Raw genomic sequence first — 72,089 nt, forward strand, 5'->3', positions numbered from 1 at the left:
GAACAGGAAGCATAGAAACGGCGCACATAGAACAGATCTACCGCTTCTTAGACTTGCTTTCAATGACAGATCTGTAAATCATATTTCTATGTGCATTTGGCTGCGTCGCCCAACAAGTTACAGCTTTAAACAAACTACTGTCATGCCATTTCACCCCCAAAAAATCGATGTACACATATAAAATAGATGATTTCCTTCAAGTAGATAGTTTTATTCTAGTTCTTCAGGCCGAGTAACGTTAATAAAGTTACTTTGTAGAAATTACTTTACCTCTTCAAGCTACTTCCTGAGATTTGATTGATGGAACAATCCAGCCAATGGCTGAAACAATAGCGGCTGTGGTTTTGGCTGATCAAAAGGTCCTGCCATCAAAGCTGCTCAAACCAGTTTTTTTACTTGCAAATCTCTTTCTACAAATTTACAATACTTTCTACAAGCTTACGAATCCAACGTGACAATAGTGACAGATTTTTGAGCATGCACAGATAAAAAAATCTCCAAGTGTATTTTATATTCACAGCAGAATATTAATTGTCGTAAATGGAGTTGTAATAATTCTGTAAAAAAATGATGCTTGCAAATCTTATTGAATGTATTCAAATGTCAAGTTACAAGTTTGTGACTGTTGTAAAAAATTTCACACGTCATGATACAAGCTTGCATAATTAAGTAACACATTTGTAAATCATACTTGCAACCACAAATCTCAATGTGCGACCACGGAAGAGTTTTGTCATCATTATCATACCATACAAACTGGTTGAATCAATGATGTTTCCACGTCATTTCAATAAAAAAATTAAAAATCTATGTTGAATCAATGGAAAAACTGATTGGATTTGCGAAAAGTCCTCAACTTCAAGGAATTTTGTTGATTTTCTGTGTTTCAGCTAACTTTTAAACTAAATCCAATGGCATGGTTGAATTTGTTCTTGATTTGACTTTGAATTCATGTTAGTTGACAACTCTGAATTCATGATAGTTGCCAAAACTAGATACTGAACTTGCGTAAGCATGGCATCAATCAATGCTCACAGAAATATGATACAATAATATACTAACGACAATACAATGTCCAACTGCACCGTATCATAAAAACTGATAAATACAGCTGCAGGATTTACACTGCTATTTTTAGAATCAACAAGATATATTTCAAGAACAGGAATCTCACACAAGCCTATTTTTAATTCAGAAATACTCCTATATCCCTCAGGACTTGACACTGTGACCTGCAGGCTACTGGAGCAGAGTCTTATCAAGTACAAAGGACATGGTGCAAACAACTACAGCTGCTCAGTGGTCATCCATTGAAACTCATTGTACCTTGTAGATAGGGCACAAAGACAAGGGTGATGAAACAAAAGAGGTTGTCTTGGTCATACCAATAGTTTGAAAGGCAATTAATACAGTACAATACAATCATTTTCTTTGTGTCAGCAGCATAATAATTTTCATGATCATGTTTGTGGTACTGATACTACTAGACTTAACCTGTGACACACACACATCCAGCCTCTTCTGTGGCCTTTTAAGGACAGGTAAAATGAGTGATGTTGGTAGCCTACTAAATGGATGTCTGAATGTCAGATCTAGCCTACAGTTCAAGCTGTGTTCTCTAAAAAAGGCAGCTGCTGACCATGCACATGCCTCCACATGCTTGTCATAACAGACCAACATTTATAGGGGCACCATTCAAAATAGTTTACCAGCAATAATGTTTTAATGTGTTACTCTGTAGTTATGAACATATACTTTGACATGAGTGATCCAAAAAATGCATAACTGACAGGCCTACTATGGAATTTACTTTTTTGGTAACATTTTGCATGAATTAAGCTACATAGTCTACATAGTTTATCTTTATAAAACAGTTATAACACAATTTGAAATTGCGAAATTGTTATATTGGTTCATGCCAAATAGTGACCTTATGACTGCACTGCTATTGATTATACCTATTATTGTTATTATTAATATTACTTGCTAGTAAGCCTATATACAGAATTATGTGAAGTGTTAAACATCCCCCTGAAAGAACCATGCATATATTAGGCATATTATATAGTAGCCTCGTCCAAATAACAAATTGTAAGTTCAATTATATATTTTTTTGTGGCACTTTTCCTTGTTGTCTTTAAATAGCAGCATATATGCGGTAAGGACCTCTCATCATGTACCTTTTTACCGTATGACCTTGTGCGTGTCGAACTCAAGCTGCATGTGTCAGTCAGCTGTTTATGGCAAGTGCGAGTGGGTATCACGAACGGAAGCGCATAGTTGAGCAGTTTTGTCACCGTCCGCGCAATAAATCTGCTCTGACTGACTAGCCATTAGGCAGGCATTCTGCGATGTCACCTTATCTATGTGGAGAGTGCAAATGATTGAAGGTGTCTAGCGGTTTAGGAATTACATTTTTACAAGCCAGCAATGGTGACATCAGCGCATACCACGGACGCATGCCAGGCGTGACCACTGATGAGACACCTTGGCTGGGGCTGCGCGAGATGGTAAAGGGTGAATAGCGGGAAACATGACCTCATTTCTGTTTTTTTGAGTTCCCAATCCCAAACTCGTAGGCTATATAAGAGATGATGGATCTCATCCTCACTCAGAACAGAATTGACACTGGCCACTTCGGGAGTTGAGACACTGGAATACTTTTTATCACACAGACAGACTAGACATGGGACTGCACAGCGTTGAAGAACTGGTAGGTTGTTTTTTGCATGTGTGATCGGGATTCACTCTGCCTAATCCATTATTTCCTCTGGGTTTGGGCATTCTAGATGTTGTTGCTGACAATATTAGTCTCTGATAGATAGACAGGGCCGGCTCCTGTCTGGCTCTCAATTTACTGTTGAGAGTTAGAATAGTAGAATATATAAGGTGCAAGTTCGAAATTTGGTTCTGCATCAGCAATTTTTATCTTGTTATGCCAGTCACTGCCAGTCACTCAATTAGCAATGTCAGCTAACAATTTTTAGATTGGTAAATTAGTCTAGGCAGCTATCTAAACTTGTAGTAATCATGGCTGAATAGCAATCGGGCATGCAGGGCACATGCCTAGAGGCCCTGTCCTCCAGGGGGCCCCCATACATTTTTTAAGTCATTCTCACTATGATATTATTAAAATGGTATAAATCATGGCAAAATGTGTAGAATTGCAAGAAATTAGCTGCAAAATGTCCCCAAAAATTATATATCTTTCCCATGGCAAAATTAGTAGAATCACATGATATTTCTTATAAAATTGCTGTGTAGAACTGCAGAGCACTAGCTTTACAACTGCAACATTTTCTCTACACCCCATGGCGAAATATGTAGAATTGCAGAAAATTTACTTTAACTGGCACCGGCGTTCCGCTAGCGGAACTCCTCCCACATTCCACTGAAAAGGCAGAGCGCGAAATTCAAAAGATATTTTTTAGAAATATTTAACTTTCACACATTAACAAGTCCAATACAGCAAATGAAAGATACACATCTTGTGAATCCAGTCAACATGTCCGATTTTTAAAATGTTTTACAGCGAAAACACCACATATATTTATGTTAGCTCACCACCAAATACAAAAAAGGACAGACATTTTTCACAGCACAGGTAGCATGCACAAAGCCAACCTAACTAACCAAGAACCAACCAAACTAACCAAGAAACAACTTAATCAGATGACAGTCTTATAACATGTTATACAATAAATCTATGTTTTGTTCGAAAAATGTGCATATTTGAGGTATAAATCAGTTTTACATTGCAGCTACCATCACAGCTACCGTCAGAAATAGAACCGAAGCAGCCAGAGTAATTACAGACACCAACGTCAAATACCTAAATACTCATCATAAAACATTTCTGAAAAATCGATGGTGTACAGCAAATTAAAGACAAACATCTTGTGAATCCAGCCAATATTTCCGATTTGTTAAGTGTTTTACAGCGAAAACACAATATAGCATTATATTAGCTTACTACAATAGCCTACCACACTACCGCATTCATTCATCAAGGCACGTTAGCGATAGCAATAGGCACGTTAGCGATAGGGAATAAACCAGCAAAAGATATTAATTTTCACTAACCTTCATAAACCTTCATCAGATGACAGTCCTATAACATCAGGTTATACATACACTTATGTTTTGTTCGAAAATGTGCATATTTAGAGCTGAAATAAGTGGTTATACATTGTGCTAACGTAGCATCTTTTTCCCACAACGTTCGGATATTTTTCTGACACTCACATATTCTGACCAAATAACTATTCATAAACATAACTAAAAAATACATGTTGTATAGGAAATGATAGATACACTAGTTCTTAATGCAATCGCCGTGTTAGAATTCTAAAAATAACTTCATTACGATATGCAGTTTACGTTATGGCGAGAGCGTGCCCAAAACCTGGCCGCAAACTACTAGTACAACATGTTCGACAGATATATGAAATAACATCATAAAATGGGTCCTACTTTTGATGATCTTTCATCAGAATGTTGTACAAGGGGTCCTTTGTCGGGAACAATCGTTGTTTGGTTTTAGAATGTCCTCTTCTCCAGTCAATTAGCACGGAAAGCTAGCAAAGTGGCGCGAAGCTCTCCTTCCTGAACAAAGGCACACAACGGAACACGCCTAACGTCCCGAATACATTTCAATAATCTAATAAAACTATATTGAAAAAACATACTTTACGATGATATTGTCACATGTATCAAATAAAATCAAAGCCGGAGATATTAGTCGTCCATAACGACAGCTTTACAGAAGGCAAAACCAGGTCCCTTCACGCGCTCTCCAGAAAACAGGAAACTGGTGACACGTCATGCCGAGAGCTTTTATTCGACCCCAGATCAAGTTATACACTCCATTTCTTCTCTCACTGCCTGTCGACATCTAGTGGAAGACGTATGAAGTGCATGTATACTGATATATATGAAGCCCATTTATAGGCAGGCCCTAGAACAGAGCATCGATTTCAGATTTTCCACTTCCTGTCAGGAAGTTTGCTGCAAAATGAGTTCTGTTTTACTCACAGATATAATTCAAACGGTTTTAGAAACTAGAGAGTGTTTTCTATCCAATAGTAATAATAACATGCATATTGTACGAGCAAGAATTGAGTACGAGGCCGTTTAAATTGGGCACGATTTTCCCCCAAAGTGAAAACAGCGCCCTCTGTCCTCAACAGGTTAAAACAAAAAAATCTCTCTGCTGTCAAGAGGGGAGCCACTAAAATATTTTGCCCGCAAGGTGGGGGGGGGGGGGGGGGGCAACCAAATCTCGCTTAGGGCCCCCAAAAGGCTAGAGCCGGCCCTGTAGGAGATCTTTCCTTTTGGTAATCTCCACTTTTTAATCTTTCCACACATTTTAGACTTGATTTTCCCTCACGAAAAATGTATCAATCCCCTACAAAAAATGTCCATTAATTATAATCCACATAATAATTCACATTTCCTGTTGCTGCAGGATAATTTTTCTGCTGTAGCAAATGTGCTCAAATTAAGATCCTACATCTATCTGTACATACAATTAACAAAACATGATGGTTTTCATTTGGTCCAAAATAATCCAGCAGTTGGTTGCCTGCCCAGTCATCTAATAGGGTTGGCTTTGATCAGTCTGTAAATGAGTTGGACATTAGACAACACACATTTCTCTATTAGCACCCCAATACTTCCTTCTTTGGTCCTTTATTAGGACAGAAGCATCTCACAGAGGGAAGGCTTTGTTTTGAATGGCTACCTGTCCTCCATTCTGTTTTTTCCTTTCTTGGAATAGAAAGTACTGCTTAGGTGGATGGCCATCTCATCTCCAATCTGTTTTCTCTCCCAGGTCACTGGTAAAAGGTGTGAGGGAAAGGAGGCAGGCCAGCACCTATCGGGGGCGTGTTCAGAGAGTGTGTACGAGGCAGCCATCAACCAGGAGAAACAGGATGGCCGGAGGTCACACAAAGACCTCATCCCAGAGGAGAATGAGAACAGCACTCATGAGGAGATCACAGTTGTCAATCTCAATGTGAGTTTTTAGCTCCTCATATGCTTAGTACTCAATTAGAAACACTGAACATTCTACTTGCCTTCCAAAATGTGGCCCAACATTCTGTACCGTATTCCTTTTCAGACCGACAAATCAGGCCGGCTGAAACTAGAGACCGTGGATGACCTTTTCAACATCCTGAAACTGAGGAAGAGGAGGAGGGAGAGGAAGGTGCAGAACAGGAAAGAACCTGAGCCAGAGATCATTGTACGTCCCGCCACTATTCACTCTACACAATCTTTCTCTCCTTCTTTCTTTAAAATTCCTCACCATAATCAAGAAGAGGGAATTCAATGTAGAAAGGCCAACAACGGATTAAAACAAGTCAAACGGCACTAAGCTAATGCAACATGTCTCTTTTCGTTGTCACACAGCCCGACACAGTCGATGAAGACACGTTCCTGAAAGCAGCTATGGAAAATAAACTGCCTGTGATTGAGAAGTACCTGTCAGATGGAGGTGACCCCAACGTCGGTGATCATGTGAGTACCGCATCATGTCTCTCTTATGATGACACATGGACAGCCATCTAAGTCAGTCTTTTGACATGCCAGAAGCTACATTGATTGAGATACAACATCTTGAGTTACAGACAGCCAAGGGCCATTATAGCACTAGTCTCACAATGCAACAGGACAAGTAACAGGAAGCCAAACGAATCTCACTTAACTCTGTCTGCCCTCCCTCTCTTACAGTTCCTAAGGACAGCACTACACAAAGCCTCATCCAAGGGCCATGTGGAGATTGTGAAGAGACTGCTGGAGGCTGGGGCTTCCATTGAGAAGAAAGACAGAGTAAGTTCTCTCTCTCTTTCTCTTAGTCACAAACTCAGATACTCACGCAGTCATGCAAGCATGCACGCACTATCACTCACTCACTCACTCAATCACTCAATCACTCAATCACTCATCAGAGCTCTAATTACATACAGTACATGGGAAATGGTTCAGAATGGCTGGGAACTGTCATCATCCTAACACTGTTTGTTTTGCCCACTCCCTCCAGTTGGATGCCACTTCAGTACACTGGGCCTGCAGGGGAGGCAGCCTGACTACTCTGGAGCTGCTTCTCAATGAAGGAGGGAAGTTCAACTCCAGAGACAAGGTACAACACTGAGACAGAGAGCCCTTAAACCCAATTTGTGATGCCCAACATCAAAAACATATAGGGTTTTACTTAGGGATATATACAGAACAGAGCCATATATAGAGCATATTAAACGGTATATGGATAGTTGAGCAGCCTGTGTTTGTGGTCTGACCCCCCCCCCCCCCTCTCTGTTTTCTCTCAGCTGCGCAGCACTCCTCTCCATGTGGCAGTGAGGACGGGACACAATGAATGTGCTGAGCACCTCATCCACTGTGGAGCAGACGTCAACGCTAAAGACAGAGTAAGACATACAAACCCTAATATGACAAATGAAAGCATGGAGCAAATCACAGAGAGGCTTCGCAAACCCACCAATTGTACTCCCGCTATCATCCAGAAGGTGAGATCAGTACAGGTGCATCAAAGCTGGGACCGAGAGACTGAAAAACAGCTTCTATCTCAAGGCCATCAGACTGTTAAATAGCCATCACTAGCCGGCTACCACTCGGCTACTCAACCCTGCACCTTAGAGGCTGCTGCCCTATGTACATAGACATGGAATCACGAGCCACTTTAATAATGTTTACATACCGCTTTACTCATGTATATACTGTATTCTATTCTACTGTATTTTAGTCAATGCCACTCCGACATTGCTCTTCCTAATATTTACATTACCGATCAAAAGTTTGGGGTCACTTAGAAATATCCTTGTTTTTGAAAGAAAAGCAATTTTTTGTCCATTAAAATAACATAAAATTGATCAGAAATACAGTGTAGACATTGTTAATGTTGGAAATGACTATTGTAGCTGGAAACAGCTGATTTTTAATGGAATATCTACATAGGCGCAGAGGCCCATTATCAGCAACCATCACTCCTGTGTTCAAATGGCACGTTGTGTTAGCTAATCGCCAGCAGCATACCACCCTGCATACCACTGCTGGCTTGCTTCTGAAGCTAAGCAGGGTTGGTCCTGGTCAGTCCCTGGATGGGAGACCAGGTGCTGCTGGAAGTGGTGTTGGAGGGCCAGTAGGAGGCACTCTTTCCTCTGGTCTAAACAAAGATCCCAATGCCCCAGGGCAGTGATTGGGGACACTGCTCTGTGTAGGGTGCCGTCTTTCGGATGGGACGTTAAACGGGTGTCCTGACTCTCTGAGGTCATTAAAGATCCCATGGCACTTATCGTAAGAGTAGGGGTGTTAACCCCGGTGTCCTGGCTAAATTCCCAATCTGGCCCTCAACCATCACGGTCACCTAATAATCCCCAGTTTACAATTGGCTCATTCATCCCCTTTGTCTCCTCTCCCCTGTAACTATTCCCCAGGTCGTTGCTGCAAATGAGAACGTGTTCTCAGTCAACTTACCTGGTAAAATAACGGTAAAATAAAAAAATAAAATAAATAAAAAAAATAATCCAAGTTTATCATTTTAAAAGGCTAATTGATCATTAGAAAACCCTTTTGCAATTATGTTAGCACAGCTGAAAACTGTTGTCCTGATTAAAGAAGCAATAAAACTGGCCTTCTTTAGACTAGTTGAGTATCTGGAGCATCAGCATTTGTGCGTTCGATTACAGGCTCAAAATGTCCAGAAACAAATACATTTCTTCTGAAACTCGTCAGTCTATTCTTGTTCTGAGAAATTAAGGCTATTCCATGCGAGAAAATTGCCAAGAAACTAAAGATCTCGTACAATGCTGTGTACTACTCCCTTCACAGAACAGCACAAACTGGGTCTAACCAGAATAGAAAGAGGAGTGGGAGGCCCCGGGGCACAACTGAGCAAGAGGACAAGTACATTAGAGTGTCTAGTTAGAGAAACAGACGCCTCACAAGTCCTCAACTGGCAGCTTCATTAAATAGTACCCACAAAACACCAGTCTCAACGTCAACAGTAAAGAGGCGACTCCGGGATGCTGGCCTTCTAGGCAGAGTTCCTCTGTCCAGTGTCTGTGTTCTTTTGCCCATCTTAATCTTTTCTTTTTATTGGCCAGTCTGAGATATGGCTTTTTCTTTGCAACTCTGCCTAGAAGGCCAGCATCCTGGAGTCGCCTCTTCACTGTTGACGGTGAGACTGTTGTTTTGCGGGTACCATTTAATGAGGCTGCTAAATATGTGTATGTGACCAATACATTTTGATTTGATTTGATTTGCACTATTGTATAGTATGGTTGTGTATTGCGTTGTTAATAGCTACTTTGTTTATGACCAGGATGGAGACACACCCATGCACGATGCTGTGAGGATAAACCGATTCAAAATGATCAGGCTGCTGCTGATGTATGGAGCCAGTCTTAAAACTAAGAACAGTGTAAGTACTCCATAATCATCCAACATGTCTGTCCTCATACAATTTTGGCCCATCTTTTCACATTTATTCAGTATATTCCAGTGACGTCGGTATGATTGTTACTGGCTATTGTGTGAGCATAGCGCCATTTACAGTCCATTTGAATATTGATGTTTGATACAGTAAGGTGATCTATTTTACAAATGCTTAGTTAATTTGAATGTTTGTGTTTTTTCCCCTTGCAGGAAGGCAAGTCCCCTAGTGAGAATCTTCTGGCATGGCAGAGTGGTGCTAAAAACCTCCTGTGTAACATCAACAATGACAAACCTGTTAAATAGAACAATGACTTCTCAAGGTCTTGGGGAGATCTATGGCTATTGAAATCCATCCATTTATTCAGATTGTCATTGATAACTGATACTGATAGAATTGTTGAATGACGATATTGCTGGCCAATGTTAGGGCTGTAGCTTCCATGCATTTTGATGTTGTGTTGAAGTTGGCTATTGAGATTCTGGGGAGATTTATGTGATTGTTGGTTTTTATTATATATATTTTTTTCACCTTTATTTAACCAGGTAGGGCAGTTGAGAACAAGTTCTCATTTACAACTGCGACCTGGCGAAGATAAAGCAAAGCAAAAACAACAACACAGAGTTACACATAAACAAACGTACAGTCAATAACACGATAGAAAAATCTATGTACAGTGTGTGCAAATGTAGAAGAGTGGGGAGGTAAGGCAATAAATAGGCTATAGAGGCAAAATAATTACAATTTAGCATTAACACTGGAGTGATGATGATGTGCAAGTAGAGATACTGGGGTGCCAAAGAGCAAGAGGATAAGTAACAATATGGGGATGAGGTAGTTGGGTGTGCTATTTACAGATTTACAGATTGACTGTGTACAGGTACAGTGATCAATAAGCTGCTCTGACAGCTGATGCTTAAAGTTAAAGAGGGAGATATAAGACTCCAGCTTCAGGGATTTTTGCAATTCGTTCCAGTCATTGGCAGCAGAGAACTGGAAGGAAAGGCGGCCAAAGGAAGTGTTGGCTTTGGGGATGACCAGTGAAATATACCTGCTGGAGCGCATGCTACGGGTGGGTGTTGCTATGGTGACCAGTGAGCTTAGATAAGGCGGGGCTTTACCTAGCATAGACTTATAGATGATCTGGAGCCAGTGGGTTTGGCGACGAATATGTAGTGAGGGCCAGCCAACGAGAGCATACAGGTCGCAGTGGTGGGCAGTATATGGGGCTTTGGTGACAAAACGGATGGTACTGTGATAGACTACATCCCGTTTGCTGAGTAGAGTGTTGGAGGCTATTTTGTAAATGACATCGCCGAAGTCAAGGATCGGTAGGATAGTCAGTTTTACGAGGGTATGTTTGGCAGCATGAGTGAAGGAGGCTTTGTTGCGAAATAGGAAGCTGATTCTAGATTTAATTTTGGATTGTAGATGCTTAATGTGAGTCTGGAAGGAGAGTTTACAGTCTTACCAGACACCTAGGTATTTGTAATTGTCCACATATTCTAAGTCAGAACTGTCCAGAGTAGTGATGCTAGTCAGGCGGGAGGCTGCTTGCAGCAATCGGTTGAAGACCATGCACTTAGTTTTACTTGCATTTAAAAGCAGTTGGAGGCCTCGGAAGGAGTGTTGTATGGCATTGAAGCTCGTTTGGAGGTTTGTTAGCACAGTGTCCAGAGAAGGGCCAGATGTATACAGAATTGTGTCGTCTGCGTAGAGGTGGATCAGAGAATCACCAGCAGCAAGAGCAAGACAAATGCAATGGCATGATACTGTGGGATTTTACAAGGTGATATGTTACTGGAAAACTTACAGTACAACTGTATGCTCAAAAGAGTTTTAACAAAAAATGTGTTTTAACCAAAACTAGTTTCTGGTTACATTCACCTGTTTCAGTCTAAACACACAGACAGAAGTGATAGTAGTGAGCTGGAATGGAAAGTTGTTGTTGGTTTAGAGAATGTTTTAAATAGGAAATCATTTGAGTGATATTTATTTTTATTTTTTAGAAGAGACTAGAATTCAAAGCGTCAAGAGACCTCACTGAGTTTTGTATTTATTGTAAAGTTAATCTGTATATTATGCTTGTTATTTATTGTTTGTTTAAGTCAATAAACCAATCTGATATTTTCAAATACTTATTTTGTGATCCATTGTAAATGTTTTTGTTATTTGAGTCTCTGTAAACAAACAGTGTAGCCTATAGCGTCAAAATATTATGGGTGGTCCTTGCATTCATAATTTCTCTGAATTTAAGATTGGACCAGTTTACCTTGGCTTTCTCCAGCCCCATCCCTCAGCTTTATAGCAAATCAAGTGAAGGGGCTGCTGTTTGGCTGACCAATTCAGGATTGTGGTTTTAAAAACAGACAAAGGAAGATCTGTGTTGAAGCAGAGATCATAATAAATCATAGAGATGTGGGCATATGGATAATATCCAAGGCAGAGTACAAGAGGAACCAGGAGATGAGAAAGTTTGCAGATGACCCCGAGCCACACATCAAACAGCAAACCCAATTGGTAAAATAACTTCCTGTACAAATGACCCTTAGATAAGAGCTGCTTTACCCTCTACAGTGTCTAAAGAAGCCCCTCTGTGTGTAACCCTGGTGGAAACCCTGTAGGCCCAGCTCAGTGAGAAGGAACAGGACCTACTGAAATGGAAGAAGGAGCGAGATACCCTGGTGGAAACCCTGACGGCCCAGCTCAGTACCTCCTTTTCAAAGGATAAAGCTAAGAACATGAACAATTTCATAGTTAAGGACACTATAACAATATGGAAGAAAATGAAACTTACTCTACAAGAACCAATATCACTCCCTTAAAACACAACCTTGTGGAATAATCCTTGGATAGCTTTTCAGAATTCACTGATAAACTGGTCCACATGGAAAACTAAAGGCATAAGAAACCGTAAATGACTTGGTAACATGAAATGCATTTGTTTCCATGAGAGAATTCAAAAGTAATTTTGGACTCACCAAAGTAGATAGTTTCAAATATATGCAATTTTAAAGGTACATATCACAAAATTTCGATTAGAAATCTGTTGGACATCAGAGCAACCTTGAGGGCATCTTATTTGAGTCAGATAAGGATGTTCATATGATAGGGAAGATATACAAAACCTTGCAGAGAGCCTATCCAACTGACATTCTCCTAGAAAAAAATATAAACTATTGGAACTTAGACTTAAAAATAACTCATGTTGGCACAAGATGGAGGGAAAGTTGGAGCATAACTAACGAAATTACAGTTAACGAAAATGTACACTTAATCCAGTATAAACTACTGTATATAATGAATTATACAAGAGACAAAATACAGCACAATGGCAGTCATGTCTGAAGTGTAAAACTAATAATGATTCAATAATCCATGCTTTCTGGGAACGCTATAGAGTCCGGAAATTGTGGGTGGAGCTAGAAAGTTAGCTGTCAGAAGACTTAATATGTAAATGTAAGTTTAGCTGGAGGTCCAGATACCCAAACTCCTCTCCAGCAACCAAGACAAGGATAAACAGATTAGTCTCTGCGGCAATACCACCTCTCAACCAGCAGAGGTCAGTGCAAGCACAGAGACATGATGGATTGTTTGCTTGGGACTGTCAGAAACTATTTTCATTTGGGATTATACAATTAGCACTATTAAATAGTCAATCTGCGATTAAATATATATATATATACTTTAAAATTAATTATATACACCCATTGATTCTTGAAGAACATAACTTATAAGTGCCTCAGGAGTTTAGCTCAACGGCTGTACTACTCCACCAAAAGCCAACATAAAAACGTGTTTTACTAATTTGTTTGTAAACAATGTTATTGTAAACAAACACCGTATATCCTTAGAATGTGGTGAAAATTATAATTTTGATATCATAGACGGTCCGTCAATTCTTTGTTTCTGCTACAATATTGCACGAGACAGATATACAGCATTTCAAGATAAGAACAATATGTTCTGTGTCCTGTTTATTCCCGTTAGTGTGCACTTAGAAATGTAGCGAGAACTGAAGGTCAGAGTGACCTTGGAAGATAATCAAACGGAAATGAAATTGCTTGGGTGGAATTTAGAAATGCTACGATTTTTATCTGCTGTTTTTTTTATTAGACCCACCACACCCCAACCCTTCCCTTGCCTGAAGCCTGATTATAATAGTTGCTGGCTCTTACAGAGTCTGATTTAGATGCTAATGATGATGTGGTGTCCCAAATGCCACTCTATTCCCTATATAATGCACAGTGTTGGGGAAGCTATGATGAAAATATAGTGTACCAAGCTATACAATTATTTCACACTGGAAGCAGTTGACCTACACTAAAGCTAGCCTTAAGATAAATATTGTTTGTTTAACTAAAGTTACTATGAATAAGTAGTTCACTACATCAAAATGGCCTCGTGAAAAATGACATGTAATACAAAGTTGAGACACCTGACAGCAAGAACACATCACTCTGTAGTAAAATGTTAACAGTGCAGTGAGATCTGTGTGACAGCCATAACGTGAGTGTGGTCTTAAAGGAAAACATAGTCCCAAAATGTTTTGCTTGTCAGAACTCAACTTTTCAAGATACTGTATGAACTTTCAAAATACAGAAATTGTCCCCATATGATGCATTTTTCATCATATGGGGACGATTTCTGTATTTTGAAAGTTACATACAGTATATGGAAAACTTGAGTTCTGACAAGAAAAACATTTAGGGACTATGTCAACAAAGGACTAATGAAACAAATACAAAAATAACATTTTTGGGTGGAGTTTTCCTTTAATAGCCCAGTGGTCAGAGAGAGAGAACAACAGGGGGTTGTTTTTTGTGAAACATGTTGTTTTTTTTGTAAAACATGTAGGCCTAGTGGGTCGTTCTAGATAGAAGTTAGCTACACCGATACATGCCAAAAAAACTACTGAAAACACTATAAGATTTTAATTTCGTTTAACTACCACCAAGCTGCTGCACAACGTAGTTCAATTACTAGTTGAATTACAAGTAGTGGAACTACTCCCCAACACTGATGAGGAGTAGTCCACTATGTGCCAAAAGTAGTGCACTATGCAGGGAGTAGGGTGCCATTTGAGACGCAACCTTGCTGCTGGCATGGACATGAAGACTGGCTGGTACTCGATGTATAGGACAAAAACAGGGTAAAAAAAACATGCATTTTCCTGTGTGCTATGTCCAGTTGTTGTCGTACCCCAACAACCACATTGAAAATAAGTATTTTTACACTTCATGTGTCATACTCAGTGTTCCTTGTACTTTTAGATACTGTTTTTAAACAGTACAAATTGTTTAACCCAAAATAAAATCAATCAATCATCAACTCATTTAAATGTTCTGGGCCCATATTCACAAAGGCAGCGTTTATACAGGCAGCCCAATTATGATATTTCTTTCACTATTGGTCTTTTGACCAATTAGATCAGCTCTGACAATGATCTGGTGTGAAAAGATCTAATGTGATTGGTCAAAAGACCAATTAGTGGAAAAACTATCAGAATTGGGCTGCCTGTGTAAATGCAGCCAAAGCGTTGCAGTGTGCGGATCTAGGATCCGTTTTGCCTTGGATCACAAGCAATACGATTACATGGACAGGGGGGGCTGATCCAAGATCTGCACTCCTACTCTGAGATGCTTGTTAATATATGGCCCCTGATAAGGACATTGGGACCCAAATTAAGGTGCTTCCTGAAACTGTATTTTATCTGGCGTCTGTTCCAAGGCAAAGTTGTAAGTACAAAACATACTTTAAGGTTCCTGGAATGTTACAATATAAATTGAAGTTAATCTCTCCTGACTGAGGAATGGGAAATGTAGTGTCCATCCACACTCTTACAAAAAAAATTGTTCTATATGGAACCCAATAAAAAGCATGAGCTGGCGCACACCCAGAGAAAACTATTTAGTGTAGGGGTGCTGACTACAGGCGAATAAACTGTAAGCTCTAAAATAAATAGAGTCACACACTCTATTTAGTTCATTCAGAAAATATTCAGACCCCTTGACTTTTTCCACATTTTGTTAGGTTATAGCCTTATTCTAAAATCTATTAAATTGTCCCCCCCCCTCATCAATCTATACACAATACCCCATAATGACAAAGCAAAAACAGGTTTTTAGAAATGTTTGCACATCATTTTTTTAAAATCACATTTACATAACTATTCAGACCCTTTACTGAGTACTTTGTTGAAGCATCTTTGGAAGCGATTACAGCCTCGATTCTTCTTGGGTATGATGCTACAAGCTTGGCACACCTGTATTTGGGGAGTTTCTCCCATTCTTCTCTGCAGATCCTCTCACACTCTGTCAGCTCGGATGGGGAGCGTCGCCACCCAGCTATTTCACGGTTTCTCCAGAGATGCTCAATCAAGGACATTCAGAGACTTGTCCCGAAGCCACTCCTGCGTTGTCTTGGCTGTGTGCTTAAGGTCATTGTCCTGTTGGAAGGTGAACCTTCACCCCAGTCTGAAGTCCTGAGCGCTATGGAGCAGGTTTTCATCAAGGATCTCTCTGTACTTTGCTCCGTTCATCTTTCGCTCGATCCTGACTAGTCTCCCAGTCCCTGACGCTGAAAAACATCCCCACAGCATGATGTTGCCACCCTCGTACTTCACCGTAGGGATGGTGCCAGGTTTCCTCCAGACGTGCCGCTTGGCATTCAGGCCAAATAGTTCAATCTTGGTTTCATCAGACCAGAGAATCTTGTTTCTCATGGTCTGAGAGTCTTTAGGTGCCTTTTGGCGAACTCCAAGCAGGCTGTCATGTTTTTTTTACTGAGAAGTGGCTTCCGTCTGGCCACTCTACCATAAAGGCCGGATTAGTGGAGTGCTGCAGAGATGGTTGTCCTTCTAGAAGGTTCTACCATCTCCACAGAGGAACTCTGGTGCTGTCAGAGTGACCATTGGGTCATTGGTCGCCTCCACAAACAAGGCCCTTCTCCCCCGATTGCTCAGCTTGGCTGGGCGGCCAGCTCTAGGAAGAGTCTTGTGGGTTCCAAAAGTCTTCCATTTAAGAATGATGGTCACTGTGTTCTTGGGGACCTTCAATGCTGCAGACATTTTTTGGTACCCTTCCTCAGATCTGTGCCTCGACACAATCCTGTCTAAGAGCTCTACAGACAATTCCTTTCGACCTCATTGCTTGGTTTTTGCTCTGACATGCACTGTCAACTGTGGGACCTAATATGGACAGGTGTGTGTCTTTCCAAATCATGTCCAATCAATTACATTTACCACAGGTGCAGGCCAATCAAGTTGTAGAAACATCTCTATGATGATCAACGGAAACAGGATGCACCTGACCTCAATTTCGAGTCTCATAGCAAAGGGTCTGAATATTTATGTAAATAAGGTATTTCTGATTTTGATTTTTAATCCATTTATGGGGTATTGTGTGTAGATTGATGAGGAAACATTTTATTTAATCCACTTTAGAATAAAGCTGTAATGTAACAAAATGTGGGAAATGGGAAGGGGTCTGAATACTTTCCGAATGCACTGTACACTCCCAGTAATTTATTGGGTAAAACACCAACGCTTTGGCATCACTGTGCCTTCTTCAGGGTAATGTCATGAATGCTTGAGCCAGGTAATGTAGACAAAAAATGCAATTAGTGCAACCAATGACAATACATGGAACCCAAATAGATTTGATCCTGTGATACAGGCCACATGGCAAAGGGAGGGGTGGGGTGGGTGGAACTTAAAAGAACTGCAATAAAAACTATGACATTTCCAAAATTCCACTCCATTTCATTCCCCATTTGATCCTCTTTCAAGGTCCCTTTGGCCTTCTGTTCTGCCAAATGCAAACTGGCACATAGGCTAGAAGATATTGTTCTTATCTTGAATTAGGCCTATCTCTTGTCTCTTGTGCAATAATGCAAAACAAGCTGTTGGAAACCATTCTATTATGGTGCATTTCCACTAGGCTTAGACAGGGCTTGAACTAATGGCTTGGGACCTCCATAATAAAACATTCAGAAATGTGATATTTTATGAGAGTTAATATGTTGATATTTAATACGTTTATATTTTATTGAAGTTATACTGTATCTTGCCTCAGAATAGATACATCATCAAGTAATTATGTCATGTTTGAGAGGTAGACTATGGGTAGATACTGTAGGTTAATGCCAGAAAGGACCATGACATTCCCGGGCCCTTGCAATCGCTATAATACTGACAGTTCACACGTGACGCGGAGAGATTAAGGGGTAGGCGGGACTGGGGAGCATCTGGTGCGCTCGCGTCTGCACAATGCGCTCAAGGCACTATTTGGAATTTATTTCACAGGCTATCCTTTCGATGGATAGAGCAATGTTTGTTTCTTCCTCCATTCAAACGTACGCTGCATCAATCCACCAAGTCTGTTCCAACAGAAGGACGTAAATGGTTGTCATCATCATCTTTGCTGCTCCTACTGTATGTGGTCCTTGTGATTTATTGCTTCAATTTGAAAAGTAGGATAATTCAATGATGTCGATATCGCTGTTGTTCCTGTTCTACCCGTCTGTTTTGCTCTTCTTTGGCTTTGGCTGCCGGTACGCTTCGAGCTTTGTGTGTCCGGGGATCTGCCGGTGTTCCTCCAACACAATTAGATGTAACAACCTCACGGAGAAGTCCGTTCCAATGAGCGAAAGGGGTCCAAGACTGTAAGTGATTTATATTACATCTGAGCTGATTCATATTTTGTGGATGGACATGGTAACAAGAATTTACATAATATTGGTGCGCATTTACACACGGGTCAAATCAATTGGAACCAGAGAGCATGCATGCAAATACAATGTTAAATTAGTTAACTGTTTTTTTTTATGAAAGATTAGGCATGTATGGTGGTGTTTTAAAAAGCACAAATGCTCAATTCTATTATTATTTGCCTTGATAGACTACTATTGGTGTTACTTTCAGAAAATCTATCCTAAAATTGATCCATTACATATAACATATGTCTACGGGGCGGCAGGTAGCCTAGTGTTTAGCGCGTTGGGCCAGTAACCGGAAAGTTGCTAGATCGAATCACCGAGTTGACAAAGTACAAATCTGTCGTTTTTCCCCTGAACAACGCAGTTAACCCATTGTTCCTATGCCGTCATCGTAAATAACAATTTGTTCTTAACTTACTTGCCTAGTTAAATATATATATATATATATATATATATTTTAAACGTTTCCATTGGGTACGCTGTGGATGCACAGGATGTTCCTAAACCTTCTAAATCTACGAAAACGTGCTCTCTATGCATTTGAAAAATCCCAGCAACATATTTTTTGTTGTTGCTTTATACCCAAGAAGCTCTAGCTACTGAATTGATATAATGGTCCGGATACCTTCCTCCAGTCCTGAGAGGCTGACTAAGAGAAGTTATGTTCTGCTGTTTCATCCTCAAATCCCTAGGCTCTAAAACACTATGTGGCCAACGTTGTGGATTTTTTATTACTTTATTTGGATATGACTAAATGGAGGTGTTCTATTGAATTCTACTCAATTTGAAACATACTAGCCTGTGTGTGTGTCTGTGTGTGTGGAGGGAGTTCCAAAGTTGTAAATTAGTTCAAAGCAAATCTCTCTTGGCAGAGTATAGAGGCCATCTCCTGCAGTCAAGTTTCCATTAAAGGGATAGCTCACTTCTCTGAAGTTTAGTTTAGGATTGCTACATGCTGCAAAATTGTGAGCCAGATTATTCTTGAAATAAATAACCAGTTAATGGATTTACAAATGTTTCAGAGGACACAACAACACCCTATAGAGAAGTCGAAAATAAGCCTTTAAAGCTGTCTGTCTGTAAGCCACATTTTGGCAGGGGGTTTTGGGGTTTTGGCATTATAAAACCCCTATAAGTCTTCTCCTACATAATTTGCTGAGGTCATTTTTACACAGCAAATTCTCCAGTGTTAAATCAACACTGACAGTGTTAAATGTAACATCTAGTTAGTGTAAAGCCTTTTTTGCATATTTCCTAGAGGGCCTTGCCTGTCGAGTGAATTGTAAAGTTATGACTGTATTTGTTAGGGACAGTGACATAGTTGTTGTGTTCATAAATGTTCAGTCCTATGGCCTTCACCAAGTGAGATACTAAGCTAATATGTTAACATTAAAATGTAATTATTCAACACAATAACAAATATTTAATAAGGCCTTATTTTGAGGGCCAAGTTTTACCCTAATACAGTGACCTGAAACTCATGTTTTTCAGGCCTGCAAGTCACATTATGATGGCTTGCAAAGTGATGTGTAATTCTTATTGGAATCCAGCCAGAGTGGGGATATCCAACATTTAGAATTTTTATTCCCCTGCAGCCTGCATTCAGAACGACTGCAGGTTTGGAAAACCTAAGACATGAGACTACCTAAGACATCTAAACTGGAACAACCATTTCAGTAACGGGTGCAATAAGTCACAGATTGGATTAGTTTAGAAAAATTTATGTAATTTATATTTGAGTAGCATAATATTAATCAATGTCCATGCAAAAAAATAGATATTGAAACAAACAATTTCAGTATAGCCTTCTGGGAAATATGATAATGATGGGCGTGGTTTTGGTTTAACACTGGTTATTAACGCCAACACTGGTGTTCTTTTGATCCAATGCGTTTTAATTTAACACTTACATCATTCATTTAACACCAGTATGAAAATGTTAACTGAATCATGTCCAGGCAGTCTTCGCAAATGACCATGTTGTACCTTTAAGAGGCTAAAGCCACAAAATACCTAATGGATTGGCATGGTATCAGTTATCTGTTGTTGATTTTTCAATCTAACATTTCTAGTGTTGATTCAGGAGAAAACTATGTTTTTTGTTCCCAAATCCTAATCAAATTTTATTGGTCACAAACACGTGTTTAGCAGATGTTATTGAGGGTGTGAAATGATTGTGCTTCCAGCTCCGACAGTGCAGTAATATCTAACAAGTAATATCTAACAATTACACAACATATACCCAATACACGCAAATCTAGTAAAGGAATGTAATTAAGAATATAAAAATATATGGACTAGCAATGTCAGAGTGGCATAGAATAAGATACAGCAGAATAGTATAGGATACAGTATATACATATGAGATGTGTAATGCAAGATTTGTAGACATTATTAAAGTGACTAGTGTTCAGTTTATTAAAGTCTATGTATATAGGCAGCAGCCTCTATGTACTAGTGATGGCTATTTAACAGTCTGATGGCCTTGAGATAGAAGCTGTTTTTCAGTCTCTCGGTCCCAGCTTTGACGCACCTGTACTGACTTCGCCTTCTGGATGATAGCGGGGTGAACAGGCAGTGGCTCGGGTGGTTGTTGTCCTTGATGATCTTTTTGACCTTCCTGTGACATCGGGTGCTATAGGTGTCCTGGAGGGCAGGTAGTTTGCCCCCGGTGATGCGTTGGGCAGACCGCACCACCCTCTGGAGAGCCCTGCGTTTGCGGGCGGTGCAGTTGCTGTACCAAGCGATGATACAGCCCGACAGTGTCACGGCCGTCGTAAGGAGGAGACCAAGGTGCAGCGTGGTCAGCGTACATATTCCTTTATTTATTATGACGCCGACAAAAACAATAGACAATCCAAAACAACCGTGAAGCTAAAGGGCTATGTGCCACAAACAAAGTTAACCTCCCACAAAGACAGGTGGGAATAAGGGATACCTAAGTATGGTTCTCAATCAGAGACAACGATAGACAGCTGTCCCTGATTGAGAACGCTACCCGGGCAAAACATAGAAATACAAATAATAGAACTAAAGAACATAGAATACCCACCCCAAATCACACCCTGACCAAACCAAATAGAGACATAAAAAGGATCTCTAAGGTCAGGGCGTGACAGTACCTGAACCTATAGGGGAGGGTTTGGGTGGGCATCTATCCGCAGTGGTGGCTCAGGTGCGGGACGCAGACCCCGCTCCACCACTGGCTCACCCCACTTTGATGGTACCTCTGGTGCGGGGACCCTCGTCGCCGACCCCGGACTGGGCACCCTCGTAGCGGGCCCCGGACTGGGCACCCTCGTTGCGGGCCCCGGACTGGGCACCGTCGCTGGAGGCTCCGGACTGGAGACCGTCGCTGGAGGCTCCGGACTGGAGACCGTCGTTGGAGGCTCCGGACAGGAGAACGTCGCTGGAGGCTCCGGACTGGAGAACGTCGCTGGAGGCTCCGGACTGGAGAACGTCGCTGGAGGCTCCGGACTGGAGAACGTCGCTGGAGGCTCCGGACTGGAGACCGTCGCTGGAGGCTCCGGACTGGAGGCCGTCGCTGGAGGCTTCGTGCCATGACTCCTCCAGGAGGCTTCTTGCCATGGATCATCACTGGAGGCTTCGTGCCATGGATCATCACTGGAGGCTTCTTGCCATGGATCATCACTGGAAGCTTCGTGCCATGGATCATCACTGGAGGCTTCTTGCCATGGATCATCAGTGGAGGCTTCGTGCCATGGATCATCACTGGAGGCTTCTTGCCATGGATCATCACTGGAGTGAGGAGACGTACGGGCAGTCTGGTACGTGGAGCTGCCACAGGGCTCACCAGGCTGGGGAGACATACAGGAGGCCTTGTCCTTGGCAGAGGCACCGGATACACTGGGGCGTGGAGGCGCACTGGAGGTCTCGAGCTTAGAGCCTGCACAACCCGTCCTGGCTGGGTGGTTATCTTCCCCCTGCAAACACAGGGCGCTGGCACAGGATGCACTGGGCTGTGAAGAAGTTCTGGAGACACAGTGCACAGAGCCGGCGCAGGATATACTGGGCCGAGGAGGCGCACTGGAGGTCTGGAGAGCAAGGCTGGCACAATCCGTCCTGGCTGGATGCTCACCCTAGCCCGGCAGATGCGGGGAGCTGGGATGTATCGCACCGGGCTGTGAACGCGCACTGGAGACACCGTGCGCCCCACCACATAACACGGTGCTTGACCAGTACAACGCTCGCCACGGTAAGCACGAGGAGTTGGCTCAGGTCTCCAACCTGACTCAGCCAATCTCCTCTTGTGCCCCTCGGGCTTCCTTGCTAGCCGTGTTCCCTCGTAACGACGCCGTTCCGCCTTTGCTGCCTCCAGCTCCTCCTTGGGACGACGATATTCCCCAGCCTGCCTCCAGAGTCCTTTACCGTCCAGGATTTCCTCCCAAGTCCATGAATCCCCCTTACCACGCTGGTTGGTCCTTTCTTGGTGGGAGGTTCTGTCACAGCCGTCGTAAGGAGGAGACCAAGGTGCAGCGTGGTAAGCGTTCATATTCCTTTATTTATTATGATGCCGGCAAAAACAATAGACAATCCAAAACAACCGTGAAGCTAAAGGGCTATGTGCCAAAAACAAAGTTAACCTCCCACAAAGACAGGTGGGAAAAAGGGCTACCTAAGCATGGTTCTCAATCAGAGACAACGATAGACAGCTGTCCCTGATTGAGAACCCTACCCGGCCAAAACATAGAAATACAAATAATAGAACTAAAGAACATAGAATACCCACCCCAAATCACACCCTGACCAAACCAAATAGAGACATAAAAAGGATCTCTAAGGTCAGGGCGTGACAGACAGGATCCTCTCGATTGTGAATCTGTAAATGTTTATGAGGGTTTTAGGTGCCAAGCCAAATTTCTTCATCCTCCTGAGGTTGAAAAGGCGCTGTTGTGCCTTCTTCACCACACTGTCTGTGTGAGTGGACAATTTCAGTTTTTCAGTGTTGTGTACACCGAGGAACTTGAAGCTTTCCACCTTCTCCACTGCGGTCCCACCGATGTGGATCGGGGGGTGCTCCCTCTGCTGTTTCCTGAAGTCCATGATCATCTCATTTGTTTTGTTGACATTGAGTGAGAGGTTATTTTCCTGGCATCACACTCCCAGAGCCCTCACCTCCTCCCTGTAGGCTGTCTGGTCATTGTTGGTAATCAAGCCTACTACTGTTGTGTCATCTGCAAACTTGAGGATTGAGTTGGAGGCGTGCTTGGCCACGCAGTCATGGGTGAACAGGGAGTACAGGAGGGGACTGAGCACACACCCTTGTGGAGCCCCAGTGTTGAGGATCAGCGAAGTGGAGGTGATGTTTCAAACCTTCACCACCTGGGGGCGGCCCGTTCGGTAGTCCAGGACCCAGTTGCACAGGGTGGGGTTCAGTCCCAAGGCCTCGAGCTTAATGATGAACTTGGAGGGTACTATGGTGTTTAATGCTGAGCTATAGTCTATGAACAGCATTCTTACATATGTATTCCTCTTGTCCAGATGGGATAGGGCAGTGTGCAGTGTGATGGCGATTGCATCGTCTGTGGATCTATTGGGATGGTAAGCAAATTGAAGTTGGTCTAGTTCAGTTACCTTTGTCTTCTTGGGTACAGGAACAATGGTGGCCATCTTGAAGCATGTGGGGAGAGCAGACTGGGATAGGGAGAGATTGAATATGTCCGTAAACACACCAGCCAGCTGGTCTGCGCATGCTCTGAGGACGCGGCTAGTGATGCCGTCTGGGCAGGCAGCCTTGCGAGAGTTAACACGCTTAAATGTCGGTGGCACTGTGTTATCCTCAAAGCGGGCAAAGAAGGTGTTTAGCTTGTCTGGAGCGAGACTTTGAACTCACAACCTCTTGGTTCACATCTTCCTGCTATGCCACCATGGCTGTGTCAGTGACTGATTTCACCTGTATTCCTACACTTTGGACATCAAAGTAAATCTCAACTTTGTATAATACACAAAAAAAAAAATTATCATAGTGATTCAGGAGTAACATTAAAGCAGGAAAATATGCCCCACCAACATTAGACAACTATACAGAAAACCCTCAAATTGCTGAAATAAGTAAATGAAATTAACGATGCAAGAATAGCCAGAAAAAAGACATGCTCCGGAACTTTGGTGTCACGTTCCTGACCTTGTTTTCCTTTTGTATAGTTGTGTTTAGTGGGTCAGGACGTGAGCTGGGTGGGCAGTCTGTGTTGTTTGTTCTATGTTAAGTGTCAGGTTTAATTGACCTTGTATGGCTCTCAATCAGAGGCAGGTGTTTTACGTTTTCCTCTGATTGAGAACCATATATAGGGAGGTTGTTTCACATTGTTTGTTGGGGGTGGTTGTCTTCCGTGTCTGTATGTATGTTCGTACCACACGGGACTGTAGCTTTGGTTTGTAGTCTGTTCGTGCGTTCTTCGTGTATTTGTAAGTTCTCATGTTTTAGGTCAGTCTACGTCGTTTTGTTGTTTTGTAATTTTCCAAGTGTTTTTCGTGTTCGTCTTCGTCTTTGAATAAATTCATTATGTATTCACAACCCGCTGCATTTTGGTCTGATCCCTACTCCTCCTCTTCGGACGAAGAGGAGGAGAGAAACCGTTACATTTGGCGACTACATTTACATTTAAGTCATTTAGCAGACGCTCTTATCCAGAGCAACTTACAAATTAGTAAGTCTTTTTTTAACCTCCCGCTTTGGGCTGGATGTGTCAATGTGTAGTTCGTACATGCATAATCTATAAGCAGAATTACCGTGTTACCTCAATTAGCCACAAAATCCCTAGTTTGAAAGTGACTGTTTTTCTGAAAGCTGTGATGCATCATTTCCCCTAAATTTTCACCCTCGTGAGCCAGCCTCCTAGCAATTAGAGTTCAATCAATGAGCTTCAGCCCCTCGCCATTTGAGTGACAGCTACCAAGATATACACACAGCAGAGTGAGAGAGAGAGCAATGACATGGTGCACATATCTGGACATATGTGACGTAGTACGCAATTGTCGGGGATCACTTTTGGCTCGAGTGCTGCTTTCAGAACTACTGGCCAAAAAGTATACAAAAGTATCGGACAATCTCCTTAACTGATAACTAAAATAGCAGCGTAGATGGCACTCTTTTGCTAAGTGCAGAGATGTATTATAGGTAATGAATCTGTAGTGGACTTCTGAGAATGCTACAGACTTTTTGGAGCAGCAGAAATGTAAGTGTACCCCTAACTCCAGAGGTTGTGAGTTCAAATTCCACTATGGTCATACTGAAAAGTCAGTACTAAGTTATCATGTCGTCATTGATTAAAGCTTTTTACACTATTTTAGCTGAACAGTTAAAAACCGCCATACCATTTACCATTTATCAACAACAACAAAAAACATACCATTTAATTATTTCCCTTGCAAAAAAAAACTTGAAATTTGCAATTTCACAATGTGAAATCATGTGAAAACAAAAGAGACACATGTGAGGTCAGATGTTCACATGTATTACATTTAGAGATCACATGTTAACATGTTTTCACTTCACATGTGGAATTGCAAGTTCACATGTGAAAAACAAAACATGTGAAAATCACATTTGCAGTTCCACATGTAAGAAACATTCAGATGTGAAAATCTAACTCTCACATGTGGAATTGCATTTTTACATGTGAGAAACTTTCAAATGTTGTCATATGTGTAGTTTCCTGGTATCTCATGTTGAAATTTTGCATCCCCATGTCACATTTATTTCACATGATGTCAAATGTTTTCACATGTGTAGTTTCATGTTATCACATGTTGCTTTTTTTTTTACATGTTATCACATTAACTTCACACAAGTGAAACACTTGTGATCACATATGAAATTCATTTGGTTTTCATGTCCCTGACATCACTTGCTCAAATTCTAACCAACTGTTGAGACCCCAACTGAGTTCTGAAAAAAATAATATAAACAACAATTTTGGGAAATTGATCCGCGGGCCAACAAAACGGGGGCCGTCTGTTTATATCTTCCAAACCACAGAGTTACATTAAAGCGAACTAATCGGCCATTCCATTTGAGTGACTCTGTCCTCCATTTCTTATTCTAATGTCACGATGGGCCTCGTATGAGGTTACATTAGCTGGTGGTTACATTAGCTGGTGTTTGGACATCTGTAGGGGCTCGGCTCAATGAGGAGGCCTGTCAATGTGGCTTTTGTAAATCGAGAGATTGTCCAAACACTCTCACACACAAATAAAAACAAGCCCTTGTTCCCTGCATTAGTGGAGAGCGATGGGTCTGAGTGATTCATCAAGTCTGTTACAGTTGTCTGTTACAAAATAGCATTGTTCAATAATTGTGTCAGTATTGTCTATTGAAAAAACAGAAAAATACTTTTGGCCATTACTGTTATACAGTACATGATGGAGTTCAGAGTTAACAGTGTGCTGCTTTATGTACAGTGCGCTCCAAAAGTATTGGGACATTCACAAACGTTTTGTTGTTCTGGCTCTGTACTCCAGCCATTTGGATTTGAAATGATACAATGACTATGAGATTAAAGTGCAGACTGTATTTTCATCCATACCAACTGAACTGTTTAAAAATTACAGCACTTTTTGTACGTAGTCCCCCCATTTTAGGGGAGCAAAAAATTCATTTTTATGTGTATTAAAGAAGTCAAAGTTTAGTATTTGGTCCCATATTCCTAGCACTCAGTGATTACATCTAGCTTGTGACTCTACAAACTTGTTGGATGCATTTGCTGTTTGTTTTGGTTGTGTTTCAGATTATTTTGTGCCCAATGGTAAATAAGGTATTGTGTCATTTTAATGTCACATTTATTGTAAATAAGAATACAATATGTGTCTATACGCTCCTACATTAATGTGGATGTTACCATGATTATGGATAGTCCTGAATGAATCATGAATAATGATGCGTAAGAAAGTTACAGACGCACAAAAATCATACCCATGCAATAAATATAACCTCTCCTGTTATTGTAATGGTGAGAGATTAGCATGTCATGGGGGGTATGATATTTGTTCTCACTTTCTCACTTTCTCATTCATCATTATTCACGATAAAAAAAAAAAAAAGCCAAATATCCCATTTGAGAAACATCTGCAGTGCAGACTCACTATCTCCTGTCATGAAAGGCATACTTCTGTTCGACTAGATGATTAGCAGTCCCATATTGCATTAGATTTTACACTGTTCATACTAATGTCAGTTTGACTATAGATTAGAATTTATGGACAAAGACCTTAAAATAAATCTGATTTTTTATATAATTAGCTTTTTTAATATAAAACTTTGGAGTTATTGGAGATGTATCATAAACCATTGAATAGTGTATTTATGTAGTTATTGAAAGTGTAACATTATCTGTGAAACATTTTCTTATATCAAGCTGTTTATTTGAAAATGAAAGACCTGTTACTTTGAAAATAATCTCTCTGTCACACCCTGATCTGTTTCACCTGTCTTTGTGATTGTCTCCACCCCCCTCCAGGTGTCGCCTATCTTCCCCATTATCCCCTGTGCATTTATACCGGTGTTCTCTGTTTGGCTGTTGCCAGTTTGTCATGTCTGTCAAGTCAACCAGCGTTTTTGTATCAGTTCTTGCTTTTCCACCGTCTCTCTTTTCTTGTCCTCCTGGTTTTGACACTTTCCTGTCCTGAGCCTGCCCGCCTGACCCTGAGCCTGCCTGCTGTCTTGTACCTTTGCCCCGTCTCTGGATTATCCGACCGCTGCCTGACCTGAGTCTGCCTGCCGTCCTGTACCTTTGCCCCTGTTGCTGTAATAAACATTGTTACTTCGACACAGTCTGCATCTGGGTCTTACCTTATTCTGATAGTACGAACTTGCCATGACTGACCCAGCAGACCCGGGCCAGCTGCGCGACGCCATCTCCTCCCATCGGGAGGCACAAGGAACTGCTTCGTGGCCTTATGGAGGGGGTCCAAATGTTGGCTGAACGACATAACCGGGCATTGAGCAGTTTGCTGGAGCGATTCCGCTGGTTGTCTGGGAGGCAGCCTACCACAGCCCCTCAGTAACCCAGCTGCTAGCAGCGCCGTCATCGGCCACTCCACCTTCTCGGGAGCCCCGTTTACAATGGAGAGTCGACCATATGTCGGGCGTTTCTAGCTCAGTGTGCCCTCATTTTCGAGCTTCAGCCCTCCTCCTTTCCCTAGGCTATCTTGGAGCGAGCCGATCTCATCACGCTGATGTCCGGGAGGGCTCTCACCTGGGCTACTGCTGTATGGGAACAGCAGCCGGCCATATGTGTTAGTCTGGAGGGGTTCATGGGAGAGGTGAAGGTTTTTTACGCTCCGTTCTCCTGGAGAGAAGCTGCCCGGGAGCTAATCCAGCTTCGGCAGGACTCCTGCAGTGTGGCTGACTATACAGTGGATTTCCGCACATTGGCAGCAGAGAGTGCTTGGAACCAGGAAGAACTGTTCGATATGTTCCTGCACAGCGTCTCGGAGGAGGTCAACAGATCTCGATTCCCTCATCGCTTTGACCATCCAAATCGATGTCCGACTACGGGAACGATGGAGGGATATGAAATTCGACTTCGCTCGCACGTCCAGGGATTCCACCTTGCCTCCGAGTTTACTTGAATTTCAGAGATCAGTGACCTATTTTGAAGCAACACACTCTTAACTGCACTCCATCATATACTGTATACTGTAACAGTAATGGTAAAACAATTCTGTCATGTAACTAATTTTTCAATATACGCTGTGATGACGGGACTATTGGAGAACAAAACCCAGGAAATAATACATAGACTATTAGTTTTGTGTCTAGTATAGTCATGTGTGCTATAGTTCTGCTGTCTAACCCATGACCTTTACCTCCAGATCACATTTCTACTGTCCTGCACGCATCACAAACAGATTATTACATGTGCAGTTTCTATGAGTGAAAACCTTCCTTAAGATTGTTTCTTTGTTGCAATAGTTATCGTAATCTTCATTAGATATACAGTAAATATAGTTAAAATAATGTACACTACCGTTCAAAAGTTTGAGGTCACTTAGAAATGCCTTTATTTGTAAAAAAAAAAAAAAAAAAAAAAGCTATTTTTTTGTCCAATAAAATAAAATTGATCAGAAATACAGTGTAGACATTGTTAATGTTGTAAATGACTATTGTAGCTGGAAACTGCATTTTTTATGGAATATCTACATAGGCGTACAGAGGCCCATTATAAACAACCATCACTCCTGTGTTCCAATGGCACATTGTGTTAACTATTCCAAGTTTATAATTTTAAAAAGCTAATTGATCATTAGAAAACCATTTGCAATTATGTTAGCCCAGCTGAAAACTGTTGTCCTGACCTTCATTAGACTAGTTGAGTAACTCATCAGCATTTGTGGGTTCAATTACAGGCTCAAAATGGCCAGAAACAAATACATTTCTTCTGAAACTCGTCAGTCTATTCTTGTTCTGAGAAATGAAGACTATTCCATGTGAGAAATTGCCAAGAAACTGAAGATGTCGTACAACGCTGTGTACTACTCCCTTCACAGAACAGTGCAAACTGGGTCTAACCAGAATAGAAAGAGGAGTGGGAGGCCCCGGTGCACAACTGAGCAAGAGGACAAGTACATTAGAGTGTCTAGTTAGAGAAACAGACGCCTCACAAGTCCTCAACTGGCAGCTTCATTAAATAGCACCCGCAAAACACCAGTCTCAACGTCAACAGTAAAGAGGCGACTCCGGGTTGCTGGCCTTCTAGGCAGAGTTGCAAAGAAAAATTGTTTTGTGGGGGGTTTGTATCATTTGATTTTCACAACATGCCTACCACTTTGAAGATGCTAAATATTTTTGAATGTGAAACAAACAAGAAATAAGACAAAAAAACAGAAAACTTGAGCGTGCATAACTATTTACCCCCCCAAAGTCAATATTTTGTAGAGCCACCTTTTGCAGTAATTACAGATGAAAGTCTCTTGGGGTATGTCTCTATAAGCTTGGCACGTCTAGCCACTAGGATTTTTGGCAAAAAAAAAAAGCCCCTTCAAGTTGGATGGGTTCCGCTGGTGTACATCAATCTTTAAGTCATACCACATATTCTCAATTGGATTGAGGTCTGGGATTTGACTTAAACCTCTCGAGTGTTGCTTTAGCAGTATGCTTAGGGTCATTGTCCTGCTGGAAGGTGAACCTCCATCCCAGTCTCAAATCTCTGGAAGACTGAAACAGGTTTCCCTCAAGAATTTAGCGCCATCCATCATGCCTTCAATTCTGACCAGTTTCCCAGTCCCTGCCGATGAAAAACATCCTCACAGCATGATGCTGCCACCACCATGCTTCACTGTGGGGATGGTGTTCTACGGGTGATGGGAGGTGTTGGGTTTGCGACAGACATAGCATTTTCCTTGGTGGCCAAAAAGCAACATTTTGTCTCATCTGACCAGAGTACCTTCTTCCATATTTTGGGGGAGTCTCCCACATGCCTTTTGGCAAACACCAAACGTGTTTGCTCATTTTTTTCTTTAAGCAATGGCTTTTTTCTGGCCATTCTTCCTTAAAGCCCAGCTCTGGGGGCGTGTACGGCTTAAAGTGGTCCTATGGACAGATACTCCAATCTCCGCTGTGGAGCTTTGCAGCTCCTTCAGGGTTATCTTTGATCTCTTTGTTGCCTCTCTGATTAATGCCCTCCTTGCCTGGTCCGTCAGTTTTGGTGGGCGGCCCTCTCTTGGCAGGTTTGTTGCGGTGCCATATTCTTTCCATTTTGTAATAATGGATTTAATGGTGCTCCGCGGGATGTTTAAAGTTTCGGATATTTTTTGATAACCCGACCCTGACTTCTCCACAACTTTGTCCCTGACCTGTAAGGAGAGCTCCTTGGTCTTCATGGTGCCGCTTGCTTGGTGGTGCCCCTTGCTTAGTGGTGTTGCAGACTCTGGGGCCTTTCAGAACAGGTGTATATATACTGAGATCATGTGACAGATTATGTGACACTTAGATTGCACACAGGTGGACTTTATTTAACTAATTATGTGACTTCTGAAGGTAATTGGTTGCACCATATCTTATTTAGGGGCGTAACAGCAAAGGGGGTGAATACATATGCATGCACCACTTTTCTGTTTTTTATTTTTTAGATTTTTATGAAACAAGTAATTTTTTTCATTTCACTTCACCAATTTGTACTATTTTGTGTATGTCCACAACTTCAGACAGGGAATTATTTCAAGAACACACACTTCCTTGACTGTTAACAAAATGTCTTATTTGACTTACTAAAAGTAAACACATACTATTGTATTAAATTAAAGTTTGGTTCCTTTTCGATGGTCTGTCAAATAGTTTAAAAGTAACATTTTATATAATATTGTCTTTCTGACTGTTCCCATACTTCTCAGGGTCCTGAAGCATCTGACTATGAGCACTATAGCCAGCCACACCTTTGATGGCCTGAGAAGAGTCCAGCATATGTGAGTATCAAATATCAATCTGGGGTTGATCCATATCAATTCAATTGCTTTTTGACCACACCCCTTTTGATTGTGAATTGTTCAAAATAACCCGTTTTTGCTTGGTGGGTCTTTTAGAGAAATCGGTCAAAGTGTTGCCTTGGAAACTATAGAGACCCTTGCCTTCAACAATCTTCTCAACCTCAATGAAATGTGAGTGTGTTTCCCCCCAGGGGTAGAACATGGATCCTCAAAGAAGAGTTTAGTTTGCTTTCTTGTATGGGCTGATCTTTCTTCAAGATGGTGTTCTAGATTTGCAAGTGATGTATGTGACGTTTAGTAATATGACATTGTAAGTGACGTATAACTAATATGTCAGCTTGGGTGACAACAGTATAACTAAAATGGTTAAATGTCACTCTTTTGACTTATCCTACTGAGACCATGTTGCGAATATATTGTAAAGGGACTGGCTGAAATCAAGCGGGTTCTGTATATCAGATGTGTGCTGTATGTGACGTCATATACATTTTTGTTTCGCAGCTTCATTAAGAACACACGGAGCCTGGTGCACATCGCTCGAAGGACGTTCAACAACCTTCCTAAGCTGCGTTATCTGTGAGAGGCCTTCTGAACTTTAAGAGATACCAGAGACCATACCGTACTATACTATGTCTGTGTCTCAAATGGCACCCTATTCCTATTATAGTCCACTACTTTGTATTCCCTTTATAGTGAACTACTTTTGACCAGGACCAGGGCTCTGGTCAGAAGTAACGCACTATAAAGGGAATATGCTGCCATTTGGGATGCAACTATCTCTCTCTGCATAGTGAGGACTTGTTCCACTCTAGATAATGCTACCTGTCTGGTTTATTCATTCACATACTTTCTTATACTCTGCTACAATGTACATGTTGACACTTTGACCTCACAATAGTTTATTTCAGTTCAGTAAATCTTTATTGTTCCCAGTGCATATACTGTGTGTATAAAACATTATGAACACCTGCTCTTTCCATGACATAGACTGACCAGGTGAAACCAGGTGAAAGCTATGATCCCTTATTGATGTCACCTGTTAAATCCACTTCAATCAGTGTAGATGAAGGTGAGAAGACAGGTTAAAGAAGGATTTTTAAGCCTTGAGACAATTGAGACATGGATTGTGTACAGTATGTGTGCCATTCAGAGGTTGAATGGGCAAGACAAAATATTTAAGTTCCTTTGAACGGGGTATGGTAGTAGGTGCCAGGCACACTGGTTTGAGTGTGTCAAGAACTGCTGCTGGGTTTTTCACGCTTAACAGTTTCCTGTGTGTATCAAGAATGGTCCACCACCCAAAGGACATCCAGCCAACTTGACTCAACTGTGGGAAGCATTGAAGTCAACATGGACCAGCATCCCTGTGGAACACTTTCGACAGCTTGTAGTCAATGCCCCAGCAACTCAATATTAGAAAGATTTTCCTAATGTTTTGTACACTCAGTGTATATTGTACATACAATACATAGAAACTATATGATACAACATACATAAGGGATAGCAAGACCTCGGTAAGGTAGAGCAAATAGGTTATTATTGTGTTATGAAGTAATATAATACAGTCTATGCATTAACAGGAGTATATCCAACACTGGGATAACAGTGTTTCCTGACATGACTTCTATCCATTCTCTGGAACCTTGGAACCAAAATTTTGTCTTGTAAGTATGTGAAGAAAAAAACGGGTGCTCCAACAACATGAGAAGAGGTGCTGCCTTAAATCCTAGTGGAGTCCATAAGAGGTAGAGATGCGAAAACTCTCCATTAAAACTATTTTTTAAATTCGAAATTCATTAAAAACACTGTGACTTTCATCAGACAGAGTCTTGTAAGTATGGGTCAGTGACGTTGAAGGACTTGTCGACACTGTTGAAAAGTAAATATAGGCCTAAACAGTATTATATCAACTTAATCAACTTAATGGGAGACCAGATGCTGCTGGAAGTGGTGTTGGAGGGCCAGTAGGAGGCACTCTTTCCTCTGGTCTAAAAAATATCCCAATGCCCCAGGGCAGTGATTGGGGACACTGCCCTGTGTAGGGTGCCATCTTTCGGATGGGACGTTAAACGGGTTTCCTGACTCTCTGAGGTCATTAAAGATCCCATGGCACTTATCGTAAGAGTAGGGGTGTTAACCCCGGTGTCCTGGCTAAATTCCCAATCTGGCCCTCAAACCATCACGGTCACCTAATAATTTACGATTGGCTCATTCACCCCCCTCCTCTCCCCTGTAACTATTCCCCAGTTCGTTGCTGTAAATGAGAACGTGTTCTCAGTCAACTTACCTGGTAAAATAACGGATAAATAAAAAATACATAAATAATCAAAAATGTGTCTTACAGGGATATCTGTGACAACCTCTATCTTCTATCAATACCAGTAAATGCTTTCGTTGGCATGACAACTGAATATACTGCAATGTAAGTACTGTGTTATTATAATGGCTAGACCTACTTTTTCCAATCCAAAGGAGAATATAGTCCTAAAAGCCTGAAGTGTGAAAATGATATTGCTATACTGAATGACATTTAAAGTCACTAACTCTCATTATTGCCTACTCAGGATCTGGGATCTAGGCCTTAATGCCAATGGTGTTAACATTGCTTTCTCTCTATTCCAGGAACCTGTTCAACAACGGCATTAGAGAAATACAAGACTATGCCTTTAATGGGACCAAGATAAATAAATTGTAGTATTTCCCATACTTTTAACATTTCAACTTATTTTTTTACAATGATAGCAAATGGCTAAATAAACCTGTATCAATAAACAATGCTATTTACATCTACTTTGTTTTATGTGTTCTCAGGGTTTTAAAGAATAACCGAAACCTCAGAGTGATCCATAGGGAAGCTTTTAAAGGAGCGGTGGGCCCTAGGATACTGTAAGTGACACGCTTTAAGACTATCAATATTTGGTCTTTATTCTATGTTTCCTTTATTTAGTCAGGTTATCACAAGACTATATGAAGTCATGGTAACCTTCCCACAGCTGCAGGGATCAACTACACATACTAGAAAGGCATGCAGTACACACACTGTAAGTCACTTTAGAAGTCGAAAATCTATCTAATGCATGCGCTTCTGCTTCTAGCTCCATTGGAATTTGTACAGTACCAGTCAAAAGTTTGGACACACCTACTCAATCAAGGGTTTTTCTTTATTCTTACTATTTTCTACATTGTAGAATAATAGTCAGTACATCAAAACTATGAAATAACACATATGGAATCATGTAGTAACCAAAAAGGTTTTATCTTTTATATTTGAGATTCTTCAAAGTAGCCACCCTTTGCCTTGATGACATCTTTGCACACTCTTGAAATTCTCTCAACCAGCTTCACCTGGAATGCTTTTCCAACAGTCTTGAAGGAGTTCCCATATATGCTGAGCACTTGTTGGCTGCTTTTCCTTCACTCTGCGGTCCAACTCATCCCAAACCATCTCAATTGGGTTGAGGTCGGTTGATTGTGGAGGCCAGGTCATCTGATGCAGCACCATTACTCTCACTCTTGGTCAAATAGCCCTTACACAGCCTGGATGTCACGTTCTGACCTTAGTTCCTTTTTTATGTCGTTATTTTAGTTGGTCAGGGCGTGAGTTGGGGTGGGCATTCTATGTTGTTTTTCTATGTTTTGTTCTGTTGTTATATTTCTATGTGTTTGGCCTAGTATGGTTCTCAATCAGAGGCAGGTGTCAGTCGTTGTCTCTGATTGGGAGCCATATTTAGGTAGCCTGTTTTCTAGTGTGTTTTGAGGGTGGTTGTTTCCTGTGTTAGTGTTTGCACCATACGGGACTGTTTCGGTTGTTTGTTTGTACTTTTGTTATTTTGTTCAGTGTTCTGTTGAGTTATTAAATATCTCATTATGGACACTTACCACGCTGCACATTGGTCCGATCCTTGCTACTCCTCCTCAGACGAAGAGGAGTGTGTTGGGTCATTGTCCTGTTGAAAAACAAATGATAGTCCCACTAAGCGCTGTGTAAGGGCTATTCTACAATGTATAAAATAGTAAAAATAAAGAAAAACCCTTGAATGAGTAGGTGTGTCCAAACTTTTGACTGGTACTGTAATATCCTCAAAAACCTTTGTATCCTCTGTGTTGAGTGAATGAGTTACGATGATGACAGCTTCCATCCATTCTGAACCCTTTGCCATGTCTGTAATTAGAGCTCTGATGAATGCCTGAGTGAGTGAGTGAGTTCATTAGTGAGTGAGAAAATGAATTAATAAAAACCTTTATTATGATTGTGTTTTCGCTGTATGTTTTCCAGAGATGTCTCGTCGACGGCGATAGAGACTTTGCCATCCCATGGCCTCAATTCTGTCGTGGAGCTGGTTGCCCGTACAGCCTACGGCCTAAAGAGACTACCCCCTTTCAGGGGTCTGGGCAACCTGCAGAAGGCACACCTCACCTACAACAGCCACTGCTGTGCCTTACTCACCTGGGACACACACAGGTGGCATAATCCCATTCACACCAGAAGAGGCTGGTGGGAGGAGCTATAGGAGGACAGGCTCATTGTAATGGCTGGAATGGAATGGTATCAATCACATCAGACATATGAAACCACATGTTTGACCCTGTTCCATTTCAGCGAGCCGTCCTCCTATAGCTCCTCCAACCAGCCTCTTCTGATTCACACCAGGGCCAAGTGTCAAAGGCAGGATTTGAACCTGGGTCTCCCACAGGAGAAACCAGTGTCTTGACGTTAGACCAAGAGGAAACTTACTTTAGGGTTGACGGACAGGGATTTTCTCATTTCGAGGGATATAACTAGTAATTAAGTGGGCTATTCCTAGTATAAGTTTGGAATTAATGAGACAATGGTCTTCAATACCCTTCAAATGAATCCCATGAATTGTTTACAGGATGCAGCTGGAATCAGTCTCTAGGGCATGGTTTAAAGATAATGTAATCTCGGAACCCAAAACCAAGTAATGTTTGCTGGACAGCGAGCAGTCTATTACAAGAGACTAAATATATTGTATCTCATTTTAGGTTGGGGGCCTCGGTGCACGTTCGATGCATGCCCGTTTGGTAATCTGGCCCTGTGTGTGTGTGTGTGTGTGTGTGTGTGTGTGTGTGTGTGTGTGTGTGTGTGTGTGTGTGTGTGTGTGTGTGTGTGTGTGTGTGTGTGTGTGTGTGTGTGTGTCTGTGACGCAGCTCTCATGCCAGTCTCTCCTTATTACTGTTAACCAAATCAAATGTTCATGTCCTAATATAAGTGATACTCTACCACTGCTTTATGATAATGTCTTGAGAATCAAAAACATATGTCTCTCCGACTGACTGTTTCCCCAAAGCATATCAGTACAAGATCAAAGCATGACCACGTTGCAGTTCCTCTGGAAACAAGCAGCAAGAGGTTGGGAGCCCACAGATAGCATATGATAGAAAAATGTGTAGAATTGCAGGAAATTTGCTTTAAAACTGCAACATGTTCCCTCAGCCTCATGGCAAAATGTGTAGAATAGCAGGAAATTAGCTTTAAAACTGCAAGATTGTATAATAACATTGTAAAACTGCCAATTTTTCTCTCTGCACCATGGCAAACTGTGTTGAAATGAAAGAGGTCGGTGCCCAGGGTCCCAAATGCGGTAGCTGGCTCTACACACACACACACACACACACACACACACACACACACACACACACACACACACACACACACACACACACACACACACACACACACACACACACACACACACACATACAGCTGTATTTTCATGAAATGTAAGGACTTTTTGGAGTGTAACATTTTTGGAGCATTAAAAATCCTATTTTCCCTAACCCTAAACCTAACCCTAATACTTAATAACCCTAACATTATACCCAAAAACCCTTTCACTAAGCCTAACCCCCCCTAACCCCAAAACCCTTAAAATACCATTTGAACAAATTCAGGACCTGAAAAAAGTCCTGACTGTTCAAAACAGTTCTTGTTTTCCTACCTTTTCAGGATATTAAGGTGAAATGTTAGGACATTGGGCTCCTGATAATGTAGGAAAACAAGTGCACGCACACAAACAAACACACACTTTGTCTCTCTCTCTCTCTCTCTATCGCTCTTTCTCCCACTCCCCCTCTCTCTTTTACTGTAATCATTCAAGCTCACAGGTCTAACAACACAGGATCATAAATGGGAACAATATCTGTTTCAGTCTGTTGCAGTTTATCAATGAGGTTCACAACGAAATCAAGACCAGACACTCATGGTAGTATGCTCCAAATATAGAGATGGAAAAGAGAGAACACCTCCTATCTTTTTGATCATTTTGATCATGGCTTCTGTGATGGCATAAACAGTGCCATTTTTGGCTATCTTGTGGCAAGTGCGCCATCTATACATCTCTATGGCTCCAAGCTGATTTTGAACACAGATTTAATTTACCTCTATCTCCCCTAGGGATTCTCCAATCAATGCAGCACAACATAATGGATCTAGGCCTACGTATTGTGATGACAGTCCGTCTGAAAAGTGAGTTTCTTTTGCTTCTTCGTTTACTACTTCAGTAGTTTAAATGTTCAGTGCAGCCATTTTTATCTCAATATCAAATCATTTCTGGTTAACAATTATGCGACTTATTGTGATTATTTTAAATAAAAAAATAATCAAAAATAGCTTTTTAGTAAAGGGCAATTTCTCAAGCAAGAATTTTGAGTGGGGAGGGGAAAACGGAAAATTTGCTGTTATTGGCAGAGAGGTTTGGTACTCTCTTTCTTATTGATTTATTAACTAATGTACCGCATGGTGATGTCACCATAAAGGCCAAAACTCCATCCCACCAAAAAAACAACTCTTACACTAAAAGGGCATTATCATAATTTTCACAATTTCATATTATTATTCCAACCTCATAGTGTGGAAATATATATTAAACATGGTAAATCACGTTTTTGACTGCACTGGGCCTTTAAAAACTAAAGTCTGAGTTCCCCAAATAATTATTCATTACATCATGGAATTGCTAAGTTTGTAGATCCATCCGTTTTGACTAAGAGACATCTTCAGTGAAGGTGCCTTATTTGCCTAATTCCTAATTTGAGTAATTAATCATCTATTGATTATGACTTTTCAGGGATCCCATTTAAACTATCTGATTAGAAATGCCACTACTTGTCTGAACTAAAGTGAACTGTTTTTCATCCAGTCCTGCAATACTAGTGACACATCATGATCAATCATGACCTTTCAGTTATGACCTTTCATCTCTCCACCTTTGAACTATGGAAACAAGTTTTTCTATCTAGCCAATGGATTGTAGCCTCATATTACCAGACTAATTCATGTAAGTCCACAAGATCTGTCTGGCTCGCGACGCTAAATGCATTAGTCTTCGGGGAAAAATAAATGTCAATATAATTATACAGTCATAAAACTTTAGTGACCATTGACCTACTCTTTACAGCTCTCGCTTCCTGTACCCCCAGGTTTCCAGCTGGTATGGTGGACTCATTCGACACATCCCTACTGGTGGAAATACATGGAACAAATGAAGATATCGAAGATGAGTCCTACGGAGGTGTGGATTTCCAGTATCCAGAACTAGGGTTATACTGTCAGACCCGACCAACCCTCCAGTGTACACCAGAGGCTGACGCCTTTAACCCGTGTGAAGACATAGCAGGTAGAATCAAGAATTGCTGCACTCAACTCAGCTTAGTCCCTTAGCAAAAGTCTTTGGATGCAGAGTTAAAAAGACAAACTGGAAAAGGAAAACCCTCATTCACTGTAATAGTCTTTAGACGTTTTAATGTTATTTCAAGCAGTCAAGAGGTCAAACAAACGGACAAAAGTATTTGGATGCAGGGTTAAAAAGACATCAACTGGGAAAAGAAAACCCTTATTCACTGTAATAGTCCTTAGACGTTTTAATGTATTTCAAGCAGTCAAGAGGTCAAACAAATGGACATGTTTTGGCGACAGCCTTTTACTGAAAGAACAGAAGGCCTAGGCATGATGCACAAACATTCAGAGATTACTCTGTCCACTGTTATTTTACTGTTTTACTATCTTTATTTCTTAATAATAATTGTAAAAATGGTATCTAATGTTGTTGCGCACCTTTACATGTATTTTCTGTAAGAAATGTGTTGTATAAATGAAGTTTGATTGAGTTTGACTGTTTTTCCCTTGTTAACTCCAGGTTTCAGTTTTCTCAGAGTCGCCATCTGGTTCATCAACATCCTGGCGATCATTGGCAACCTGACGGTCCTCCTCATCTTCTTCACCAGCCGCTGTAAACTCACCGTGCCACGCTTCCTCATGTGTCACCTGGCCTTCGCTGACTTCTGCATCGGCGTCTACCTCCTTATGATCGCCGCGGTCGACCTCCATACCCGAGGCCACTACAGTGAGCACGCCATCGATTGGCAGACGGGAGCAGGTTGTAGTGCGGCGGGCTTCCTGTCTGTGTTCGGTGGGGAGCTGTCGGTTTACACGTTGTCGACTATCACTCTGGAGCGCTGGCATACGATAACTCATGCCTTGCAGCTGGAGAAGAGGCTAGGCCTGGCGCAGGCTGCTGGCATCATGGCTGGAGGGTGGTTGATCTGTCTGGGGATGGCCATGCTCCCCCTGGTGGGGGTCAGCAGCTACAGCAAGGTATATAATGCACTGTACTATAAAAAAAAAAACAGAACAATGGACGGCAGAGTATACCTAGTGCTTCTAAACAGAATAGTGGCTGACATTTTCTGTCCATTTTTCAATGATTCTACATGTTGAATCCACGCAAATAGCCACCACTAGTCTGCACCCAGCAGGTGGTTGCTATAACACACTGCAGCGACAGAACGCAATGACCATCCATTGTTGTGTTAAAAAACACACCGCAGCGACAGCAAGTGATGGCCGTCCATCGTTGTTGCTATAACACACCGCGGCAAAAGAAAGCAATGACCGTCCATCGTTCTGTGTGTTCTTTACATTATTTTCCCAGAGGAGAAAATTGGTTAGGACACTTTTTTTCATTACTGCTGTATATTAAATAACACAATAAATATTTTTGATTTTTCAGGTGAGCATGTGCCTTCCCATGGACGTAAAGACTCCTCTGGCCCAGGCTTTCATCCTCCTGCTCCTCCTCTTCAACGTGGGGGCGTTCCTGGTGGTCTGCGTCTGCTACGTCCTCATCTACCTGGCAGTACGGAACCCCCAGTTCCCCAGCCGCAGTGCAGACGCCAAGATCGCTAAGCGCATGGCTGTCCTCATCTTCACCGACCTCCTCTGCATGGCACCCATCTCGTTCTTCGCTATATCTGCAGCCTTTAAGGTTCCGCTCATCACCGTCACCAACTCCAAGATACTCCTGGTGTTGTTCTTTCCTATCAATTCCTGTGCCAACCCTTTCCTCTATGCCATCTTTACTAAGGCTTTCAGGAAAGATGTTTATCTGTTACTGAGTAACATGGGCTGCTGCGAGAATATAGCTAATATGTACAGGATGAAGGCCTATTGCTCTGAGAATTTGGTGAAGAGTAGTTCTGAGAACAAAGGGACTCTGATTTGCACAACACTAAGGATGGACCCTCTGCCATTGCAGAGCCAACAGCTGAAAGATGATGGAGATTTGGGGACAATCTGAAATGGCACCCTATAGCTGAAATACATTTTTTCAAAGAGGATGAAGAATAGACTAAGCTTTTTTATTTTGTTCTATTCATTATCATCAACAGTAGCAACAAGTGACCTTACAGTATTGTATTTTGTAGTGAAATTCACTGGTTACTACAGTCTTACTGGGGGGGGGGGGGGGGGGGGACTCAGGACAAAGAACTATGTTAAGAGCCAATGGAACGTCGACACCAGGCCCGAACAGGACTACCCACGACCCAGATCGACCAATCAGAAGGCCAGACTACCAGATCAACCTACATCATTCAATGCATATATAATCTGTACAATATGTTTAGCGCTCTCTTCTTCCGACGATTCCTTACGAGTCAGACAGAACGGGGCCGTGCTGCACGATTTGCCAGATATCTTTACCCTTGAATAAACTGCCTTATTATACAATTATACACCTCGTCCTATGTCTCAACTTGATCTCCTGTCTCCAGTAACTGTTTTATCAACAAACTTGGTAGCAGAGGATGGTTTGTTAAAACCTTGGAATTCGGTCCATAGAAAGTTGAGAGGAGACGAGTTGGAGAAAGATTCGAGAAGGAGGGGTGACTTGTAATCAGGAGAAATTCGGTGATTCAGCCCGCCTCAGGATACTGATCAAAGAGCTCGAAAAAAAAAAAGGTAAGCAGAACCTGTTAAATCGAAATCTGCATATTATATTATAGTCAAATACCCAAATTAAGATCAGTGTTTCTGAGTGTGAGTATTGGATTATTGTTAAATTTTATGTGAAAACTGTCAATAACCAAAGGCAAATGTGTGTAAAGATATCTGAGTAATAATAGGTAGGTTTTGGTTCACAAGAGAAGGACCCTTTTATTTCTACTGTTGAATTGTGACTCCCTAGTGAGGAGTCTAGTTACAGAGGTTTTGGTTCACAAGAGAAGGACCCTTTTATTTCTACTGTTGAATTGTGACTCCCTAGTGAGGAGTCTAGTTACAGAGGTTTTGGTTCACAAGAGAAGGACCCTTTTATTTGATCCACAAGAGAAGGATCTGGTGGCTTGATAAAAAGATTCAGATAGTCGGGACGAGTAATTCCATGAGAATCCAAGTCCAGAAAAGGTTCTCCAGACTGGACACCAGTTGAATGGTTAAAACGATTGGGAGCTTTAGTTGTGGAGAATCAATAAAATAAAATAAAAATACAAGTTCAGATAGTCGGGCAATGGTTGACTTGGCACTTAACTAGATGCACTGTGAAGAACTCAAACTGAAATCATATATTAATGTTGTTATGTAATAAAAATACAAATGTGGAAATGTTGACCTGAATGTTGTGTAAGATTGGCCGTTTCACGAGACTCACTGGTTGATAATGACTGAGAGGGCCGCCGAGTCCTAATTTAGGCCGTTTTGCAGCTGCCGCGCTGAAAGTTGACTTGATTTTTCCCTCTTGTGCTGTTGGTAATTCCTTAAGGGTTAGAATTAATTTGACAATTATTTTAGAAGCGCTAGAATATACTAGTATATTGTCCCAAAAGGATATTTCTGAAATGTTTTGGCAAAATATTTAATTAATCGAATAAACGAATAACAATAATATCTTTTGGAAAATAGTTCCTAAAGATATTATTTCAATTATTTTGGGAGCGCTTGAATATACTAATATATTGTTCCAAAAGGATATAGCTGAAATATTGTTGGAAAACGGAAAAATAATTTACTGAAGATACGGAAATTACATCGCTGGTTTCGACCAAGTGACGGGCTAAGTGCACCAAAATAGTATAGACCAGACATAGCTTAACGACAAAATGGCCACGACCACCGTCCCCAAACACAAATTCAATGAATACTTAGATCAGAGAATAAAGGACAGAGCAGGGGGAAAAATACAATATAAAACAATAAAGAAAGTATGGGAGGAAGTGAGGCTAAAATGGACACAGGCAGGTTACCTTAGTGGAGCTGCCCCATCAAAAGGGCAACTCCTCACTATGGAGAAAGAATTAGAGGAAGCAGTGAAGGAAGGGATAGAAAGTGAAGTTGAAAGGAATAAGAACCACTTATTCAAAAAGGAAAGTACAAAACATAGGGAGAGAGCAGAGGAAACCATATCAAAACGCCCATGGGTTCATACCCAGTCCCTAACGCTTGTTTTCAGGACATCAGCATAGATTACACAGATATGGGGCCAGACAATGTGACAAATGGAAAAAGGTACCTGTTAGTTATGGTAGACAGGTTCTCTAAATGGGTTGAGGCAATACCAACAGCAAGGGAGGATGCAAAATCGGTCATTAAGTGGCTGCAAACCAAACTCATACCAAGGTATGGAGTCCCCAGGCAAATCCGATCCTACAACGGATCCCAATTCAGTAACAAACACCTGAGACAGGTGGAGGAAAGATTTGGCATTGTACACAAATTTGGGTCAGTGTACAAGCCCCAATCTCAGGGCCTCGTGGAACACTCAAAACAGACCCTTAAGGCTAAGATAGCTACGGTATGTGCAGGCTCGAACAGGTCTGGTCCATCAAGGGAGGGAGGTCATATGCCCGCCCTTGATGTACAACAAATTGTAATGTACTATGGGAGAAAATTGACGGAACTTTCTGCAGCTCTCTCCAAACAGATTCACAAGGTCCAAGAGGGGGAGCTGACGGGAGATCCGGCATCACTGAAGGTAAAAATTGGTGACTGGGTGAGGGTGAAAGTCCACAAGAGAAAGTGGCTAGAACCCAGGTGGACTGGACCGTACGAAGTGAAGGAGGTTACTTCACACTCAGTCCAGGTCAAAGGTAAATCAGGCGCACCTTGGCACCACCTTACACATTGCACTCCAGCACCAACTCCTTCTAGAACTTTGACTGAGGTCAGGGCCGATTTGAACGACCTGAATTCGATTCTAATCACAGAAACCTCAGGTAGTGAGAATGTGGGAACGACTCCCAGTCACACGAACTAAGGAATCTCGCCGGGGGACGGTTTATCTCCCGCCCTGGGCGAGATTGGGGATATCTGGTCCCTTGTTTGTTATTTTCATTATAATCACTGGAGTTTCCTAGGAACTTTCACATGGCTAATACAGCACCTGGCACATCCACCTGTCCCACGCACCAGCCAAACTAATGTCACATCCAACACCACTTCACACATCTACAACCACAAAATATACAAACGACATACTGTAACTAGTAACCATACCTGTACTACAGACCGAGTTAGAAGTACCACCCTATGTGTCCCCATAAACGCCACCACCACTGTCACGGTACCCTGGGGAATGCTGGAAAGTTCTAGGGACAGTGCTGAAGACAAGACATTATGGCAGACCGGATTTCATTGGTATATGACATTGGGGGGTTTAGATAAATGGTCCTGGAAAAACCTTGTCGCTGAGACGGGTCCCGATTGGTCGAGTTATGCTAAAGGACGGGACGTCTTATTATGGCGAAAGGAACTTACATTGACTAAACTACAAAATGGTCTGAGGCTGGTTATCCCACCAGGTCTGAGGGAGGGTTGCCAACCTTATGTGTTGGCTCCATGGATGGACGCCAGTGGTGCTCCATTATCAAGGGACTTTGTTAAGATAAAGGGTTCTTTTGGTATGTCTAGATATGGTATGGAACACGAATGTAGGTGTAACCTTTTGACCTGTTTTTCATTGCATTTTCCTGTGACTTGATCACTCACGGGGGGATGTAGTGAGAATAATGAATTTGTGGTCATTGGGATGCTAGTTTTGAGTTAAAATGATTAGAATAGAGTTTATAACTCTTGACCATAAACTTACCTAAGTCATTATTTAGAGTAGGTAAGGTTGATACCTGGCCAGAGCCAGGTATCAAATGGGGGAGGGGTACATTGTGGTTTAGGATAGGATGGGGCTTATTGGATAATAAACTAATTTAAAACAAACATTTCTAGCTAAAAAATAGGCATAGAAGTTAAATATATAATCAGATAGAACAAATGAGAAACTGTTTGTTAACCAAACCTGTATGTCCAAGATTTTATGCATTACAGGTGAATTAAAGGAGAAGGTGATTCACCCGACCTGGGGGCATATCGCACTTGGAGGGTGAGACACACTGACACTGTCGAATGATCACAGAGTTAAGGAGAAGAACCGTTACTAATAGAGTTCGGGGATCAACTCCTTAATGAAGAATTCCCTGCCCCCGACCTTTCCTCACTGTGTACGTTCATAGAAGTGAAAGTGTTGCTTGATCTCTGGCTGATGATGTGTTCTATGGGAGAGGATGGGGATTTACAGGACTGCTTGTAGTCCTGAGCTGTCTGATTAGGATACGATGGGGATGTTACCATCACATTACTGCCAGAACCACCACCAGTTTCAACGGACCAGGGTTCAGCCGGCCTCCTCCACCACTTCAAGACCAAGTCCCACGCCATCACCTAAGCTCTCCAAACTGGTACAGGTAATAAATGTAAAAGACATCTCAGATAGTGATCAATTGGGGACTGAAACTGGTTATGAGGGAAGGGAGAATATGTGGTTGGCCTACAAAACACTTAATAGAAAGGACTGTGTCGTATGTGGACATGCCAGACCTATTCTGGCTGCTCACCCATTTGCCATAAGTAATGGGGAAGGTTGGATGTGCATATTGGAAAGTTTAAGCCAAATTCAACCCTGTGTAAAACTCTGAGTCTTGTGTTCCCAGAAGTCCCTCCCCAGAAGGCACCGTGGGGAGTTAAGGCATATGGGGGATATTACAGCTGTATCACTGGTACAGGTAGAGGTATAGACTATGGGGGGTTCCCTACTACTGCCTGCATCACTAATGTCACTATTAACTAGAGGTGTTGCTGATGTATGGTGGATGTGTGGACCTGCCAGGCGGTTGACCCCATTTTGAAAGGAGATTGTCAGGGAACATGTGTTTTGGCCAGTCTGATAAACACCATTGCCTATTATTGAGGTTACAGCTAACCAACTTCTGGGAGCTGCACATGACACAGAGGTTTGGGACCAACCCAGGAGACGGCAGAAACGTGACGCTCCTTGGTCCGAGGGTACAGATAACATCCACACCAACCTGTTGGGGGTCCCAATAGGGGTCCCCCACGAATTCCAGACATTAAACAGGAAAGATGGCCTGTGGCATCTGATGCCCATCATTGGCCCATCTATTGTTGATGCTAAAACAAAATGTCTGGATCAATTATATCTACTATAATTAATAATGATTTGTTAAATACACCCACACAGCACATACATGGATGGCTGAACAATTGGATGCTACCTCTCAAACTAGTAGACACAATAGACTAACACTGGACATGATTCTGGCCAACCAGGGAGGTGTATGTAAAATGTTTGGAGAACAGTGATGCACGTTTGTCCCTAACAATACTAGTCCGGATGGGAGCATTTCAAAAGCTCTGAGTAGGTTGGCAAGGTTATCAGTGGAGATGAAGGGTCTTGCAGGTGTGGAGGAGAGTGGACTGTTCCCCTGGCTGAGTGGTTGGTTTGGTAAGTACACTGCAATGATGATTACTGGATTTCTGACCTTAGTTGTTGTTTTAGGGTATGCTCATGTGCTGTGCTGCCTGTATCATACCTTGTTTGAAGAAGTCTGTTACAGATGTGGCAAGGGCCTCTGGTATGATGCCGCTGCTTGATGCTCCAGTTGGAGAGGCTGATACGGAATCAAGCTCTCGCAGGAGAGTGTGCCTGACAGAGGAGGACCCTTGGTTTGCTGAAGTTGACGTTGTCGAATGAATAAAAAGTGATGTTTGTCCTCCCTGTTGTGAAGGTTTGAAGTTCCCGGGTGGCGACGAGCCCACCTGGTACAGGTTGTATAGAGGGATGGACCTGAGGATTTGACATATTCTCGTTTTTTGGTTACTAATGTGTCCAGGGGTAGTTCTTGGAGTGGTCTCCTTTTGGTCCTTACTCATCCTTATTTTTTCCTTTGCTTGCGGCAGACGAACCAGATCCAGATCTTCTTTTTGATGAATTCTAGCTTATATTTGTCACGTCTCTTGTGAGACGTGAAGAAGGGGAATCAAAAATTTGTCTTCTGACAAATTTTATCCCATAGCTTTGCCTGTTTACTTTATGTCACGTCTCTTGTGAGACGTGAAGAGGGGGAATTAAAAAATTTGTCTTCTGACAAATTTTATCCATAGCTTTGTCTTTTTACTTTTATGTCACGTCTCTTGTGAGACGTGAAGAGGGGGAATTAAAAATTTGTCTTCTGACAAATTTTATCTAGTTTATTCACGTCTATAAGACGTGAAGAGGGGGATTTGTAAGAAATTGTAATAGATACTGGAAACTTGTTTTAACAACTTCTCAACACAAGCTATACTTGACACAACAGGCACCCATCCCCCTCTTTTCCCCCACACATGTTGTTCTCATCAGATAACAGCCACAGACCCACACACACACCCCTCCCCCATGAACAGGCATCTGCTAAAACAACCCCACACACACTATATTCAAGGTTGGGACTCAGGACAAAGAACTATGTTAAGAGCCAATGGAACGTCGACACCAGGCCCGAACAGGACTACCCACGACCCAGATCGACCAATCAGAAGGCCAGACTACCAGATCAACCTACATCATTCAATGCATATATAATCTGTACAATATGTTTAGCGCTCTCTTCTTCCGACGATTCCTTACGAGTCAGACAGAACGGGGCCGTGCTGCACGATTTGCCAGATATCTTTACCCTTGAATAAACTGCCTTATTATACAATTATACACCTCGTCCTATGTCTCAACTTGATCTCCTGTCTCCAGTAACTGTTTTATCAACAGTAAAACAGGTCATATTCATATAATATCCATACAAATGTGTTCATTGCAATTAGGATTTCAGGGTAATATTCAATACAAAAGCGATGTTTTAATTGACATATTTAGTGTTGCAATGGCCAAGAAAAACAGGAAATCCAAATTAGACATACATTAAACATATACACTAAGGTTGTACAGCAAATTCAGCTTATTACACCTGCTACTGCATCACTGTAAAAACAATTGAAGTTGCATCAACTTTAAAAAAAAATATCACACAAACATTTAAGGCAACCAGCTGCAACACGATTTCTAGTTTATTCAACTTTGGCATAGGCCTATATCAGTAATGCAGCGTATGCATGCAGAGCTTTCCTGTCCCAAAGTTGAGTGAACTAGAAATCGTGTAGCTGGTTGTTTGGATTTTTATGTGTTTCTTTTTATGATATAAGGCTACCGTAGGTTGTTTACCATAGGTTGAAGGCCTACAGTAGGTCCGATAATCACGGTTTGCCACTGGTCGCCGCTATAATAAGGGACAAAAATGATGGGGTGCAATTAAACACAAATAATAGCCTTGATTTATGATTAGACATCTGTGCTCATGATAGATACAATTTTAATTTTCTTTCTTTCTCTACTTGAGGCACTGCTATATTAACTTGGTGATCATGTTGAGAATGTTTTTATAGGAGATCAATCAATGTTCCTATCAGTGGATTAGCATATGAGAGGGACCAATATTTCCTTGCTCCTTAGGATAAACTGCATAAAACATGATCATTCATATTCTAATGCACTGCGTTATATAAAACCTGTAGGCTACTGTATACAACTAGGTCTCAGTCTTACGTCAGAATTAGACGTTGTCATGACGTTGCCTGTTTAGGTACATAAAGCCCATTCCCCTCTCCCTGCCACTCCCTGCCTCCCCCTTTCCTCCTTCAACCCATGCTGTGGTCACAGAGAGACGTCGTAAATTCCTGAGAATCTCCTTATGGCCAAACAGTATTAGAGAGAGGGTAAACTTTCAGGACAAAGGAAATTTCTTCCACCTCACAGAGCTTGAGGTACGAACAGATTTCATGTTCCGGAAAAAGTATAAAAGATCGGTGAAGATTCCAGCTATTAACATGTCCGTTTGTCACCACGTGGGAAACTCATGGGAGACTGTGTGGTTACATTACCATACCGCTGTTTGTATAATAACCTCAGATATGAGGTTTACAACTGAGTGTTGTATAAAATGAATGAGTGAGTATGATACTGTTTGTATAATTGTGTAATATGATTTTGGACTGTTTAATGAAGAAAAATACAAATCCCTTTTGATTTGAACTAAATCCGAGGACCCGCCCCTGAGCCAGTTGGGTCAGACATCCTGACATCCTGACATCCTGATCCTGACTCTCTGCAATCCGAATAAAAACCCAACTCTGAGAAATTATCGGCAGACCATGTTTTTTCTCCATAGGAGGAGAACGAAGGTTAAGTACCATTGCTGAATCTTTAACCATACCACGTGGTTAAACTCTTAGACGAATAAGAACAAGTCTTTGATATTGACTACTAGTCTGCAGCTAGGAATTCGGTATCATTGAACGCGAAGAAAGACAACCGCCGAAACATCCATTCTATAACGAATGTCACTATACGAACTATCCACAATAACCAAGACAGAGACAGATGAATCTCTCCAACAGAAACTAACTTTTCTCCAGCGATCAAGACGACACACTGAGCGTAAATATATATATATTGATTGCAATTGTTCCCGAATGAGTGAGCGTTCATGTGTAAAGGATTAGCATGTCAATTGTTATAATTATGAACTCGGTAGTGACTTCTTGGTCGACCCCCAATTTTCCCTTTGTCTAACAAGCCGCCATGCCGGTTCAGCCCACTAGGGCATATTTCTCCCATCATTTCCTGTAACCATTTTAAGTTTGTTTATGCATTTCTGTGAATTACTTAGTTAGTAATAAATAAATGGTTTAAGACAATTGATGTATGGATGACTCATAGTGAAGACTGGGTTCGTGCAGATAACCAACAATTTACGACGTTTGGAATGAGACTAACGTGAGGTAAAATAAATAAATCATTAATCAGAAGACTATTGATCAGATATGAAAATATCTGAAAGGTTATATTGGGAAATTATAACTTTGTAATCTGACTCCTTTCCCTGGTGCCCCCAAAATTCATAGTTAATTAGTTACGTTATTAATCAGTTGATCGCGTAATCCCTAATTACAGGAATCTTTGATATAAACTATAAGTCTTCAATTTAATGATAGCAAAGACACGACAACGTTCATCCATGTTTCTCACACAACACATTTCAAAGTTGTTGCAAACGTCAAATTTCAAAGTGTTTAAGGTTAAGTTTAGGCATTAAGTCTGAAAGGTAAGGGTTAAGGTTTGGGAAAGGTTTAAAACAAAAATCTCAAAAACAGCATTCTATCGCTGGATTTAAACTTGTAACCTTTGGAATCAGAAGCAGGTGCTTATGCCCACCCACAACCAAAACCTACTTGAAGGTAACAGCGCTCAATGTTGCCCCTTGTGGCCGGTTTCCACATCATCTCCCGATGTCCTCAGACATGGATGGACGTTGAATACTGACTTGTATCAAGGGTGACCTAGCTGTCTGTATAACAGTGGTCATGTTAATCAGTCATCACAAATATTTGAATAGGCTGAGAGTACATCTCTGCGGATTTTCAAAGGCTCAAATACAATCTTTCTGTTCTCAGTCTATTTTTGAACTTGTATTATTCCCATTGTTTCCCTTTAAAAGCAGCCTGAGAGAAAGAAAGAGGGAAGAAGGGAGGGAAGGAGAGAGTGAGAGAAGGCTTTCTCCAGTCCTGAGATCCTGCATGTCTATTCTCCCAGTCTGCTATGGCCAAGATAAGACTGGCATCATTTGAATAATATAAAGTGGGTAGACTCAGTGAGCCAAGGGAAATGCTGTGTCAGTCATTCACTCTGACTGGTTTATTATTAAAGGAAAGTTATTCTGATACTGGACTATGGGCATGCTAATTCTACACACAGTGCTTAAGCCCACTTATGGTCAAACCCTGCAGATATTGCAGATTTAAAACAAAACCGTGTGTACACTGTGAACGGGTTACTGTGAATTTGACGCTAGCTTACAGGCAGCTCAGTGGCAAGTACAACTCTATATTTCATGTTACAGCACACTTATTGTAATATAAACATGGTATCAAAGTGAATACTCTGTAATGACACAGTACAATACCGTAAAATGTACTGCATTATACTGTAAAACGTAAATGCTACTGTAATCAGAATTAATGGATGAAATTAATTGAGGGGAGGGGTTTGTATTTCACAGTATTTTATTGTAATTCAAAGGGATTGGTGCAAGCAAGTTGGCTACTAGGTAAAGTGTTTACACATGAGTATATTAATTAATATTTGGTGTTGGATACAGTGTATTCGGAAAGTATTCAGACCCCTTGACTTTTTCCACATTTTGTTAAATTACAGTCTTATTCTAAAATGTATTAAATAGTTTTGTTTCCCCTCATCAATCTACACACAGTGCCCCATAATGAAAAAGCAAAAACAGTTTTTTATAAATGTTTGCTAATGTATTAAAAATAAAAAAACGTAAATACCAGATTTACATAAGTATTCAGAACGTTTACTCAGTACTTTGTTGAAGCACCTTTGGCAGCGATTACAGCCTCGAGTCTTCTTGGGTATGACGCTACAAGCTTGGCACAACTGTATTTGGGGAGTTTCTCCTATTCTTTTCTGCAGATCCTCTCAAGCTCTGTCAGGTTGGATGGGGAGCGTTACTGCACAGCTATTTTCAGGTCTCCAGAGAAGTTAGACCGGGTTCAAGTCCGGGCTCTGGCTGGGCCACTCAAGGACAAGCCACTCCTACGTTGTCTTGACTGTGTGCTTAGGGTCGTTGTCCTGTTGGAAGGTAAACCGTTGCCCCAGTCTGCGGTCCTGAGCGCTCCGAAGCAGGTTTTCATTAAGGATCTCTCTGTGCTTTGCTCCGTTCATCTTTCCCTCGATCCTGACTAGTCTCCTAGTCCCTGCCGCTGAAAAACATTCCCACAGCATGATGCTGCCACTGTCATGCTTCACTGTAGGGAAGGTGCCAGGTTCCTTGTGGTAGCAGGATTACAGGATTATGTTATATTTATGCACCAAATGGTTGTTTTATTTAATAGAGTGATGTTCTTAGGACTCTCTCTCTCCTTTCTGAGTTAACTGAGAGGAGTTTTTATGGAGCTTGGGCTGGCAACTGATTAAGTGATGGCTTGGTGATAAAAAACCTACAGGTGGCATTCCATAGATCAGATGTGGTGGGTGTCACCGAGATAGAGATAGCCTGGAGGAACAGAACAAAGACCTCAGTATTGACGCTTGGTATTCAGGTCTGAGAGTCCTTTAGGTGCCATTTGGAAAACTCCAAGTGGGCTGTCATGTGCCTTTTACTAAGGAGAGGCTTCCGTCTGGCCACTCTACCATAAAGGCCTGATTGGTGAAGTACTGCAGAGATGGTTGTCCTTCTGGAAGATTCTTCCATCTCCACAGAGGAGCTTTGGCAGAGTGACCATCGGGTTCTTGCTCACTTCCCTGACCAAGGCCCTTCTCCCCCGATTGCTCAGTTTGGCCAGATCTAGGAAGAGTCTTGGTGGTTCCCAACTTCTTCCATTTAAGAATGATGAAGGCTACTGTGTTTTCTTGGACTTCAATGCTGTAGAAATTTTTTGGTACCCTTTACCAGATCTGTGCCTCGACACAATCCTGTCTCGGAGCTCTACAGACAATTCCTTCAAGGTCCTTATATGGACAGGTGTGTGCCTTTCCAAATCATGTCCAATCAATTGAATTTACCACAGGTGGACTCCAATCAAGTTGTAGAAACATCACAAGGATGATCAATGGAACCAGGAACAAACTGAGCTCAATATCGAGTCTCATATCAAAGGGTCTGAATTCTTATATAAATAAGGTATTTCTGTTTTGTATTTTTATACATTTCCTAAATGTTCTAAAAACCTGTTTTTGCTTTGTCATTACGGGGTATTATGTGTTGATTGATGAGGGAAAAAAATATTTTATCAATTTGTGAATAAGGCTGTAACATAGCAAAATGTGGAAAAAGTCAAGCGGTCTGAATGCTTTCTGAATGCACTGTATCACTTGTACTTCTAGAGGCCTTAACAAAGGCTTCCAAACTGACTGAGACTACAGGGCAAACGGGACCAAAAGGAGGTGGCAAAATGCTTAACAATTTAAAGTTTAAGATTTGCTGCCACTCCAATATATCCCCTATACATGTTGATGGGGCACTATAACCACATAAGAGTTCAATTGATACAGCATTCTCACTCGTGTGCAACAAATATAGTGTCTTACAAGGTATGCCTCAAAATATGTCAATGAGCCAGAAATAACAATACCACGCATCAACAGGTTTTTGGCACTCCAAAGATACAGTATGGTACTGTATTCTGTGGGATGGAATTACAATACCATTCAAAATACAGCAATTATTTCCCTGCCCACAACATTTTCACACAACACACCATAATTTACAGTATGCTGAAGTAAGATGTTTCAGAGTATTTTTACTGTTGATAATATCCCAAATTACTGTATTATTTAAAATGTTCTATTACAGTGGGCTATTTTACTTATTAGACCACATGCACATGTTTTACAAAGGATAGCATTGAAGTAATATGTTTTTGATGCTCCACTCTGCCTGAAACATATATGAAAGTTGGGTGATGATCAAAGCTGAAGAGAAGAAACTGCTGTGTTCATTTGTATTCCCTTCATCCAGAGACATCACAGATCCATTCCTGAAATAGGCTAGGTGAGATCACAGCAGAAATGCTTTTATCAACAGCTGAGCGGTAGATAGGCCTATATTTACACCACCATGACTGTTAGAGCAGGCTCAGTATAAATAGCAACACTGCTGGTTCTATGGGCTGCATCTATTCAGTAGCATCTGAGAACATACAGTACAGTATGTTTATGAAAGCACATGTTCACGCCTGTCACACAGTAAACTCATCAGTGTCCATATCCTGGTGTAAGCAGTTTTTGGTTTTGATGTGGTGTTACTTTGTGTTACTATGAATGGACTGAATGCCAGCTGGTGTTGGTTTTTAAGTTGTTGTAAAAAAGAAATGTTCTTCAATCACGGTGTCAAACTGTCCAGTGTTACTTAGTGTTGATTTTTCAGTAAAGTTAGATTTTAGAATTGTTTGTTTCAATATCTATATTTTTGCATGTACATTGCTTGATTAATTAATGTTACGCTACTCAAATATAAAAAAACATATAATATTCTAAACTAATCCAATCTGTTATATGTATTTATTGCGTCTGTTACTGAAATGGTTGCTCCAGTTTAGATGCTTAAGGTAGTCTCATATCTTAATCTTCCCAACCATGCAGTCATTCTGAATGCAGGTTGTGGGTGAATAAAAATTCTAAATGTTGGATATCTTCACTTTGGCTGGATTCCAATAGCAATTACACATCACTTTGCAAGCCAGCATAATGTGACTTGCAGGCCTGATTTTGCCTGTCAACCATGAGTTCCAGTCCTCTGTATTAGGGTTAAACTAGGCCCTGAAAAGAAAGCCTTAAGAATAATGTGTTGTATTGTGTTAATGAATAAAATGTTTATGATAACTTATTTGCTTAGGATCCCACTTAAATAAGCCCACGATACTGAAAATGGATGAATGCAACAACCATGCCTCTGTCACTAACAAATCAGTCATGGGTGGTAACTCTACAATTCACTCGAAAAGCAAGGCAATCTGGGAAATATGCAAATTAGGCTTTACACTAAGCAGTGTGTTAATTTAACACTGAAAAGTTTGGACCCATATAGACACTGGATCAGTGTTGATTTAACACTGGATAATTTGCTGTGAAAGTATCAGTGATCAGCGTAACAGTATACATTTAACACTGAGTGTAACATTTTAATGCTGCTGGTGTTGGAAAGTATCTTTATTAAAAGGGCAACACTTTGAAAAGTGTAAATCCAACACTTTCTGGTGGTTCTCATATAAACACTTCAAAAGTGTGAAATTAAATACTCACAGTGTTCAATTTACCGATTGAATTTAGCTATGCATGCTCTGTTTATTTCGTAACACAGAGAGCGAGGCATGTACTGGGTCGTAACATCAATTTGGTGCATTTTGAGAAGTGTCATATTTTGAGAGGGATTTCACCTAATTTCTGTCATAAAGAGCACATGTTCAACTTCATAAAATATACATTTTTCTATCTCAAGAATTCAAAAATTCTATGGTATGCGCCTATTAAGTGCCAAATAAAAGGGTTGACCATGACAGGGGTTGACAATTTGATCTTAAATCAGCCCTAAATCCCCTTGCGACAGGGGTAATGGAAGCTTGTCGTGTGCAACATGGAATGGCAATTGAATGCAAGCTTCACAAAAAAAATGAAATTGTGAAAAAAATTCTTGCCTGTCTATCAATGGGTTGAACAGGGTTGATGTGTTATGCTCGACCCATTCAGTTCTCCACCACAAAACACCAGAAAATGTCCAAAAACAGTAGAACCAGCTCACCTGCTTTTACAATATGATTAGACTATTAGATGTCAACGTATCATTTGGAAAATTATATTTTAAAAGGAATAGTTTCACCATATTAAAACAGAAGTTCAGTTCACGTAACAGGGTTGACCTTAAGATGAGGGACATTAATCACTAATCATTAAATAAATAATGATGTTCTGAAATCGTCAAAGCAGCAAAATATTATACAATATTACAATGATGGTGAAACTTAGAGAAATGTGGGTGTTAAGTGGGTAAAAATATTCCTAGAAGTGACATAGGGTTGACAGAGGGACATGTCAAAATGCTGAATATTGAATTCTCCATGTGGTCTATATCATTTAATATAACAGGCTTTGAAATTAAATATTGGTGCACAATTTCTACTTTAAATATCAAAGGTATGCAAATGGCCCTCTTTTCATGGACAGACCCTAGTGTATATTAACTGTCACTAATACTTGGACTGTTCTGTTCAACAAAAAAACTAAAACATCTGTTGAGTCTTTGAAAATATTTGAATTCATATTTTGAAGCAGTTGTAGAAAACATTGTCCCAATGATCTCTTTGCTCCACAAATAGAAGAAAACAACAGAAGTTATGGCTTCTATTTCAAGACCTAGTGACATACTATAGGTTTGTGTCATTGTAGACAGTCCAAAGATCACATAGTTGTCACATATGTGCTACTCCCTGCTGCTCTTTAGACTGAGCGGTATGTTTTACAACACATCAATGTCCTGTCTGACAACCGGACATGTGAACTCCTTGGGGGAAACAACCTTGTCCCTAATCCTTCACACCCATCCTGCACGAGATCTGGGTTTGGGGAGTCTATTTCTGTGCCCCACATATCACAATGACACCCACTACTCTACTCCCCCTATTATGATTTACCCCCTAACTACTACACTTCCTCGAGTCCCCTCTCTAGCCTTGGGTCTGGGGATCAGGTTTTATCCAGTGCCTGGTGTTAGGTCAGTCTTCCACACCACAGGGTCTCTCTGTCTCTATTGTCCAGCCCCACCCATTACACCTGTCCTTGGGCTGGATTGTTTATCCAACATTCTGACCATGCCATTGGGTTAACCCGTCTCTATTCGCTGTGTGTGGCATGAAGTGTGCAATATCTTTAAGATGTTAAGATGAGGTTAAGATGAGAGTATAAAAAAGAGAGCATGTCAACAGTGAGTTTATTTTTTATTTTGGAAAAGTTTTATTGTTGCATTTCCTTTAAAACAGATCATATATTTTTGCACATAATTTTATACACATAAAAACGGCATAAAAGCATAAAACACAGCATTTGAATGTTACATTTAAATTTGTTTAAAAGTACATGTTGTTAAAACCAATAGAAACAACCATGAATAAAAGTACTTTTTCTTGTAAAAAAACATCAAATTCTGTAAAAGTCATTTAAAATGTGTACAAATGATTTAACGAAGGTAAAACATTTTTAAGACATGAAAAACAATTTAAAAAGTTACTGTTAAAAGGCTTTCTTCGGTCCTTTGTACAGGAACGGTGTGAGTCCTTATCAAACTCGCCTCCTCCTGCTCCTCCGAATCAATTACCGTCCTGTCCGTCGGGGCCCAGAGGAGATCCCTCCCCTAGGCGCATCGCCCTAGGCGCCACAGCGCTGTCAGGCCGTGGCCGCCGGGACCTTGGGTGTTGTGGGGGATCCTTCGCCTGGGGTCGAGGCCCCCTTTCTTCTGTACCACCCCAGGGCTTCCGTGACTACCATGGCCACTGCCTGGGGGGTGGTCTCTACTCGTTTCGCTACCAGCAGGTTGCGGGAGGACCACAGTGCATCCTTCAGACACGTGAGGGTGGGCCAGAGCTTGGTGAAGGCCTTCGGTGGAATAGGCCTTCGGCCCACCCCATACAGCACGAGCTGGGGCGTTAGGTCCTCCCCTGCTGGCAGACACGAGGAGATCAGGGGGCCTGCTTCCTTCTACAGGTCCCTGGCGGCTCTGCACTCCCAGAGCAAGTGCCTCACCGACTCCTCTTGGCCGTAGCCTGGTAGGGGCACGTGGATATCCTCGCCATGCCCTGGGAGGGAATAACGGCCCTGACCGGGAGGATCTCGTGGGCGACCATCCAGGACAGGTCCCGATTCAGAAGAGCAGGATGGGTCACGTTACGCCAAACCGTTATGGGCTCGCCTATAGCAAGCCCGCACACTGGACACACTGGTTGCCGCTCCTGCACAAGAGAGAGAAGAGAGCGGGGTTTAGTTTAAACCGTGACTGCTTCTTTCTCCAGTTTAAAATGTCTTAACTTCTGGAGCTGGGCGTAGTGTGTGGGGAGCAAGAAAGAGACTGGGGCTCGCAGGTCGACAGGGATCAGCCTCAGGGTTCTGAGGTAAGATCCCAGCCAGAACCGTGCGAGGGCCTGGGTCTTGTTGTTGACCGGGGAGATGGCAAGAGTGAGCTGTAACGCTGTGTAGCAGCTGCCCAGGAACAAGTAGAGGTCAGGCAAGCCTTTCCCCCCTTGGACCTGGGCCTCTTGACCACCTCCATCCTCAGCCTCTCCCACTTGCTTCCCCACAGGAAGTAAAACAGCATCAACAGTGAGTTTATGGGGGAGGAGTGTGTAACTGTGAGGGTGGGGTGGGTTATGGGGGAGGAGTGTGTAACTGTGAGGGTGGGGTGGGTTTAAGGGGGAGGAGTGTATAACTGTGAGGGTGGGATGGGTTTATGTGGGAGGAGTGTGTAACCATGATGGTGGGGATGGGTTTATGGGGGTGGGTTTAAGGGGGAGGAGTGTGTAACCGTGAGGGTGGGTTGGGTTTAAGGGGGAGGAGTGTGTAACCGTGATGGTGGGGGTAGTTTTATGGGGGAGGAGTGTGTACACACACACACACTTAGGTTGGAGTCATTAAAACTCATTTTTCAACCACTCCACAAATTTCTTGTTAACAAAATCATCCATTTTGTGAAGTGCACCAGTCTCTCCTGCAGCAAAGCACAACCACAACATGATGCTGCCACCCCTGTGCTTCACGGTTGGGATGGTGTTATTCGGCTTGCAAGCCTCCCCCTTTTTCCTCCAAACATAACAATGGTCATTATGGCCAAACAGTTCTGTTTTTGTTTCATCAGACCAGAGAATATTTCTCCAAAAAGTACGATTTTTGTCCCCATGTGCAGTTGCAAACCGTAGTCTGGCTTTTTTATGGCGGTTTTGGAGCAGTGGCTTCTTCCTTGCTGAGCGTCCTTTCAGATTATGTCGATATAGGACTCGTTTTACTATGGATATACTTTTGTACCTGTTTCCTCCAGCATCTTCACAAGGTCCTATGCTGTTGTTCTGAGATTGATTTGCACTTTTCGCACCAAGTATGTTCATCTCTAGGAGACAGAACGCGTCTCCTTCCTGAGCGGTATGACGGCTGCGTGGTCCCATGGTGTTTATACTTGCGTACTATTGTTTGTACAGTTGAACGGGGTACCTTCATGCATGTGGAAATTGCTCCCAAGGATGAACCAGACTTGTGGAGGTCTACAATTTTTTTCTGAGGTCTTGGCAGATTTCTTTAGATTTTCCCATGATGTCAAGGAAAGAGACACTGAGTTTGAAGGTAAGCCTTGAAATACATCCACAAGTACACCTCCAATTGACTAAAATTATATCAATTAGCCTATCAGAAGCTTCTAAAGCAATGACATAATTTTCTGGAATTTTCCAAGCTGTTATAAGGCACAGTCAACTTAGTGTATGTAAACTTCTGACCGACTGGAATTGTGATACAGTGAATTATAAGTGAAATAATCTGTCTGTAAACAATTGTTGGAAAAATTACTTGTGGCATGCACAAAGTAGATGTCCTAACCGACTTGCCAAAACTATAGTTTGTTAACAAGAAATGTGTGGAGTGGTTGAAAAACAAGGTTTAATGACTCCAACCAAAGTGCATGTAAACTTCCGACTTCAACTGTACATGATGGTGTTCTCTTCAGCTGAGGGCTGGTGCCAACATATTTAGGTTCCAACACAACAAATGCAGAGCTAAATACAGTGTATCATCAGTCAACCCTCCAGCATGTTAGAGAAACAGAGGGGATGCTGCTTCTCTTTACCATGCCCTGATGATAAAGCACTCAATCAGTAAACCGGGAACAGTCCACTCTAAATATGGACTGTTATGTGTGATGTATGTGAGGCTGTACAGGTGTGTGTTTATGACTGAAATCAGATTCATGAGTGAGACGTATTTTGGCACGAGACCCCAAAACCCTTCTGTGGGCTGAAGAGTAGACTGAGCGGGAGGGCCATGATTATTAATAGCCCCTGGAGCCAGAGGTGTTACTAATGAGGGGGGTTTTAGGGGGTGCATATGTGTTGATGCCCCACTAGAGATTAGGGGTGTCAGAATTACCCTCCTTGCCCGGTAACCCACTGACCTTGGGCAAGGATTCACTCAGCATGACTGAGAGTTTATGATGAGTATACAAGTGGTCATGACTCTGTGTGTGTGTGTGTGTAATTATTTTTTGCACTCTTAAGACCAAGGTCGAAGACACACTGCCGGAAGCTTTTCTGGGTGCCGTAGCTACAGAGACGCTATTATAATAATAATGATTATGACAATTATAAAAGAGTAACTAGAAGTCACTTTGCATAGCAATACAGCAGCCGCTGGTATGAAATTAAGAATACACACATTCTACTGAGCCATTCACTTTATGTTTGTATTCTTATCTTGTATTATTTCTTATTGTTGTTGCATTGTCGAAGGACCCTGCAAGTAAGAATTAAATTGGATGGTGTATACCATGTGTATCCCGTACATACACATACATATATATACACAGTGGCGGATCTAGCTTGTATGGCTCCCTGGGCGAACCCCCCCCCCCCCCCCCCTTCCGCCAAGCACTCCAAACTTTTCTCCCACATTTTCCAACAACGACATTGAGAAATGTCACCTCCAGCTTCTTCAGGGCATCACTCAAAGGCTCATCAAATGTTTCGTATGAAAGTGCCGCTTTGTGGACCTCAGCCTTTTTTGTTGTAGAACGGCCTCTACATTCATACCCTCACAAATATCCTTGGCTGATGTTTGTGCAGTCATAAAGCCTGTTGCCCTGTAGTTGCTAAGACCTCTCTCTGTCTTTCTGAGACTGACTGCAACATCCACATGCATACTGGGAGACTGCATCAGCTTGCTCACATGTTGGATCTGGCTCAAGCTGTCATACCACACCACTGTACAGATGCTGAAGCGGTATGATCCCACCTCCTCTGACAAGGACTGGGCCTCAATATTTATCACAGGGTCTTTGGTTTGATCCCTCACCTCAATCAGTGCCTCTCTCACCGCTGCTGCCTGATACATCAGTGGCTCGACACTCTTAACTTACCTCTCCCACCTTGTCTCAGTCCACATCTTCAAAGTGATGTCCACATGTTTTTTCAGGATGGCCCATCGCTGTGTGGAGGCTGAGAATAAGGTGTACAGTTTGTATAAGATGCCAAAGTAGCCTGTGGCATTGACAGAACTTTTAGCAGCATCAGCCACAACCAGGTTCAATGTGTTTTTTAATATATTTTTTAATTTCACCTTTATTTAACCAGGTAGGCTAGTTGAGAACAAGTTCTCATTTGCAACTGCAACCTGGCCAAGATAAAGCATAGCAGCTCGACACATACAACAACACAAAGTTACACATGGAATAAACAAAACATACAGTCAATAATACAGTAGAAAAAAAAGAAAACAGTGAGTGCAAATGAGGTAAGATAAGAGAGTTAAGGCAATAAATAGGCCATGGTGGCGAAGTAATTACAATATAGCAATTAAACACTGGAATGGTAGATGTGCAGAAGATGAATGTGCAAGTAGAGATACTGGGGTGCAAATGAGCAAGATAAATAAATAAATAACAGTATGGGGATGAGGTAGTGGGATGAACTGTTTACAGATGGGGTATGTACAGGTGCAGTGATCTGTGAGCTGCTCAGACAGCTGGTGCTTAAAACTTCTTATGGCTGCAATCCCGCTAACGGGATCGATATGACAACAGCCAGTGAAAGTGCAGGGCGCCAAATTCAAACAACAGAAATCTCATAATTAAAATTCCTCAAACATACATGTGTCTTATATCATTTTAAAGGTAATCTTGTTAATCCCACCAAAGTGTCTGATTTCAAATATGCTTTTCAGCGAAAGCACTACAAACGATTATGTTAGGTCACCACCAAACCACAATAAGCACAGCCATTTTTCCAGCGGAATATAGCAGTCACAAAAAGCAGAAATAGAGATCAAATGAATCACTAACCTTTGATGATCTTCATCAGATGACACTCATAGGACTTCATGTTACACAATACATGCATGTTCTGTTTGATAAAGTTCATATTTATATCAAAAAATCTGAGTTTACATTGGCGCGTTACATTCACTAGTTCCAAAAACATCAAGTGATTTTGCATAGCCACATCGTTTCAACAGAAATACTCATCATAAATGTAGATGATAATACAAGTTATACACATGGAATTATAGATATACCTCTCCTTAATGCAACCGCTGTGTCAGATTTCAAAAAAACTTTACGGAAAAAGCAGACCATGCAATAATCTGAGACGGCGCTCAGAACAATAGCCAAATTAGCCGCCATGTTGGAGTGAACAGAAACCAGAAAATACATGATAAATGTTTCCTTACCTTTGATGAACTTCATCAGAATGCAGTCCTAGGAATCCCAGGTCCACAATAAATGCTTGATTTGTTCGATAATGTCCGTTATTTATGTCCAATTAGCTACTTTGGTTAGCGCGTTTGGTAAACAATTCCAAAGTCACCGTCCACTATAACGTGACGAAATGTCCAAAGGTTCCATAACAGTCAGTAGAAACATGTCAAACGATGTACTGAATCAATCTTTAGAATGTTGTTAACATACATCTTGAATAACGTTCCAACCGGAGAATTAGATTGACTTCAGTTGAGCGATGGAACGGAGCTGCCTATCACGTGAACGCGCATGGTCAAAGCATGGTCAGCTCGTGGCAGTGGTGACTAATTCCTGTCTCCTTTGGCCCCCCTTCACATTAGAGTCATCAGACAAAGTTCTCTTGACTGTTGACATCTAGTGGAAGCCGTAGGAAGTGAAAACTCATCAATATCTCGCTGTAATTTCAATGAGAGCTTGGTTGAAAATCTGTCACCCTCAGAAAAAATCTAAACAGGAAGTGGAACTTCTCAGGTTTTTGCCTGCCATATGAGTTCTGTTATACTCACAGACATAATTCAAACAGTTTTAGAAACTTCAGAGTGTTTTCTATCCAATACTAATAATAATATGCAAATATTAGCAACTATGACTGAGGAGTAGGCCGTTTACTCTGGGCACCTCTGTGCACCTTTCATCCAAGCTACTCAATACTGCCCCTGCAGCCATAAGAAGTTAAAGCTAGTGAGGGAGATATGAGTCTCCAGCTTCAGTGATTTTTGCAGTTCGTTCCAGTCATTGGCAGCAGAGGACTGGAAGGAAAGGTGGCCAAAGGAGGTGTTGGCTTTGGGGGTGACCATTGAGATATACCTGCTGGAGCGCGTGCTACGAGTGAGTGCTGCTATGGTGACCAGTGAGCTGAGATAAGGCGGGGCTTTACCTAGCAGAGACTTGTAGATGATCTGGAGCCAGTGGGTTTGGCGACGAGTATGAAGCGAGGGCCAGCCAACGAGAGCGTATAGGTCGCAGTGGTGGGCAGTATATGGGGCTTTGGTGACAAAACGGATGGCACTGTGATAGACTGCATCCAATTTGTTGAGTAGAGTGTTGGAGGCTATTTTATAAAGGACATCGCCGAAGTTGAGGATCGGTAGGATGGTCAGTTTTACGAGGGTATGTTTGGCAGCATGAGTGAAGGATGCTTTGTTGCGAAATAGGAAGCCGATTCTAGATTTAATTTTGGACTAGAGATGCTTAATGTGAGTCTGGAAGGAGAGTTTACAGTCTAACCAGACACCTAGGTATTTGTAGTTATCCACATATTCTAAGTCGGAGCCGTCCAGAGTAGTGATGCTGGACGGGCGGGCAGGTGCGGGCAGTGATCAGTTGAAGAGCATGCATTTAGTTTTACTTGCATTTATGAGCAGTTGGAGTCCACGGAAGGAGAGTTGTATGGCATTGAAGCTCGTTTGGAGGTTAGTTAACACAGTGTCCAAAGATGGGCCAGATGTATACAGAATGGTGTCTTCTGCGTAGAGGTGAATCAGAGAATCACCAGCAGCGAGAGCGACATCATTGATGTATACAGAGAAGAGAGTTGGCCCAAGAATTGAACCCTGTGGCACCCCCATAGAGACTGCCAGAGGTCCGGACAACAGGCCCTCCGATTTGACACTGAACTCTATCAGAGAAGTAGTTGGTGAACCAGGCGAGGCAATCATTTGAGAAACCAAGGCCGTTGAGTCTGCCAATAAGAATGTGGTGATTGACAGAGTCGAATGCCTTGGCCAGGTCGATGAATACGGCTGCACAGTAATGGCTCTTATCAATGGCGGTTATGATATCATTTAGGACCTTGAGCGTGGCTGAGGTGCACCCATGATCAGCTCTGAAACCACATTGAATAGCGGAGAAGGTACGGTGGGATTCGAAATGGTCGGTAATCTGTTTGTTAACTTGGCTTTCGAAGACCTTAGAAAGGCGGGGTAGGATAGATATAGGTCTGTAGCAGTTTGGGTCTAGAGTGTCTCCCCCTTTGAAGAGGGGGATGACCGCGGCAGCTTTCTAATCTTTTGGAATCTCAGACGATACGAAAGAGAGGTTGAACAGTCTAGTGATAGGGGTTGCAACAATTTCGGCAGGTAAATTTAGGAAGAGGGTCCAGATTATCTAGCCCGGCTGATTTGTAGGGGTCCAGATTTTGCAGCTCTTTCAGAACATCAGCTATCTGGATTTGGGTGAAGGAGAAGCAGGGGAGGCTTGGGTGAGTTGCTGTGGGGAGTGCAGGGCTGTTGACCGGGGTAGGGGTAGCCAGGTGGAAAGCATGGCCAGCCGTAGAAAAATGCTTAATGAAATTCTCAATTATAGTGGATTTATCGGTGATGACAGTGTTTGCTAGCCTTAGTGCAGTGGGCAGCTGTGAGGAGGTGCTCTTATTCTCCATGGATGTTACAGTGTCCCAGAACTTTTTTGAGTTTGTGCTAGAGGATGCAAATTTCTGCTTGAAATAGCTAGCCTTAGCTTTCCTAACTGCCTGTGTATATTGGTTCCTAACTTCCCTGAAAAGTTGCATATTGCGGGGGCTATTCGATGCTAATGCAGAACGCCACAGGATGTTTTTGTGCTGGTCAAGGGCAGTCAGGTCTGGAGAGAACCAAGGGCTATATCTGTTCCTGGTTCAATTTTTTTTGAAAGGGGCATGCTTATTTAAGATGGTGAAAAGAATGACCAGGCATCCTCTACTGACGGGATGAGGTCAATATCCTTTGAGGATACCCGGGCCAGGTCGATTAGAAAGGCCTGCTCGCTGAAATCTCTGCAGTAGATTGCAACACCGCCCCCTTTGGCAGTTCTATCTTGTCGGAAAATGTTATAGTTAGGGATGAACATTTCAGTGCTTTTGGTAGTATTCCTGAGCCAGGATTCAGACACGGCTAGGACATCCGGGTTGGCAGAGTGTGCTAGGGCAGTGAATAAAACAAACTTAGGGAGGAGGCTTCTAATGTTAACATGCATGAAACTAAAGCTTTTACGGTTACAGAAGTCAACAAACGATAGCGCCTGGGGAATGGGAGTGGAGCTAGGCACTGCTGGGCCTGGATTAACCTCCACATCACCAGAGGAACAAAGGAGGAGTAGGATAAGGGTACAGCTAAAGGCTAAAAGAACTGGTCGCCTAGTACGTTCGGAACAGAGTAAAAGGAGCAGATTTCTGGGCACGGTAGAGTAGATTCAAGGCTTAATGTACAGACAAAGGTATGGTAGGATGTGAATATAGTGGGGGTAAACCTGTGCATAGAGTGACGATGAAAGAGATATTGTTTCTAGAAATATCATTTAAAACAGGTGATGTCATCGCATGTGTGGTAGGTGGAACTAAAGTGTTAAATAAGGCGTATTGAGCAGGGCTAGAGGCTCTACAGTGAAATAAGGCAATAAATACTAACCAAAACAGCAATGGACAAGGCATATTGACGTTAGCGAGAGGCATGCGTAGCCGAGTGAATCAAAGGAGTCCAATGAGTGGCTTCGAGCAGCTAGCAATTTAGTAGAAAGTCCTTGGAGGGATGTCACAACGAAAGGCCTTGGAGGGACGAAAGTCTGTTGTGGCCCCCTCGTGCTATTACGTCGGCAGACTGATCAGCAGGGCTCCGTGTGGTAAACCAGGCCAATTGGCAAAATAGGTATGGTGGCCAAAGAATTTGTCCGATGGGCACCTTAAGCTAACAGTCCCATGTGCTCTGGACAGCTTGCAGGCCGCGGCTAGCAGGCTAATGGATGGGCATTCAGAGGATGACGGGACGGTGGAGCCAGTTGAGAAAACCCCCTCGGGCAAATCACGTTGGTGGTCCAGTCATGATGGGTCAGCGGGGGTCCGGGCCAGTTGGCAAAATAGGTACTGTAGCCCAGGGAGTGGCTGATGGGCCTCTTTGGCTAGCCGGGAGATGGGCCTGGCAGGGCTAGCTCCAGGCTAATTGGTTCTTGCTTCGGGACAGGGACATTAGCCAGGAGTGGCCACTTGGAGAGCAGCTCCGATGTGTGAGCTGCGATGTGTGAGCCACACATGGCACAAATAGAGCACTTGGATTCATTTCCAGCTTGGACACCTTTTGTTTTTGCCTTTCATGTTGGCCCCAGCAGTCCTCGAAATGAATTTTTAGCTCCTCTAATCTTTTGAGAATCAGGGATGCCAAATGTTGGCCCGTGGACACCTCTGCCTCCAAAAACCCCATAAAATGTTATTTTATGTGGGGCTCCTCCTTCAGTGATACAATTCTAATCACAACTGACAACTGTTCAGTGTGGCTGACATCTGAGGTGCAATCTAGAATGATAGAGAAGAATTTTGCCAGCTTGATGTCACTCACCATTATTGAAATGACCTTGCTGCTCAACAAATCAATGAGTTCATTCTGTATTTGGTGGCCAAGGTAGCTGGTGGTGTGACTCGAGGACCCTTTTTGGACATGGTGAAGGTGCTCTTTCATGACTGGATCAAATTGTGGCATCAGTTCAACATCTTCAAGGAAATTTCCATTTGATGGAGTAGTGTTTCTGTGTGTTCCCTCAGTGCCAGATTTCTAATTGCCATAGACTGCACAATAGCAGTCAGACGTGTCAACACCTCTCTCCATCTTATCCTCCCAGCCTCCATAAGTGCCATCTCATGCTTATCAATTGTTTCCCCTTTTTTGTCCTCATTGACAGTTCTTTCCATGTTTTCATGCAGTTTTAGTGTTCTGGACTGCTTTCGTGTGTAGTCAGCAAAGAACTTGCATGTTTCCAGTCTGTCAGTCCTGAGTATGCTAAGTTAATTGTCTGCTTTGAAAATAGTTTGCAGCAGAAGCAGAAGAGGCTGTTGTTTCTTTCAGAATACACCAACCAACTTCTAGGGATTTTTTCACCACTCACCAAGGTCTTCCTGAAATACTGGTGGTGGCAACTTCTTCCATCAATCTCATTCCTTGGGAAAACAAAGTTAGGTGGTACCTCACTTGGTCCTCTGCAAACTAATTGTGTCCGAATCCTGTCAGTCAGAACTGAAGGCCTGTCAGCAGGGTCTGTAGACAGTGGTTCATCCTCAGCAGCAGGATTTGGTGGGGATGCTGCTACAGGCATTTCCAATGGAGAGCACACGGGCATTAGTTTACACACATTATTCACAGCATTTATAGCGGTGGAACATCCCACATACATACCCAGTAATAATAAAATCATCAATGTTACCTATAATATGGAAACTTAAAACTTTGCAAAAGGGAATTTATTTATTTTGTTTATGTTATGCAGGGATGCACACACAATCAATCAAATGTATTTATAAAGCCCTTCTTACATCAGCTGATGTCACAAAGTGCTGTACAGAAACCCAGCCTAAATCCCCAAACAGCAAGCAACGCAGGTGTAGAAGCACTGTAGCTAGGAAAAACTCCCTAGAAAGGCCGGGAACCTAGGAAGAAACCCAGAGAGGAACCAGGCTATGAGGGGTGGCCAATCCTCTTCTGGCTGTGCCGGGTGGAGATTATAACAAAACATGGCCAAGATGTTCAAATGTTCATAGATGACCAGCACTGTCAAAAAAAAAATAATCGCAGTGGTTGTAGAAGGTGAAACAGGTCAGCACCTCAGGAGTAAATGTCAGTTGGCTTTTCATAGCCGATCATTGAGAGTATCTCTACCGCTCCTGCTGTCTCTAGAGAGTTGAAAACAGCAGGTCTGGGACAGGTAGCACGTCCGGTGAACAGGTCAGGGTTCCATAGCCGCAGGCAGAACAGTTGAAACTGGAGCAACAGCACGGCCAGGTGGACTGGGGACAGCAAGGAGTCATCAGGCCAGGTAGTCCTGAGGCATGGTCCTAGGGCTCAGGTCCTCCGAGAGAGGGAGAGAAGAGAGAGAGAAAAAAAGAGAGAATTAGAGAGCATACTTAAATTCACACAGGACAAACAAACAAACACACCTGAAGAATCCTGCTGGGGAGAAGTGGAAGCAAATGGTTCTTCATCCTCATCCTCAGACAACATTTGTGAAGAGGCCCGTGTGGCTGAGGAGGTGGATGGCTCCTCATCCTGGCCAGTGCCAGAGGGTGCTCCAAAATATTTCAGAATTGCCCCTGAATTTGCATTGAAATACGGTATACGAGTCTGACACCCTAAATACATTTGTTGCACAATTAAATATACATGTCATTATGCACAATTGATCAAACTTTCAGAATAGGAACCAAATTAACCATACAACCTCCTTGGCTAATTCTAGGCATAAGACACCCCAAAAGACGCAATATACCACAAAAGATACAAAATATCAGCATAATATTTACGTCTTTTAAGTTAGCCTACAGCATTGGAAATTCCCCTTACTGAGCTCAGGACCTAGTCAATACAATCACAGAAAACCTTTATGATGTCACCTCAATGAAAGTCAACCAAATCAAGAATGTGCTAGTTAGGTTGTAATCATTTTGCTGCAGGCTACACACATTATCATGATGAGACTGTGTGAAATGATATCCAATGTTATGTAAGCTAGTTGGACAGAAAACAGAATATTGTCGCCCTATGTGTAATAGCATAGCAAGCAACATAGCAACATAGACTAGCAAACATAAGTGTTATACTAGCCTATTTCATTACATGCATAATATTATACTCATAAAGAGATGACATAGCTGCATACCTTTATCTTTTGTGTGTTTCTCCTCTTCTTCTCTCCTCTTTTTCCTAAACTGGACACCTGATGGCTTAGACCTTTTCTTATCCATTTGTATTGATTTGGCACTGGAGCATCAATACATTACCCATCCCCCAACACTGTCAACCAATAGTCAATACTAAACCAATTCACCTTGGTGGTGTGCAGACTGGTTTTATATTATTCTTAACAATTTCGCACAAAACAGACAAAAACGCAACAATATGTCTGTGAAACTATATATTCACAGTATTATGAATGAATTGTGGTTTATTTGGTACCATTTCGTAGTGTGACTGATTTTACTAATTGCATTAGTACTGTACAAAGTTAGAGGTGCGCTATTTGATAGATTCCCCCGCTCTCCCTACCTTGGGCTTCCAGTGGGGAGACCTGAGGTCAACCTACTCCCACTCCCCTCCCCATTTCGTACTTTGAGTGGGAGACCTTCCCAGGCAGTAGCCTGCCTAGCTCACAAACTAGAATCAGGGCGCCCACTCCGACAAGGTTAACTGACCCACAGTCCCACACGGTGACATATCATTGACGTGACGTGCAAATGAGCGATAGAAACCGATCACGCAAATGTCACCATTCTGAATTTTTTAGTGTGGGAGCTCTGTGCCGCCCCGACAAGATGCCGCCCTGGGCGGCTACCTATGTCGCCCATACCTAAATCCGTGCCTGTTATATATATATAATCATCCACTTACATGAGGAGTGAATAAGCCCTATGCACCATTAACATATCTACTCCTGGAGTAACTCCCTGTCAAAGAGACTCATTAGATGGTTTGGCAGGAGGCCCTGGGCCAACGGGAGGTCAAGGTTGAGGGCTTAGGGAGAGTGAGAGCGAAGTTACAGACATGAAGATACAACTTGAACCACTGACTAAGGTTGCCTTCAATCACAAAGGCATGAAACGGATGTCCAACACACCTGTTTGCTCGGGGAAAACACTGTTTTACATTTTTAATTGGTTGAAGGATAGTCTTTGCAACTTTTCTGACAGACAGGACAGCACAACCCTCTCCCCCAACACACTCCTCCCTTTGAAAGCCATTGGGATGCTGTGTCTTTTACCATTTGTCTGATTGGAAGGTACCCTTATAGTCCTCATGTAATAATCAACAATGTAAATGTTAACTCTCTTGCTCTCTCTGTCAATTGCATTCAGTACCTCTATCCATCTCTTTACAGGTGGCACAGAGAAAATATTCCAAGGACCTCCAGAGCCTTCTGACCAACGACATGTGATCTCTCCAGAGCAGAGAAGTAAACGCCGCTGGCCGTAATATACTTTATGCACTATGCAAATCTCCATCACAATGGCAGTCTGTCTGTGTGATGACATATAGCATATTATCCAGGGCCACTGGTTGGATTGGATTTACTGTACTCACTCCAAAAGTCATGCTATCTCCTCCCTCTAAAAGTCTCCCAGACAAACTAACCTGTCAATCCCCCTCTCCCCAGGTGAGTCTGCTGGGCCATGGAAGTTGAGAGCAGCACATCAAAAGAACCTGCCACTCTGTTGTCAGTTATCAGCAAATATCAAGGCTTTCAATGGCCAAATTTGGGGGATGATCACCAAACTCAATAAAGTTTGGTATAAACTACTCATGTTCAAGTTGTTACAAAACAGTACATTTTTAATAGTCTGTTCTAAACATTTTTACTAACTACTTTGGTAACTTAAACATCATACAACATGCAGACTTTCTCCAACAAGACAGCACTTGGTGCTTATGACTCCTAAAGGTCTAAAATCAATGCAAGTGTCATGTCCAGGGTGAATAAATTTTTATTAATGTACAGTGCATTCGGAAATTATTCAGACCCCTTGACTTTTTCCACATTTTGTTACGTTACATCCTTATTCTGAAATTGATTAAATTGTTTTTTCCCCTCATCAATATACACATAATACCCCATAATGACAAGGCTAAAACAGTTTATTTTTATTTTTTATTTTTAAATCTATTTAAAATAAAACGGAAATAGCACATTTGCATAAGTATTCTGACCCTTTACGCAGTACTTTGATGAAGCACATTTGGCAGTGATTACAGCCTCGAATCTTCTTGGGTATGACGCTACAAGCTTGGCACACCTGTATTTGGGGAGTTTCTCCCATTCCTCTCTGCAGATCCTGTCAAGCACTGTCAGCTTGCACAACTATTTCTAGGTCTCCAGAGATGTTAGATCGGGTTGAAGTCCGGGCTCTGGTTGGGCCACTCAAGGACATTCAGAGACTTGTCTCGAAGCCACTCCTGTGTTGTCTTGGCTGTGTGCTTAGGGTAATTGTCCTGTTGGAAGGTGAACCTTCACCCCAGTCTGAGGTCCTGAGTGCTCTGCATCTCTCTGTACTTTGCTTCGTTCATCTATCCCTCAATCCTGACTAGTCTCCCAGTCCCTGCTGCTGAAAAACATCCCCACAACATGATGCTGACACCACCATGCTTCACCATAGGGATGGTTCCAGGTTTCCTCCAGACGTGCCACTTGGCATTCAGGCCAAAGAGTTCAATCTTGGTTTCATCAGACCAGAGAATCTTGTTTCTCATGGTCTGAGAGTCCTTTAGGTGCCTTTTGACAAACTCCAAGTGGGCTGTTACGTACCTTTTACTGAGGAGTGGCTTCCGTCTGGCTACTCTACCCTTAAGGCCTGATTGGTGGAGTGCTGCAGAGATGGTTGTCTTTCTGGAAGGTTTTCCCATCTCCACAGACGAACTCTAGAGCTTTGTCAAAGTGACCATTGGGTTCTTGGTTACCTCCCTGACCAAGGCCCTTCTCCCCGTTTTTCTCAGCTCTAGGAAGAGTCTTGGTGGTTCCAAAGTTCTTCCATTTAAGAATGATGGAGGCCACTGTGTTATTGGGGACATTCAATGCTGCAGAAACCTGTTTTCACTTTGTCATTATGGGGTATTATGTGTAGATTGATGAGGATTTGTATTTATTTAGTTCATTTTAGGATAAGCCTGTAATGTAACAAAGTGTGGAAAAAGTCAAGGGGTCTGAATACTGGTTGCCAACTAAAATATATTTCACAGACAAGCCTGAAGAATAGGACAAATTAAGTCAGTTATTGTGTCTGTAGCAGTTCGTATAAATGAGTGGT

At 42.0% G+C, this 72,089-nt stretch overlaps 2 protein-coding genes across 2 annotated transcripts; both read left to right on the forward strand.

Moving 5' to 3' along the window:
* Nucleotides 1–6,085: 6,085 nt before the first annotated feature.
* On the forward strand, nucleotides 6,086–9,982 carry LOC120036303 (ankyrin repeat domain-containing protein 1-like). The gene is made up of 7 exons (XM_038982775.1): nucleotides 6,086–6,244; nucleotides 6,412–6,519; nucleotides 6,733–6,831; nucleotides 7,043–7,141; nucleotides 7,329–7,427; nucleotides 9,341–9,439; nucleotides 9,664–9,982. The coding sequence occupies exons 1-7, from the start codon at nucleotides 6,086–6,088 to the stop codon at nucleotides 9,754–9,756; spliced, it is 756 nt and encodes a 251-aa protein (XP_038838703.1). The 3' UTR covers nucleotides 9,757–9,982.
* A 7,682-nt stretch (nucleotides 9,983–17,664) lies between these two features.
* On the forward strand, nucleotides 17,665–41,293 carry LOC120036305 (lutropin-choriogonadotropic hormone receptor-like). The gene is made up of 13 exons (XM_038982776.1): nucleotides 17,665–18,115; nucleotides 31,520–31,591; nucleotides 31,709–31,783; nucleotides 32,114–32,188; nucleotides 33,193–33,276; nucleotides 33,957–34,034; nucleotides 34,235–34,303; nucleotides 34,424–34,498; nucleotides 35,889–36,074; nucleotides 38,028–38,099; nucleotides 39,053–39,249; nucleotides 39,769–40,226; nucleotides 40,642–41,293. The coding sequence occupies exons 1-13, from the start codon at nucleotides 17,937–17,939 to the stop codon at nucleotides 41,206–41,208; spliced, it is 2,187 nt and encodes a 728-aa protein (XP_038838704.1). The 5' UTR covers nucleotides 17,665–17,936; the 3' UTR covers nucleotides 41,209–41,293.
* The last annotated feature ends 30,796 nt before the right edge of the window (nucleotides 41,294–72,089 follow it).

Source organism: Salvelinus namaycush, unplaced genomic scaffold (assembly GCF_016432855.1).
Source record: "Salvelinus namaycush isolate Seneca unplaced genomic scaffold, SaNama_1.0 Scaffold1295, whole genome shotgun sequence".
In the NCBI taxonomy this organism is placed as follows: domain Eukaryota; kingdom Metazoa; phylum Chordata; class Actinopteri; order Salmoniformes; family Salmonidae; genus Salvelinus; species Salvelinus namaycush.

Coding starts and splice junctions, on each gene's coding strand:
- LOC120036303 (XM_038982775.1), top strand. CDS start 6,086: ATGTGGCCCAACATTCTGTACCGTATTCCTTTTCAGACCGACAAATCA. Junction 6,832..7,042: donor CCATTGAGAAGAAAGACAGA/GTAAGTTCTCTC, acceptor CACTCCCTCCAG/TTGGATGCCACTTCAGTACA. Junction 9,440..9,663: donor GTCTTAAAACTAAGAACAGT/GTAAGTACTCCA, acceptor TTCCCCTTGCAG/GAAGGCAAGTCCCCTAGTGA.
- LOC120036305 (XM_038982776.1), top strand. CDS start 17,937: ATGATGTCGATATCGCTGTTGTTCCTGTTCTACCCGTCTGTTTTGCTC. Junction 31,592..31,708: donor CTGAGAAGAGTCCAGCATAT/GTGAGTATCAAA, acceptor TGGGTCTTTTAG/AGAAATCGGTCAAAGTGTTG. Junction 34,499..35,888: donor GCGGTGGGCCCTAGGATACT/GTAAGTGACACG, acceptor TATGTTTTCCAG/AGATGTCTCGTCGACGGCGA.